We start from the raw sequence: 71548 nt of genomic DNA on the forward strand, positions 1-71548 counted from the left end.
GAAAGGAATATTGCTAATGGTGGTGAGTTCAGTCAGAGTAAAAAGACAAAGCTTCCTCAGAGCTCCAGGCAGCAGAGCCTAGGGATTGTTTCATGACAGACAGCTTGCATCTGATACACAAAATGGAGGTTATTGCTCTCCAACTTCTCAGAGGCAAATGCGACACATGTTTTGAATAAGCAGATTCCATACAACTAACACTGCTAGGTGACATATGCAAGAGGTTCTAAGGGTGCGATATATCATCACAAGCACGAAGTAATATTTGAGGTTCTTCCTTTACATGGCTTTTTGTTGTTTTTATTTACCTCAGAAATTTTACCTCAGAGTGGGGATGGCCCTACAATTAGGCGGAAGTTAACCAGGGAGGGCAGCAGCAACAGCCACCTTTCCTGAATCCCCAATAATTCCCCTCAGTGTCCACATGGTATCTCATAATCTGGCCTGCTGCCTCAGGGGCAGTGAGGAATATTATCCTGCCACCAACACTGAGGTTAAGATTCAACTGCCAGTCTGGAACATGAAATGGGTAAGTGGGGTGGGGGGGTGCCATCTTGTCCTTTGTATCAGAAAGCAAACTACCTTCAACCATTGCAGGTGCATTTCAGCTAATACGTGCAGTGCGTGAACTGAATTATTCACGGCACAATCTACTGCCCTGTTCTGGAAAACTCATCCCATTCCTCAGTTAGTTTGACTGCTAGTCAACCTGAGGAGACTGTCATGGGTGGTGTACTGAAGGGCCTGTTCAACAGCAATGTCCTGACTGAAACATTCTCCTCAGAGAGGCTGGCCTGGTTCCATTTTCCAAACGCTTTTAATTTATTCTTGCCTGTGCCTTAAAATAATAATAATAATAATAATAATAATAATAATAATAATAATAATTTATTTATATCCCGCCCATCTGGCTGGGCCTTCCCAGCCACTCTGGGCGGCTTCCATAAAAACCAAAAATACAGTAAAATCACACGTTAAAAACTTCCCTGAACAGGGCTGCCTTAAAACTCTTTGTGTTGGTTTCAGGGTCCAGCTGCTTCAATCTATTCACATGTTTGCCGTTTTATTTTATTGTACAGTTGACTGTGTTTATCGTAAGGCCCCCTGATAATGCAATGTTTAAATAAAAACATAAATTGAAGCACCTCTTTAATCTAGCCTTTGGCACAAGAGATGTGTGCTTTCAGGACTCACCGTATTCCTGGGATGGTAATCTGTTTTAACTGTTTTTAATTCTGAAATTTAAATTGTTGTAGTCCACCCTGGGGCTTGCTGGCAAACAGTGGGTAATACATTAATTAATTAATAGTGACCTGAGGAGTATTTTTTAACTTTCAGTGAGGGGATCAAAATACAGAAAGCTATGCCTAGCCTTCTTTCAAAACTTTCCCAGGAACAGTGCTGAGGGAAACCTCCCCCCCCCCCATGTACTCATCCAAGTCATTGTTACATATTTAGACTCAAGAGAGATTAAGACAAAAGTAAGCCAGATGTCTTTATTAGGCATAATCTGTTCCCTCTCACATACCTTTAATTAAAAGATCTGAAGAAATAGATTTACTGAACAAAATCATTCTAATGAGATTTTGCCAAGGATTACCCAAATTATAGGATTAAATTCATCATTTCACCATTCTCCCAAACACCAGTTTCCCCTTAGTATAATTCAATAGCTTCAGTCTGGAACTTTCAGTTTACCAAGTGAATCTTCTCTCACTCCACACTGAGAAGGAAAAAGAGAGAGAAAGTAGCAGTTAGAACATAAAATGAACTGAACCAGTGGTGCAGTTAGGCAAAACAATGGTCTTATGGAACATCTCTTTTTTAGGTCCTTCGAAATGTCACCTTTTCTGTTTGGGATCCCTCCAGTCCACCATACTGAGTGGAGCTATAGACTTCCACCCTCAAGTCCCACCTGGTGGCATTGCTAGACCAAACAAGCCTCTACTTTAGTAAATTCAGTGAAGCTCCTAATATAATAATTGCTGAGTTTGCTCCCATTCAAGGCTGCAGGGGAAGCCCTGTGATCCCTTGGTGTTCTTTCTTTCTTTCTTTCTTTCTCTTTCTTTCTTTGTTTCTTTCTTTCTGGCCAGGATTCTGAGCACTGCCATTTTTAATTTCCAGAACAGACATGATTATAGTGTTTCTCTGCGGCATCATGAGAACATAGGAAGTTGCCTTATTCCGAGTCAGACCATTGGTCCATCTAGCTCAATAGTATGTACCATGAGTGACAGTAGGGGTTCAGATAGGAGTTTTCCCCAGTCCTGCCTGAAGGCACCAGGAATTGAATATGAAACCTTCTGCATTTAAAGTAGATGCTCTACCACTGAGCTACTTCCCTTCTCCAAATTAAAAGGGCGGCTAGGCCCAACTGCTCCTGTCAGAGACGTCTGATAGAGGTACTTGGCCCAGGCCCACCACAAGCCTTGTCGCCTGAAACCTTGTTTTGCGCATTGATGAATAAATGGAACATGTTGCACAGTAAAATAATTTGCAAGATGCATATTGGGCGACATACACAAAAGGAGTTGTATATCATTTTCTTCTTGTTAATTGCCTTGTGGGGCTTGTTAGGGGTGAATGTTGGTGGGTGGGTGTGTATCTAAGTTTGCTGACAGAAAAGCACAGAACATTTATGAAAGAAGCCCATATGGCTTGCCTCACCTGGTGCGCTCTTCATTTCATACAGGTTTTCCCATTCATGTCAATAGAAGGGGCAATACTACCTACCCATACCCATGAGAACAGAGAAGAGTTGCTTCCACTGAAATGAATGGGTAAACCATTCCAGTTGGGAACTCCACATATATATTTGAATCCCATCACTTGCAAGGGACTGTAGAATTCCAGGGCATTTCTGAAGATCCAATTGGCTGGATCTCATCCAGTTTTAATAAAATAGTCTGTCAGACCACATTCCAATTTTTCATCACTCTAATTTTGTTAGTTTTGTGGTTTTGTGGTTTAGATAGAATCCAACACATTCTTTACTCCACTAGAAGGCCTGCTACTGCCTTCCCCACCAGTGGAGCCAAGTAGAAAGCTGCCAAGTTCTTGGTGATGGCAGCAAAAAATCTGGATTGCTGTGTTACAGACAAACTTTTGAATTGGATCATCTTGGTGGTGAAATGTGGGGAGGGGAGGAGAGAGATAGAGAGATTTGGAACCTCTTATGGGGCACCATATCACCAACATGCTTTTGCAATTGTCAGCGTAGCTCTTTTTGATGGCCTCCATTCAGTCATCCACAAGGAGGAGCATTTAAAAGCTAACTTACCAGGGGGTGAAATCTCTGGCTGTCCAAGATGTCAACAACCCAGGAACATCAATTACTTTCACTTCATTTGGGCCAATTAGGTCATCCGTCTGATCATTGTTGAAGTTTCCACACGCCCCACATACTTGTCCTTTCAAATCTGGACTAGCAGTCACCTGCACCCCTCCAGCTAGGTTCAGGTTTACTTCAACTTGAGGCGAACTCAGGGTGATGACTTCACCAGACAGATTAAGTATTATTGACTCTGTGATTTTGGATGGGATCTGAACTGGCAGCCCATTCACCTGAAACACACAAAACAGTTAAACAGGACAGAGAAAAGAGAAGCATTCAGTGAAACAGGGTTCTCTTCCAAGTGCTTGCCTTCAAACTAGAGCTACAAGGTTTAACTGGTTTAATCTGGAAGATTGGGGATGGGGTACATGTGGCCAACCAGAGGTTGTGGGATTACAACTCCCATCATCTTTTATCATTGGTCATGGTTTTGGGATGATGGGAGCTGGAGTCCATTAACATCTGAAGGGTCATAGGTTCCTCATTCCTGCAGAGTATACTGATTTGTTGATGACTGAGAGCAGCCTTGGGGGCTAGACGCTGCACCACCACATGGAGTGGTTAGGCGAATGCTGCTGGTCCCCATGAATACCATGATTTTTGTGGTGGCAGCCATGTTTTGTTTTTGTTTCTTACCCACATTGTGATGGAAATTCCAGTTCAGATCAAGGGAATGCCCAGATGGAAACCCAGACAAGGAGGGCCCTGGGACAGCATCTTTCATTTTCCAAGGGCACCTAGAACAGCTCTGTTAAGGGCCCCATGTTTGATTACATTTATATCCTACCTTTTCTCCAAGAACCGTATGGTGTTGTACATGATTCTCCGCCCCAGGCCCCTCATTTTAGCCTCATAAACCTTGTGAGGTAGGTTAGCTATCCCACCCCATATTTTTGGAAGCCTTGTAAGAAGCTGCTGCAGAAGAGTGAATGTGACTAACATCATGAGATGAACTGGTGCCTGAATGGTGATACCAAAGGGGCAGTGATTCTTTGGGGAAGCTGAGGCCTAGGCATTTGATCAGACTAATTTTATCCTTGGATAATTGTAGCTGACATAGTAGTAGTGGCTAAAATAGGCTTGCCATATTTCAAAAGGTAAAATTTCTTTTTTAGGAAACCACCATAGTTGTTGAACTTTGGTTTTGTTATTGTTTTTTTAAGGAAGCTTCCTCTTTCTGGCTAGGCCCTGGGTGGCATATTTCAGTTCTGCAAAGCTGGGCTGTTATGGACTCCTTCACAAAGGGAGAGATTTTAGATTTAGATTTGCAGAGTTGGAAGGGACCCTTAGGATCATCTCGTCCAACCCCCTGCAATGCAGGAATCTTTCACCCAACACATGGGACTCAAACCCACAACCCTGAGATTAAGAGTCTCATGCTGAGCTAGCCTCAGAGAGAGAGAGAGAGAGAGAGAGAATGCTTAATGCACACACAAAAACAAAACCCTCCCTGCTCAGAATTCCTTTCCTGACAGATGTGGAGCATTTCAACTCAAGAGATCCGGGGGGGGGGGGCAGAAAACAAAACAGAACCCGGGTTGCCATACGTCCAGGAAATTCCTGACATCTCTTAAAATTCAAAAAATTCCCCCTGGACACCATTTTAGGTGTCCAGTTTGCTGGCATGACCATAATTTTCCAGACGTATGGCAAGCCTAGGCTAAAACATCCAGGACCAAGGTGAAACTGTTCAAACATCCTTGTCATTTTTGCTACTGCTAGGAGGAGTAATGTTGCAACATTGATACTATGAAAATGTTGGTGAGGTTTTATTTGCCATTACAGTACATTTACCTTACGTTGCTTCTTTATTATGGCTGTTAATATGAAATTATTATCGCAGTTGTTGATTTTATGATGTTGTGTTCTCATAAGCCAGTTTGAGCATAATTTTGTGTGTGTGTGTGTGTGTGTGTGTGTGTGTGTGAGAGAGAGAGAGAGAGAGAGAGAGAGAGAGAGGGAAAGTGGCATACAACTAAAGTGGTTGTGGTGATGATGTTTATAATACAGTGACTGACCCAAAGTCATGGCAAAGTGGGGGATAATAAAATAAATATTGTATAAATAAATATTTTAATACGTAAGTAAAACTTGTCCCTTTCTTGGTCAGCTTTTTACTTACCCAGGCCTCCTTCTGTCTATTCACAGTAATAAATAGACCCTCGTAGAAGAAATAGAGCAAGTTGGCAGTGACTACTCCATTGGGTGGACATGACGAAACTTCCACAATCACACGGAACCAATAATCAGAGTTGAAGTCACAAAGGGAAGTCAGTTGAAAGGTGCCAGGAGCAGGGACTTTCCCAGAAAGGCCATCAAAGGTGGATAGCTGAGCTCCAGGCATCAGGGAGCAGCGGGACTCTGTTGGGAAGATAAGTTTGAAAATATACAAGCTGAAGTGTATGGAATTTCAAAAGCCTAAGCCTTCTGGGGCAGGATGAAACCATGCCATTGCCCTCTTCTATGTGGAAGATTTGGAACTAGTAGTTTAAGAGATCTGCTTCCTCCTTAGTCTTCTCTTTACTAGATTCAACATAACCAGTTCTTTTAGACTTTCTAGATAAGACCTTTTATAATCTTTGTTGCTCCCCTTGAAGCCTTTTCTATTTTGTAAATAACCATTTATTGTGGCACTGTGAACTGTGACTCCCTACTTAGAAACATTGGAAACTGCAATAGTCAGAGCCATTGGTCCATCTAGCAATATGTTGTCTATGCTCACTGGCAGTGGCATTCCAAGATTTCAGGCAAGGGATATGATCAAATTTGCAGATGACACCAAACTGGGAGGGGTGGCTAACACCCCAGAGGACAGGATCACACTTCAAAACGACCTTGACAGATTAGAGAACTGGGCCAAAACAAACAAGATGAATTTTAACAGGGAGAAATGTAAAGTATTGCACTTGGGCAAAAAAATGAGAGGCACAAATACAAGATGGGTGACACCTGGCTTGAGAGCAGTACATGTAAAAAGGATCTAGGAGTCTTGGTTGACCACAAACTTGACATGAGCCAACAGTGTGATGCAGCAGCTAAAAAAGCCAATGCAATTCTGGGCTGCATCAATATGAGTATAGCATCTAGAACAAGGGAAGTAATAGTGCCACTGTATTCTGCTCTGGTCAGACCTCACCTGGAGTACTGTGTCCAGTTCTGGGCACCACAGTTCAAGAAGGACACTGAAAAACTGGAACGTGTCCAGAGGAGGGCAACCAAAATGATCAAAGGCCTGGAAACGATGCCTTATGAGGAACGGCTAAGGGAGCTGGGCATGTTTAGCCTGGAGAAGAGGAGGTTAAGGGGTGATATGATAGCCATGTTCAAATATATAAAAGGATGTCACATAGAGGAGGGAGAAAGCTTGTTTTCTGCTGCTCCAGAGAAGCGGACACGGAGCAATGGTTCCAAACTACAGGAAAGAAGATTCCACCTAAACATTAGGAAGAACTTCCTGACAGTAAGAGCTGTTCGACAGTGGAATTTGCTGCCAAGGAGTGTGGTGGAGTCTCCTTCTTTGGAGGTCTTTAAGCAGAGGCTTGACAACCATATGTCAGGAGTGCTCTGATGGTGTTTCCTGCTTGGCAGGGGGTTGGACTCGATGGCCCTTGTGGTCTCTTCCAACTCTATGATTCTATGATTCTATGATTCTATGATTCTATGATTCTATGACATTTCGTGGTTGACCTGGAGTTGCTGGGGATTGAACGACCTTGAAAAGTGCTTTTTTAAAATTTCAAAGGAAGTTCCCATTGGTACCAATGGAGGGCTGAATCTATAATGCCCTGTCAATAAGGAACCCAAGAAAATATAGAGAATCCAACAGTGTTTACCCCTCTGTTCACAAGAACAAGCAATCATCAAAAGTTACCTATCCTGTTGCATCGCATGATGCCATCGATCACCTCGCAAGTTTCTTCTCCTTGGCAAGTGATGGCCTCACACCTGAACCCTCCAACTGCAGTGCAGATGCATTTCTCCTTGCAGTCATTGAGCACCACAGGTTCATTAGGCTAGGGATCAAGAGATAACACTGGTATACAGGGGTACACTGGTACACAGCCTAGGACCACTTGGAAAAGAAAGATTTTCATGGTAAAGGAAACCATCACTGAAAACTTAAGACGAGCTGGACTTGGCCACTGGGCATCGAGACCAGAATACTGTTCCCATGGTGGCCAACAAGAAGCCCTATAGGAAGTCTGCAAGCCGAATCTGAGTACAACAACATTCTCGCTCCAGCAGCAGAGATAGAAGCTAGCCATGGTGACTAATAGCCATGGATAGCTTTCTGTTCTGGAAATATGTCTAATCCTCTTTCACAACCATTCAAGTTAGTGGCCACCACTGCCTCTTGTGGGAGTGAATTCCATAGTTTAACCAGAGATGGCTGACAAAAAGGGTTGTGTATAGGCAATCCAATACTGTCCCCATCACCACCACTGCCTCCCTCTCCACATACCGGGAAATATCTGCCACGCTCAAAGCAGCCACACTCATCCAAGGAGATGCATTTGAGACCATCAAAGAAGAAGCCAGGATCACACTGGCAGCCCTCGACACAGTATTCCGGGCATCGAATGTGGTCAGTCAGTCCAGCACAGTTGGTTTCACAGATGTTGGAACAAGTGGTATAATAACTGTTGGCAGGGCAAGTCACGGCTGCAAGAAAAAGGACACAGAGGGTTAATCGGTGGGTCCCTCATATAGCAGAAGCAGCAGAATTAAACCTGCCTGCTTTGAATGGGCATATGTGATGCTGGCCAGAGCAATGCCAGTCAACAAAAAGACCAGGTCACAGCACCAATGAGATTTACCCCTTGGAGAAGTGGAAGGAAGCAATGGAGGTTGATCCGTTAGAGATGATGAGATGCTAGCCCAACAACCTCTGCCGGCCCCCAAGTGGTCCTTGCTTGCTTACAACACCTTTTTACTTACAACAAGTCGGCAATGGCTCTGCCCGTCATTGCCTCAGGCACCACTTACTGCTAGTTTCCCCGCCTTGTGCCTTGCCTGTCTCAGTGGGTACCAAGCACCACTGGAAAGAAGGGAAAGCAGAATCAAGGGTCTCTTGGTACTCACGGCAGAAGGTTGCACTTCTCCAAGGCTCAATAGTGACCCTGGCCTCCTGGCAGGCTTTCATGTAGCTCTGGAGGCTCTGGCACAGAATCTGTTGGTCACCACCTCCTACACACAGGTCATTGATGCAGTTGTCCAGATATGGCTCGGGGTTCACTATGGCATGGCATGCACTGAATGGACCATTGGATGCAGTGAGGAGCCCACAGGAGCTGGGCTGTTTGAAAGCTTCTTTCTCCTCCTCCGCACAAACTGAGCAGCCCTCTGCACCACACCCATCCGTGCAGGATACACCGAGGACTGGAATTTTCCAGGCGGCACCAAATTCATTCACATCAGTGACCACGGTGCCATCAGGGAGCTGAAGATCGTCACTCTGGTCTCCATTGTAGTTCCCACACAAGCCGCCTATGTAGTCCTGGTAGATGCTGGGAATAGTGACCCTCACGTGGGAATACAGGTCGTAGGTCAGTGCAAAGCCAAAGGTGGAGTCTATTGTGATACTGATCCCATGCTGAAAGATTCTGAGATGCCCAGACAAAAGATTCACAGGGAGGCGTTGCCATACTCCATCCACCTGGATAAATAAAGGGGATTGGCCTACTGAGTAAGGTGTGCTATGCAGAATAAGTGCCAATCTAGCCAAGATGCCATTCACACAATTAGCAGCTGGCTACTTGAAAACATATTGCAAGCTCATATGGAATGGACCTCGGCGAGAAAGGTAGGGTGTTTAATGTTTTTGTGCTTTGTCATAGTCCCATAGTCATCTGCAGCTACTATTTCTGTTGGGCTAGAGAAGGAAAGCTTCCATTCACTCAAATGGGATCTCTTTTCCAATGCAAGAAGCAAACACAGGGAGGGGATGATTCAGATTTGAAAGTTTAGCATTGGGTGGGGGGTGATGGTGATGATGTGTTAGGCCTCCCTACTGCACATACTCACCCAGTAGGGTACAAACTTGGATCAGGCTACCAAATCTGCAATTGACGTCTTAGAACCATTCAAACAGTAGTTATGTGTGTGAAAACTACTTATTCTACTCTGGCCCAAAAAGAAGGATGATGAGCAAATTATCTCCAAAACAATCTTCTAACCCTTAGGGAAATATATCAGGATGATTAGCGGGTGGCCTGATCCTGGCTACAGAGTGAGTAGGAGATGAACGCCCACCCCACCAAGCTTGTCGATTTGGCAGCATGAAGAGACTCACCAGCACTACTCCCCAGTTGTTCCTCAGCAAAACAAGCTGCCTGTCAAGGACCTCCACATAGACCATCCTGGGAAGTGTGATCTCCCCATTGCCCCAAGGCTCATTCTCGATAATAACAACTAAGGGTTTCAAGCTCTGGGTTGGCTTCTGCAGCTTGGTCAAGAAGTAAGTGCAGGTGCCGTGGAAGTTAATGATTCGGCCATCAAAGGACAGATAGAGATCACCAACCACCGAGCAGGTGGCTTTTCCAACTGCGTGGCACTTGCGGTACCCTTCCACCATTTTGCATTCTTCATTGGGGGTGCAGGGAGCGGTAACACACACCACGTTTCCACCAGCCTGGCACCTGCAACGTTCCTCGCAAGTTGGATAGAAATCTTCCAAGGCTGGATAATAGCGTCCCTTGTAGAAGCAGCCACACTCAGACATAGGGACGCAAGTGTCAGAACTCTTGACGAAGCCCTCATTGCACACACAGCCCTCCTCGCACTTCTCCGGGCATTGAGGCGGGACATGCAGGCTGCTGCAGGTCTGGTCACAGGCCTTGGCACAATGTTCATAGTGACTGTTGAGCGGACAGGGTAGGGCTGCAAGTGCAAAACAGAGAGGTTAGCCAATGTTATGCTTTAGTGGTCTCGTTCAAATCTTGCATTTACAAAGCAGTAGAGGCTGGTCCATTCGGGACAATGTGGACCTGCCCCACCAAACCCGGCCTGGCTTTACCCAGCCCCACCTGAGTGTCTTCTTACTTCCAGCCATTGCAGTGGGTGGCAATAGCTGCCTGCCTACTTCCCCTAAGTCTTTGTGTTGCCCCATAAAACCCTGCAAGGAGGAGGATGGGGAGAAAACTAGAATTTGTTGTCTCCGTTTCTCATTGTTTCTGGCTCCAACTGCCTTGCTCACTACGAATCCTGCCATCACTGCTAAGAGAGGATCGATGTGAAGCCACATCACAGGTGCATGGTTGCTAGAGTCACAAACAGGGGATGGTTTGATATCATATTCTCTCACCTTTTCTGGCAGGAGGGGGAACAATAGAATGTGGAATCTTCCTGTCACACTTTTCCAGCAGAGAGCACACTGTATTTTGAATTGGACTATGAACTTTTGCAACTTTAAAGGATGGTTGCTTGGATCTGTCTAAGCCCTGTAGCCTGGGCAAGACATTTATTTGACTAAACGTGTGAGCGTGTGCGTTTATATAGACAATTTGAGCGTGATTTCTTTGTTAAAAGGGAAACATAGAAGGGAGATGATGAAAGACTGTCTGGTGGGCTTGGAGAGTTACCTCTTTCTTCTCTCCTTTCTTCTCCCCTGTTTCTAAACTGTTCTTTTATCTGCACTGTTCCCTCCTCTTATTATCTGCCCCTAGATTCTGCTGGAAATGAACTTGCCCTTCCCAGGAGGAACTGCTTCAAACAATGGAGCACTCACGGCAGAAGGTTGCAGACCTCCAGGGGTATATGGTGACCCCAACAGCTCGGCAGTCTGCGGCATAGCTGGCGATGGCCGCACACATGAAGGCATAGCGTCCCTTGTAGAAACAATAGTCGTAAATGCAATCTTGGAAGGCGCCCTCTTCGTCAACCTGGCCATGGCACTCCCGGAAGGGCCCATCCTTGGCCACAATAAGCCCACATTCCTGGCCTGCTGCACGCTGCTGGGCAGCTAATTCTTCCATCCCTGGGCATTTGGGGTCCACTATCTCCTTGCATTTTGGGTCAATGTTCTCATTTCCACTGCCGCCAAATACTGGCCTATCGGGAATGAGAATGCTCCCAGGCACAAGGGCATCATCTTCAGGGTTCCCGTTGAAGTTTCCACACAGGCCACGCAGGATGTCGGCATAGGTGTTGGGCACCGTGACTGACACCTTGCTGTCCCAGTTAAAGGTCACCACGAGGCCAAAGTCAGTCTCAATCACAGCATCCTGGCCCCTCCTATATAACTTGATTCTTCCTCCAGCTGCGCTATAGGGAAGGAAGGTTAGCAAGCCTTCGACCTAGGAAGACAGGAGAAGATGCTGCTGTTGAAAAAATGAAAAGGATATTTGGAGCTCTTGTTTCCCACCCCCATCATCTCAACAGGAGGTGTGGCAAACTCCAGTCCAGGGGTCTAGTGTGGCCGTGCAAGTCTCTATCTGACACCTTTGACCTTTCTGTGTTCACACACCCAGCCCCAGCCCCCAATTTGCACCCCCCTTGAGTGCTCCTGCCTGGTTGGAAAGCCAAACTCCCACTGGTATATGCCCTAGTGTAGTCCTTCCACAACTTAATAGGAAGGAGGATGTGGTCAGAATTAGTTTTCGTTGGCTCTCAGCCAGTGGACAGTGGCCACAACGCAACAGTCCTCTTCAAATTGCACCAGAGGGGACTAATCATAACCATAATGATATCCCACTGTTAGCCAGACTTACCAAGACTTTGCCAGAATATTGCCTGCTGACTATAATCTCAACATCATACACGTTGACTTGAACACTCCGGGTCCAGGTCACAGCAGTATTACCCCGGTATTCATTCTGAACATAGACGCTGAACCCTTCCAATTCCAAGGGTCCATTGAAAACCTCAGCAAGCACATAGGCACAGGGCCCTTGGAAATCAAATCTCTTTTTGTCAAAGCTCAAGTAGTGGGGATCCCCAGATGCAGAGCAGGTGCTGTTCCCAGTCGGATAGCATCCCCGCACGCCTTTGACCACTTGGCACCGTTCCGTTGGTTTGCAAGCACTAGCTGCACACTCCACCACCCTCCTGGCCGGGTTGCACACACAACGCTTCTGGCACATGTCATCCGCCCAGAAAGCCTCATTAGGGGCATAGGGGCGCCCTTCGTACAGACAACCGCAGCTGCTCTTGGGGATGCATGATCCTTGGCTCAGCACAAAACCCTCAAGGCACTGGCAGCCTTCGACACACACAGCTGGGCAGAGCTTTGGCCCTTGAATTTGGTCATCCATGCAGGTGGCTGGGCAGGCTGTTCCGCAGATTTGGTACTGGCTGTTCGGAGGGCACTCCAGATCTGTAGGGAAGAGAAGGGGTTGGGTGGGTCACAGTGGTGATGTTATGTTGACCCTACTGGCAACATGGACTAACACAGCAGATGTATTCTGAATACAAATCTTGAGAATGAGAGCCTGGTCTTCTGCCCTGCCACCCAGTCCCTACACTGAATGCACTACTGTGCATTTATATTGGATCACATCCCCACTATGCATTCATAGCACTTTTAGACCACTTTAAGAATTATGATTTCCCCTAGAAAATCCTGGCAACGGTGGCTTGTTATTTAGGAGACCGCTCACCTTTAAGACCCCCATCTGAAACAAGGCCCCCTTCAGTTAGTTCATCCCCTTCTTTTCCTTGCTTTGCATACTCACAGCATCCAGAGTCCCTTCTCCAGTCACCAATTTGGGCTCCCTCGCTCTGGCAGGCATCGGCATAGGCTCCCAGGGCATCACACAAGGACTGTTTGTTGCCTTCGGTGGAGCAGACATCAAACACACAGTTTGTAAAGTAGATTGTGGGGGGCACCGTGGCATGGCAAAAAGCAAAGGGGCCATTGGAAACCTTGGTTAGCAGACCACAGTAGGCCTCTGACTCATACTTCTGGGCCTGATCGGATTCACAAGGCTTACATGGCCCATTGCAATCATGCCAGCAAAGGCTGCCAATAGTCGTCACCACCCAGCTTTCACCAAAGGCTGGGATGTTAGGGGCTGTGGTGCCTGCAGGGGTTTCGAGGTCATCACTGGGATTCTCATTATAATTCCCACATAGGCCACCGACAGCCTCCTGATAAGCACTGCTGATGGTGACACGGAGATGGTGACTCCAGTCGTAAGATACCTTCAGCTGGAAGTCCGTGGAAAGTATGACAGAGGTGCCAACCTGCAAAATTTGCAAGCTCCCACCCTTCAGATAAATGGGCAAGTGTGCCCGGATACCATTGACCTGTATTACAGAGGAAGAAGGACACAAGAGGGTAAAATCACCTTTTGCTCATGTGTAGCAGCAGAAGCTAAACTAAACTAAGCTAAGCCTGCTTCTCCATCTATTGGGCTACAAGTTTTGGCTCTTTTTGGATACGATTGGACACCATCTGGATGCCATGAACCTTAAAAACTGCATGGATTTGAACCAAATTGGACATGTTTGTTCCTCAGATTGTTCCTCAGGTTTTCCTCTTTCTTTGGATATGAGTGGCTGCCATTTTGAATCATGGAAGGAACCTTTAGAAGCTGCACTGATCCTTTGGTTTCTTCTGCTTCCCTAGCAATGCCGGGTAAAAATTTGCTGGTGGCTTATATGTAAAGATGTCTCATAGGTCAAGATGGCAGGGTCTAAAAATGTCACCAGTCTTTTGTTTTACAACTTGAACATGTGCAGTAACCATCAGCTCACATGGCCGTCATGAACTCGTAAGTGGCATTGAACTTGCCTTCTGAATCAACTCTGAATCGATCAATACTCACCTGTACAAAACCAATTTCTGATCTGGTCATGGTGATGGTATACCCATAAACCTCAGTTGTCACCACGGTCACATAGGACACTGCTTTGTTCCCCCGGTTTTCATTCTTGGCAAAGATATGGAAAGATGGGAGTCCAAAGGTTTCAGCACGTGTCTTGACAATAGTATAGGTGCAAGTGCCTTGGAAGTCATACTTGCGTCCGTCAAAAGTGTTGTAGTGCGGGTCACCCATTGCCCAGCAGGTAGCATTAGAGGATGGCACACAGTGCGGTTGACCATTTATCATCTTGCACACCATGCCTCTTCGGCACTTTACAATGGTACAGCTGGGTGGTGGTACAACTAAGGACAGGAGGGAGAAAGTTAGTTGCCTGTAAACTTATTGGAGCTGAGGGAAAGCTTCCTACATCTTCATTATTAATATTATTGAAAGAATATCAGGTTTCTAACTTCTGATACACTATTACATCTAATATCCCTAAATGCAGGGATTCAGAATTGGAAACCCTACTTTAAAAATGAAAGAAGAGAATAATAATTTAAAAATTCTGCAAGCAAACAGATGAGGGGGTCACATCTCTCACAACTTGCTATAAGACTACAATGAATCACTGTTCCCTGCAGAGCAGCGTTGAGGAGGCCAACACAGTTCTGCAACCGTGGGGAGGGAATGTTCAATTCTGTCTCTATGTGCTGCTACAGTCTTGACAAATACTGCCTCTCTGAAAGTGCTTTTTACGTTTCAAAGGAAGTGCCCATTGCCACCAGTGGAGGGCTGAATTCATAATGCCCAGCACTCCTTGCCTATTTCGCAGGAATCCAAGAGAATACAGGGAATCCAAAAATCCCTCTGTTCATGGAGAAAAGTAATCATCACAAGTCACCTTTCTTGTGGCATTGCATGACGCCATCGATCACCTCGCAAGTTTCTTCTCCTTGGCAAGTGATGGCCTCACACCTGAACCCTCCAGCTGCAGTGCAGATGCATTTCTCCTTGCAGTCATTGAGCACCACAGGTTCATTAGGCTAGGGATCAAGAGATAACAATAGCATAAGGGGGGAAAGGGTCAGAGAACACAGCCTAGAACCACTTGGAAAAAAAGATTTCCATAGTAAAGGAAACCACCATTGAAAATGTAAAACTAGCCGGGCTTGATCTGGCCACTGGGCATCGAGACCAGAATTCTGTTCTCACAGTGGCCAACAAGAAGCCATAGAGGAAGTCTGCAAGCCAGAGCTGAGTACAACAACATTCTTGCTCCAGCAGCAGAGATAGAAGCTAGCCATTGTGATTAATAGCCATGGATAGATTTCTGTTCCGTAAATATGTCTAATCCTCTTTCACAACCATTCAAGTTAGTGGCCACCACTGCCTCTTGTGGGAGTGAATTCCATAGTTTAACCAGAGATGGCTGACAAAAAGGGTTGTGTATAGGCAATCCAATACTGTCCCCATCACCACCACTGCCTCCCTCTCCACATACCGGGAAATATCTGCCACGCTCAAAGCAGCCACACTCATCCAAGGAGATGCATTTGAGACCATCAAAGAAGAAGCCAGGATCACACTGGCAGCCCTCGACACAGTATTCCGGGCATCGAATGTGGTCAGTCAGTCCAGCACAGTTGGTTTCACAGATGTTGGAACAAGTGGTATAATAACTGTTGGCAGGGCAAGTCACGGCTGCAAGAAAAAGGACACAGAGGGTTAATCGGTGGGTCCCTCATATAGCAGAAGCAGCAGAATTAAACCTGCCTGCTTTGGATGGGCATATGTGATGCTGGCCAGAGCAATGCTAGTCAACAAAAAGACCAGGTCACAGCACCAATGAGATTTACCCCTTGGAGAAGTGGAAGGAAGCAATGGAGGTTGATCCGTTAGAGATGATGAGATGCTAGCCCAACAACCTCTGCCGGCCCCCAAGTGGTCCTTGCTTGCTTACAACACCTTTTTACTTACAACAAGTCGGCAATGGCTCTGCCCGTCATTGCCCCAGGCACCACTTACTGCTAGTTTCCCCGCCTTGTGCCTTGCCTGTCTCAGTGGGTACCAAGCACCACTGGAAAGAAGGGAAAGCAGAATCAAGGGTCTCTTGGTACTCACGGCAGAAGGTTGCACTTCTCCAAGGCTCAATAGTGACCCTGGCCTCCTGGCAGGCTTTCATGTAGCTCTGGAGGCTCTGGCACAGAATCTGTTGGTCACCACCTCCTACACACAGGTCATTGATGCAGTTGTCCAGATATGGCTCGGGGTTCACTATGGCATGGCATGCACTGAATGGACCATTGGATGCAGTGAGGAGCCCACAGGAGCTGGGCTGTTTGAAAGCTTCTTTCTCCTCCTCCGCACAAACTGAGCAGCCCTCTGCACCACACCCATCCGTGCAGGGTACGCCAACGACTGGAATTTTCCAGGAGGCACCAAATTCATTCACATCAGTGACCACGGTGCCATCAGGGAGCTGAAGATCGTCACTCTGGTCTCCATTGTAGTTCCCACACAAGCCGCCTACGTAGTCCTGGTAGATGCTGGGAATAGTGACCCTCACGTGGGAATACAGGTCGTAGGTCAGTGCAAAGCCAAAGGTGGAGTCTATTGTGATACTGATCCCGTGCTGAAAGATTCTGAGACCCCCAGACAAAATATTCACAGGTAGGCGCTGCAATACTCCATCCACCTGGATAAATAAAGGGGATTGTCCTACTGAGTATGGTGTGCTATGCAATCCTTAGCCAAGATGCCATTCACACAATTAGCAGCTGGCTACTTGAAAATATATTGCAAGCTCATATGGAATGGACCTCGGCGAGAGAGGTAGGGTGTTTAACATTTTTGCGCTTTGTCATAGTCCCGAAACAGGATGGGTCATCTGCAGCTGCTATTTCTGTTGGGCTAGAGAAGAAAAGCTTCCATTCACTCAAATGGAATCTCTTTTCCAATGCAAGGAGCAAACACAGGGTGGGGATGATTCAGATTGAAAGTTTAGCAGTGCGTGGAGGTGATTATGATGATGTGTAAGACTTCCCTACTGCACATATTCACCCATTAGGGTGCAAACTTGGATCAGGCTACCAAATCTGCAATTGACTTCTTAGAACCATTCACACAGTAGTTATGTGTGTGAAAACTACTGCTTCTACTCTGGACCAAAAAGAAGGATGATGAGCAAATTATCTCCAAAACAATCTTCTAACCCTTAGGGAAATATCTCAGGATGATTAGCAGGTGACCTGATCCTGGTTACAGAGTGAGTAGGAGATGAACGCCCACCCCACCAAGCTTGTCGATTTGGCAGCATGAAGAGACTCACCAGCACTACTCCCCAGTTGTTCCCCAGCAAAACAAGCTGCCTGTCAAGGACCTCCACATAGACCATCGTGGGAAGTGTGATCTCCCCATTGCCCCAAGGCTCATTCTTGACAATAACAACTAAGGGTTTCAAGCTCTGGGTTGGCTTCTGCAGCTTGGTCAAGAAGTAAGTGCAGGTGCCCTGGAAGTTAATGATTCGGCCATCGAAGGACAGATAGAGGTCACCAACCACCGAGCACGTGGCATTTCCAACTGCGTGGCACTTGCGGTACCCTTCCACCGTTTTGCATTCTTCATTGGGGGTGCAGGGAGCGGTAACACACACCACGTTTCCACCAGCCTGGCACCTGCAACGTTCCTCGCAAGTTGGATAGAAATCTTCCAAGGCTGGATAATAGCGTCCCTTGTAGAAGCAGCCACACTCAGACATAGGGACGCAAGTGTCAGAACTCTTGACGAAGCCCTCATTGCACACACAGCCCTCCTCGCACTTCTCCGGGCATTGAGGCGGGACATGCAGGCTGCTGCAGGTCTGGTCACAGGCCTTGGCGCAATGTTCATAGTGACTGTTGAGCGGACAGGGTAGGGCTGCAAGTGCAAAACAGAGAGGTTAGCCAATGTTATGCTTTAGTGGTCTCGTTCAAATCTTGCATTTACAAAGCAGTAGAGGCTGGTCCATTCGGGACAATGTGGACCTGCCCCACCAAACCCGGCCTGGCTTTACCCAGCCCCACCTGAGTGTCTTCTTACTTCCAGCCATTGCAGTGGGTGGCAATAGCTGCCTGCCTACTTCCCCTAAGTCTTTGTGTTGCCCCATAAAACCCTGCAAGGAGGAGGATGGGGAGAAAACTAGAATTTGTTGTCTCCGTTTCTCATTGTTTCTGGCTCCAACTGCCTTGCTCACTACGAATCCTGCCATCACTGCTAAGAGAGGATCGATGTGAAGCCACATCACAGGTGCATGGTTGCTAGAGTCACAAACAGGGGATGGTTTGATATCATATTCTCTCACCTTTTCTGGCAGGAGGGGGAACAATAGAATGTGGAATCTTCCTGTCACACTTTTCCAGCAGAGAGCACACTGTATTTTGAATTGGACTATGAACTTTTGCAACTTTAAAGGATGGTTGCTTGGATCTGTCTAAGCCCTGTAGCCTGGGCAAGACATTTATTTGACTAAACGTGTGAGCGTGTGCGTTTATATAGACAATTTGAGCGTGATTTCTTTGTTAAAAGGGAAACATAGAAGGGAGATGATGAAAGACTGTCTGGTGGGCTTGGAGAGTTACCTCTTTCTTCTCTCCTTTCTTCTCCCCTGTTTCTAAACTGTTCTTTTATCTGCACTGTTCCCTCCTCTTATTATCTGCCCCTAGATTCTGCTGGAAATGAACTTGCCCTTCCCAGGAGGAACTGCTTCAAACAATGGAGCACTCACGGCAGAAGGTTGCAGACCTCCAGGGGTATATGGTGACCCCAACAGCTCGGCAGTCTGCGGCATAGCTGGCGATGGCCGCACACATGAAGGCATAGCGTCCCTTGTAGAAACAATAGTCGTAAATGCAATCTTGGAAGGCGCCCTCTTCGTCAACCTGGCCATGGCACTCCCGGAAGGGCCCATCCTTGGCCACAATAAGCCCACATTCCTGGCCTGCTGCACGCTGCTGGGCAGCTAATTCTTCCATCCCTGGGCATTTGGGGTCCACTATCTCCTTGCATTTTGGGTCAATGTTCTCATTTCCACTGCCGCCAAATACTGGCCTATCGGGAATGAGAATGCTCCCAGGCACAAGGGCATCATCTTCAGGGTTCCCGTTGAAGTTTCCACACAGGCCACGCAGGATGTCGGCATAGGTGTTGGGCACCGTGACTGACACCTTGCTGTCCCAGTTAAAGGTCACCACGAGGCCAAAGTCAGTCTCAATCACAGCATCCTGGCCCCTCCTATATAACTTGATTCTTCCTCCAGCTGCGCTATAGGGAAGGAAGGTTAGCAAGCCTTCGACCTAGGAAGACAGGAGAAGATGCTGCTGTTGAAAAAATGAAAAGGATATTTGGAGCTCTTGTTTCCCACCCCCATCATCTCAACAGGAGGTGTGGCAAACTCCAGTCCAGGGGTCTAGTGTGGCCGTGCAAGTCTCTATCTGACACCTTTGACCTTTCTGTGTTCACACACCCAGCCCCAGCCCCCAATTTGCACCCCCCTTGAGTGCTCCTGCCTGGTTGGAAAGCCAAACTCCCACTGGTATATGCCCTAGTGTAGTCCTTCCACAACTTAATAGGAAGGAGGATGTGGTCAGAATTAGTTTTCGTTGGCTCTCAGCCAGTGGACAGTGGCCACAACGCAACAGTCCTCTTCAAATTGCACCAGAGGGGACTAATCATAACCATAATGATATCCCACTGTTAGCCAGACTTACCAAGACTTTGCCAGAATATTGCCTGCTGACTATAATCTCAACATCATACACGTTGACTTGAACACTCCGGGTCCAGGTCACAGCAGTATTTCCCCGGTATTCATTCTGAACATAGATGCTGAACCCTTCCAATTCCAAGGGTCCATTGAAAACCTCAGCAAGCACATAGGCACAGGGCCCTTGGAAATCAAATCTCTTTTTGTCAAAGCTCAAGTAGTGGGGATCCCCAGATGCAGAGCAGGTGCTGTTCCCAGTCGGATAGCATCCCCGCACGCCTTTGACCACTTGGCACCGTTCCGTTGGTTTGCAAGCACTCGCTGCACACTCCACCACCCTCCTGGCCGGGTTGCACACACAACGCTTCTGGCACATGTCATCCGCCCAGAAAGCCTCATTGGGGGCATAGGGGCGCCCTTCGTACAGACAACCGCAGCTGCTCTTGGGGATGCATGATCCTTGGCTCAGCACAAAACCCTCAAGGCACTGGCAGCCTTCGACACACACAGCTGGGCAGAGCTTTGGCCCTTGAATTTGGTCATCCATGCAGGTGGCTGGGCAGGCTGTTCCGCAGATTTGGTACTGGCTGTTCGGAGGGCACTCCAGATCTGTAGGGAAGAGAAGGGGTTGGGTGGGTCACAGTGGTGATGTTATGTTGACCCTACTGGCAACATGGACTAACACAGCAGATGTATTCTGAATACAAATCTTGAGAATGAGAGCCTGGTCTTCTGCCCTGCCACCCAGTCCCTACACTGAATGCACTACTGTGCATTTATATTGGATCACATCCCCACTATGCATTCATAGCACTTTTAGACCACTTTAAGAATTATGATTTCCCCTAGAAAATCCTGGCAACGGTGGCTTGTTATTTAGGAGACCGCTCACCTTTAAGACCCCCATCTGAAACAAGGCCCCCTTCAGTTAGTTCATCCCCTTCTTTTCCTTGCTTTGCATACTCACAGCATCCAGAGTCCCTTCTCCAGTCACCAATTTGGGCTCCCTCGCTCTGGCAGGCATCGGCATAGGCTCCCAGGGCATCACACAAGGACTGTTTGTTGCCTTCGGTGGAGCAGACATCAAACACACAGTTTGTAAAGTAGATTGTGGGGGGCACCGTGGCATGGCAAAAAGCAAAGGGGCCATTGGAAACCTTGGTTAGCAGACCACAGTAGGCCTCTGACTCATACTTCTGGGCCTGATCGGATTCACAAGGCTTACATGGCCCATTGCAATCATGCCAGCAAAGGCTGCCAATAGTCGTCACCACCCAGCTTTCACCAAAGGCTGGGATGTTAGGGGCTGTGGTGCCTGCAGGGGTTTCGAGGTCATCACTGGGATTCTCATTATAATTCCCACATAGGCCACCGACAGCCTCCTGATAAGCACTGCTGATGGTGACACGGAGATGGTGACTCCAGTCGTAAGATACCTTCAGCTGGAAGTCCGTGGAAAGTATGACAGAGGTGCCAACCTGCAAAATTTGCAAGCTCCCACCCTTCAGATAAATGGGCAAGTGTGCCCGGATACCATTGACCTGTATTACAGAGGAAGAAAGACACAAGAGGGTAAAATCACCTTTTGCTCATGTGTAGCAGCAGAAGCTAAACTAAACTAAGCTAAGCCTGCTTCTCCATCTATTGGGCTACAAGTTTTGGCTCTTTTTGGATACGATTGGACACCATCTGGATGCCATGAACCTTAAAAACTGCATGGATTTGAACCAAATTGGACATGTTTGTTCCTCAGATTGTTCCTCAGGTTTTCCTCTTTCTTTGGATATGAGTGGCTGCCATTTTGAATCATGGAAGGAACCTTTAGAAGCTGCACTGATCCTTTGGTTTCTTCTGCTTCCCTAGCAATGCCGGGTAAAAATTTGCTGGTGGCTTATATGTAAAGATGTCTCATAGGTCAAGATGGCAGGGTCTAAAAATGTCACCAGTCTTTTGTTTTACAACTTGAACATGTACAGTAACCATCAGCTCACATGGCCGTCATGAACTCGTAAGTGGCATTGAACTTGCCTTCTGAATCAACTCTGAATCGATCAATACTCACCTGTACAAAACCAATTTCTGATCTGGTCATGGTGATGGTATACCCATAAACCTCAGTTGTCACCACAGTCACATAGGACACTGCTTTGTTCCCCCGGTTTTCATTCTTGGCAAAGATATGGAAAGATGGGAGTCCAAAGGTTTCAGCACGTGTCTTGACAATAGTATAGGTGCAAGTGCCTTGGAAGTCATACTTGCGTCCGTCAAAAGTGTTGTAGTGCGGGTCACCCATTGCCCAGCAGGTAGCATTAGAGGATGGCACACAGTGCGGTTGACCATTTATCATCTTGCACACCATGCCTCTTCGGCACAGCACATTGCTACAGGTGAGTTCTGGTTCAGCTAAGGACAGGAGGGAGGAAGTTATTTGCCAGCACTCTGAACCAATTAGAATTCATACAAAGTTTGCTACCACTTTGAAGATTTAGAAAAGCTTCATATTTTTAGTTTCAAACACTTTTTCAGATCTTGAAACTATTAAATTAAACATGCTGATTAATATTATCGCAACAATGGAAACTTTTTAACTTGGCTGCCGTATTGCACATTGCTTCATCTACTATCCCTAAACTCAGTTGCTTTCAAAATTATGAGCATTATTTTTAAAATAAATGAGGAGAATAAAAATTATTGCAAGCAAATGGGGTCAAATCTCTTAAATCTTACTATAGGTCTACAATCAATGACTGATACCTGCACCACATTGCCCCCTAGTGCTGCTCCTGCTTAGTGAGACTAGGCGTTATTTATACTAGGAATGGGGAACCTTTGGCCCTCTCTATGGTTTTGGACTCCAAGTCCCATCAACCATAACAAGCAAGGCCAATGGTCAGGCATGATGGGAACTGGAGCCCATGACACCTGGTGGGACACAGATTTCTCATCCCTGATTTAAACAGAAGACATTTCTTTTCCCTCTTACTCGTAATGGGGGCATTGACTGAGATTAGAAGCCCAAGTGAATTGCCCTCCCCCATGAACCTGGCACTGGCAGCAGGGGTCCCACAGCTGTATGTGTAGCCATTTTATTGCTGAGGGGGGTGCTACCCACTTCTGAATGTCCTCCCACTCTCTGCAGCTTGAATCCCTACATAGGGTTCAAGTTTTTTGAGTTGTCTTCTGGAAATTGGTAACAGAAGGGTCCTGAGGCTACTGAGAGGCTGTAGCATCTGCATGCCAGGAAGAAAGTCAAGGCAGGGGGAAGAACAACCTGGCCCCATCAATCAGCCAAAGAAGCAACGGGTGCTTGCTTCCCCCCTCCCTACCTTAAAGCATACAGTGGCACCTTGGTTGTCAAACTTAATCCATTCTGGGAGTCTGTTTGACTCCCAGAACCATTCGAAAACCAAGGCACGGCTTCCGACTGGCTGCAGGAGATTCCTGCACTCAATCGGAAGCCACAGAAGCAGCATCAGACGTTCGGCTTCCAAAAAATGTTTGCAGACTAGAACGCCTGCTTCCAGGTTTGCGGCATTCAGGAGTTGATGTGTTCGAGAGTCAAGCCATTTGACAACCAAGGTACCACTGTGCTCAGCTCTACCTGTCTGTGGTCCTGGAACTGCAGAATGGAACAGAAAGACACCCTAACCCCAACCATTGGCCAAAGGAACAAGAGCCATCAACTGCTATTGAAGAAAGAACACTAGAGTGTTGGCTGACCTAGTGGGGCACAAGGGTCATTGCCCCGCCAACCTGAGTCTTCCCTCAGCCAGCTTCCACTTGCATCCATTCTTAATTGCATCTAGTCCAGAGGATGGCTCTGAGTGTCACCTTCCTCCTTACTCTCAGTGTAGCATTTGTATAACTCAGAAGCGAGAAGGATGGGGACTAACCTCGAGTTAGCTTGCCCCACCTGTCATTGATTCAACTCCACCTACTATTGACCTCTCTGCCTTCTATCTCCACCAGTCCCAATGGACTCTGGCTGCCACTGCTAGCAAAGGAAGATGTGCCTGGTCTGAACTGGATATAAGCACTCTCTTGTAACTCCCTACCTTGCTCTTACCTTGAGGAACCAATCTGCCCTTTCTAACTTTTCCCTCTGCTTCCCTTTCTTTGTCAGAGCCCTCATGTATTTTATTATTATTCCTTGTCTTAAAAGCAGGATAAAAAGACAGCAAACACATGGATAAGCTTTGGAACCTTCTACTTACGGTCTCTGCCGGCACCACAAGACCCATAGCCATTCATATTTGCAATGCCCACACTGATGACGCAAAAATGGGACAGGGGGTTTGCCACTATGTAGGGCACAAGTATATCTGGCAGGTCATAGCTCCCCCAAGAGTACTCTGAGCCAGGAACTGGACTCCACTTCACTCCACTCAGGAGATTCTCATTCACCGTGAGACCACCAGTCTCCAAACTCTTCACCACCAAAAGAATAGAGTTCTTAAAGCCGACTTGCCCATTCACATTGTACGAGAGGCTGTAACTTTCAATGTCTGGAATCCCTATCAAGAAGGTGTCGTAGCTAAAAGACTGGGTGCTCCCACCATTACTATAGAGGAGCACCTGTATCGGAACATCGGCTGAGAGGTAGATTGGGGTTTGGGGTGAGATCTGAATCTTCTGGATCTGCCCACCTCCCAGGCTTATCGTCTGCTTTGATGTACCGCTCTGGTAGTTCAGGATGGTGGCTTGGGATGCTGAGACATAAAGGGTGTCAGTTTTGGTCTGCCAAGGTATAGGAGGGGCCACAAACGTCTTCCCCCAGTTGGACACGGGCAGGAGCTGCTCAAAGACATGGTTGCATTTAGTGTACCTCCACGAACAGGCATGGCCGGACAGGACAGCCACTGGTAGCTGAGAGACAATCCTAGTGCCGGAGAGATCACCTTTTCCTTGCAACTGGACTCCAGTGAAAGCATTTAGTGTCACACTCAGTTTACTTCCTGCGGTGTATGTTTGCCCATTGAAGGTCGTTGTGCTCGTCAGGTGGATATCGACCACATTAGGTCCCTGGGTGGTTAAGACAGCAAACTCTTGTAAATATCCTGTAGGGCCTATGGCAGGACCCACAACATAATGCTCAGTCCCTAAACTGCTCACAGGGTAGAGCAGAGCAGTTTCTGTGCTGTAAGGCTTGGAGCTCAAGGACACCACCGACACATCTTTGTCTGACTGGATCTGGACAACGCTAGAGAAAACTTTGCTGCCGATGATTTCCACAAAATTTGGGAGCTCAACTTGCACCATCTTCCCCTTATCGACAGTGAGCCTTCTTTCAAAGTTCTCTTCCTGCGAGCAGCCTTCACAAGGGACAGAGACTGTCACGGTGGTCGAGTCAGAGTAAGCGATGATCTGCACTTCCAGCTTGCCTTGCTGGTCAAAATTCTGCATAAAGGAGGTGGCAAAATGTGTCCCAAAGCTCCTACCAAGGCAGGTAACTATAAGGGCAGGCAGAAAAGAGAGTGAAGAAGAGGGTGGTAAAGGATATTGTAAGGTTAGACATGCTGAGTTAGAATGATTTCAGTCTCCTCCAGCCTTCTGTTTGCAATATCAACCTCTCAATGTATTCCCTTGCCCCCTAAAATGAATGCTCTCGTCCAGGTCTTCATCTAGCCAGGACAAGGGCTGTGTACTCCCACTGCGGTAGAAATGGATGGCTCTGGTCCACATCAATTTCTCATGTGTTCATTTCTAAGGATTTGTAAGAGCCACATTTCATTCTAGGCAACTTTCTGAGGGCCCCAGGGCAGGCTGGGCTGGGCCAGAGGCAAATGTGGGCAGAGCAGCAAATGTATTCTTACCCTTCCACAGTAGGCCAGTTTCTACGCCTGCTCACACACCCTTCTCTATCCTACATCTAGACGTGAGCCAGAGGGGCATGGGGCTTCAGTAAGCTGCTCAGCTGAGGCACAGAAGGCTCCCCATGCCACAGCTGAGGAGCCTCAACAAGTCTCTGGCTGGCAAGGAGACTCTCCCCAGAACACCAAAGAGATCCTCGTTTGGCTCTGGGGTTGGTCTTTTGAGTGAATTCCAGCACCTTTTTTTTCTACCTAGGTTTAAGGTGCTGGTTTTGACCTTTAAAGCCCTATGCGACCTAGGACCCATGTACCTATGGGACCGCCTCTCCTGGTATGCCCCGCGAAGGACCTTAAGGTCCACAAATAACAACACTTTGGAGGTCCTGAGTCTCAAGGAGGTTAGACTGGTTTCAACTAGGGCCAGGGTCAGCACTGGCCCCGGCACTCTGTCACAAGAGACTAGGGCCTTGCAGGACTTGACATCTTTCCGCAGGGCCTGCAAGACAGAGCTGTTCCGCCTGACCTTTGGTTTGGACTCGTTCTGACTCTTATGTTTCCCTCCCCTTATGGTCTTGATTTATCAGCTACTTTAAAATGAGGCTGCATTTTAAATTGCATTTTAACCTGTATTTTAAATTGGGGTTTTACTGTGATTTTATTGGTGTTAGCCGCCCTGAGCCTGGCTCTGGCCAGGGAGGGCGGGGTATAAATAAAAATTATTATTATTATTATTATTATTATTATTATTATTAGCAAAAAAAGAGAGAAAGCACTGGGGATTCCTACGTTTCCTATATAACTGGAGTGTTTTAACATAAGGGCATCAGGGGACCTTATGTTACAACTTATACAACAGAAAATAATATTTAGAAGTTATCGGACTCCCCACTACATTTGTATAGAAAAGGATTGCCTAAGACATCATTTTGTTGGAGCTGTAATAAGTGTAATGCTTCTTTATAACATATGTTTTTATAATGTCCTATACTTAGTAAGTTTTGGGGGGAAGTCATGGATTATATAAATATGACTGTGTGGAAAAAGCTAAAATTTTCAAAGGATAATATTCTTTTGAACTGTATGCCTACTGTAGGGAATTTGACAACCAGACAGCATAAATGGATTCTCTATGGCCAAAAGACTGATAATGCTGCATTGGAAAGATAAATATAAAGCTCCATTTATTCAATGGATTGAAGACCTGACTTCACTTCCCATTTATGAATGGGTTGCTTATAGACATAGACTCTGCAATGACAAGTATACTGAAATTTGGAAGTCATTTATACAAAAGGCAGTAGGTTAAAAATGGTCATTTTTAACTGTTAACAATTGTAATAAAAGGTAAAGGTAAAGGTACCCCTGCCCGTACGGGCCAGTCTTGACAGACTCTGGGGTTGTGCGCCCATCTCACTTAAGAGGCCAGGGGCCAGCGCTGTCCGGAGACACTTCCGGGTCACGTGGCCAGCGTGACATCGCTGCTCTGGCGAGCCAGAGCCGCACACGGAAACGCCGTTTACCTTCCCGCTGGTAAGCGGTCCCTATTTATCTACTTGCACCCGGAGGTGCTTTCGAACTGCTAGGTTGGCAGACGTTGGGACCGAGCAGCGGGAGCACACCCCGCCGCAGGGATTCGAACCGCCGACCTTTCGATCGGCAAGTCCTAGGCGCTGAGGCTTTAACCCACAGCGCCACCTGCGTCCCACTATTACAACAATTGTAATAGCGGTACACTATTTTCTTTTTTCGCTTTTTCTTTTCTTCAGGTTTTTCTTTTTTAAAAAAGCATCTGTTTCGTAAAGAAAAAGAAAGAAAGAAAGAAAGAAAGAAAGAAAGAAAGAAAGAAAGAAAAGAAAAGAAAGAGGGTTCTCCCAACCCCCTAACATTTCCCCTGCAAACCAAGTTCTCCTCCTCTACCAGATACTCACATCAGTGGTGGAGCGTGTTTCCATAGCATTGGGGGCAGGGGCATAGCTACCGGTTACAGCATCCGGAGTGGTAGGGCCAGGTCGATCTGCCCATGGGGGCGCCGCCACGATCCCACCTCCGCGACCTGCGCATGGCACCACTGCTGCTATCCACGTGTGGCGCTGGTGCTGCGATTCGTGCACAGCACTGCCGCCACAAACCCGCCACCACGATCACAGCAGTGGGGGGGCGAGCGCCACTCCACCGATCCGCCCAGAGGATTTTGTCACCCTCCCCCAGGGATTCCCCCCCACCCTCACCTTCCTCCACCAGTGACTGGGGGGCACGCATTTCAGGGGGCAGAGTGTATGGGCAAACAGAGCTGCCATTCACTAGCCCAGCCAGAGCCAGAGCAACCCCAACCCCGAGCCACTTTGTGAGGCTGGAATGATCCCAGCCTTACAAAGTGCACCTGGCCCTGCAGCGCTTTGCGAGGCTGGGATCTCAGGGAGGGTGGCGTGAGAAGGATGCCATGCACCCTTTAATCCCAGCCTCACCTTTGAGGGCCTGGGATCGAAGGGTGCATGGCTGTCGTGTCCTCCTCCAACCGCCCTCCCAAGCCAGCTCCATGGCAGAGGGCTGGCTCAGGGAGGGTGGCATAAGCAGCACACTCCCAAGAAAAATGTTCATTGGACGCTCACCCCAGCAAGCCTTCCCTGCTATGCCCCTGACTCACATTTATCTGCTAGGAAACTGAGCAGCCTCCCTGTTTTCCCTATACCTCCCCTGCCCCAATTTCTTTTCTCAGTTGATACATCAACATTCCAGAGCTCTTGGAAGCTCCCAGGTGCCTGTCAGGCCATTGGGAGAGAGAGAGAAATATTATTTGCCTTCTAATTACAAAAGCATATTGTTCTCCCACCTGTTTTCTTCAGCTGGAAGCCATTTCCTCCATTCTCATTAATACTCACCCCAGAATGCTGAGTTCCAGACCCAAAGGCAGATGAGGAAGAAACTTGTCCTCCCCATGGCTGGACAAGGAAAGAGAGAGAAGAAATCGTGTTTGGATATTATTTATTTTTGTATTATTTCACCAGATATAGATATATATACCACTTGATTGTAGAAAAAGACCTCAAAGGCGTTTACAGAAAAGATAAAAAATAAAGCGACAGAATTATTACTTTTTAAAAAATGCAACCATCATTTAAGACATACAGAAAGTTAAGGCTACAATAAAATAGCCTAAAACAAATTAAAACTCATACTAACTGGACAGGCTTTCCTAAATAATAGTATCTTCAGCAGGCACCCAAAAGAATACGGTGAAGGAGCCTGCCTGATATCAATAGGCAAGGAGTTCCAACGTTTCCGTGCTGCCACAGTAAACAATGAAGTTCTTACAGATGTGGTGTGAGTATTACGCGGCACCTGTAAAAGTGAGAATTCTGCCGATTGAAGTGGTCGAGTGGGTACATATGGGGTAAGTTAATGGGGTATGGAGACTGGAGCTTATGGGGCACTGTCCTCAGCCAGACCCTGCCTGCCTGCCTCCGTATTTGCAACCAAGCCTGGCTGTCAGTGTCCTCCTTCTTAGTCTTGGTTTCCCTCCTAGAACTCTGCAGGGAAGGAGATGGGGACAAATCTAGCAGCAATCAGTTCCATCTGTCAATATTTTTGCCTTTGCCTGTTAGCCTCCCTGCCTTTGCTGATCCAATCACAATGGGCATCAGCCACCACAAAACCTGGCTAGTTTATTATTGTTCGAGAAACTTTTTCAGCAGGGGGCTGGTCCACTGTCCCACAGACCTTGTGGGGGGCCGGACTATATTTTGGAAAGAAAAAAAAGTGAATGAATTCCTATGCCTCACAAATAACCCAGAGATGCATTTTAAATAAAAGGACACATTCTACTCATGTAAAAACATGCTGATTCCCAGACTGTCCGCAGGCCAGATTTAGAAGGTGATTGGGCCGGATCTGGCCCCTGGGCCTTAGTTTGCCTACCCATGTTCCATGGGTGTGTCACACTGCTGTCACCTCCCAAAAGTTACTGTGAACTTATCTCTGAAGAGTCTCTCCATCTTGGCATGCAGGAACAAAACACTCCTGAGGCTCCCTGAAGACTAACTTAAGAATCTAAGAAGAGTCAATGGCCTATCTAGTCCAGCATCCTGTTCTCACAGTGGCCGAACAGGTGCCTGAGAGAAACGGGCAAGCTGGATATGAGCACACCATCACTCTGCCCACCTGTGTTTCTCCAAAACTGGAATTCAAAATTACAGTCTCTTTGACATCACCATTGTGGGTAGTAGCCACAATGTAGTAGATTTGGCTAATCCCCTTTTAAAGCCATCTAAGATGGCGGCCCTCCCTGCCTCCCATGCGAACAATGAAGGGTGTCCATTATAGTGGTGGCTAGATTGTGGCTCCCCAATCCCCACCTCCCTAAACAAGAGCCGACTTCCCCGACTAAAGACTAAGGGTGTCCTTCGTGAAGGTTAAGTCCATCCATGACCAGCATAAGCCATATGCCTCTGGAGACCAGTTCCTGGGGAGCACAAGTGGAAAGAGTGCAGTTGCACACAGGTCCTGTCTGCAGGTTTCCCATAGGCATCTGCTGGGACCTGTGAGACCAGGTTGCTGGGCTAGATGGGTGTTTAGTTTCGTTTGAAATAGGATGGGCCTGTGCTGAAGGACAAAGGAAGTTAAGGAGAACAGTAAGGAACCCTGTAGCTCCTTAAAAGACCAATAAAGCTATGTTGTTGCATTTGCTTCTATAGGCTCAGGGGTGCCAACCTGAATAAAATATGGGGGTGGCGGTAAGCCCTGCCTCACATAATCAATCACAAGACATGGCACATGCACACCATTTGAATGGCAAGCCCCTGGCCCACCTCAAATATTTTATGGGGGCGTAAAGGGACCTCAGCCCCTACGAGCTGGATCCTATGTACAGTGGTACCTGGGGTTAAGTACTTAATTCATTCCGGAGGTCCGTTCTTAACCTGAAACTGTTCTTAACCTGAAGACCACTTTAGCTAATGGGGCTTCCTGCTGCTGCCATGCTGCCAGAGCACAATTTCTGTTCTCATCCTGAAGCAAAGTTCTTAACCTGGGTTAGTGGAGTCTGTAACCTGAAGCATATGTAACCTGAAGCGTATGTAACCCGAGGTACCACTGTATAAGCTAAAACCCTTTATTCTGAGATGAAATTTACAAGGTGGCAGCTAAAACCAATGAACATGATCCAGCCAAAGTTTAAACATTCTCAGATTCTATGAGATCCAGCTGGAGTTCAATCTATGCTGAATTCCCCAGCTGAACTCAATTATGGCTGGAGTACAACTCCCATCGTTCATGAGGACAAGCCATATTGGAGCCCAACAACATCTGAAGAGCGAGAGATTCTCTGGCCCTAGTTTGGTCCAGAATCTAAACCCACTAAATGTTGTGATGTTCCCATTTTCTTCTAATTCCAGTATCAAACATGGAAATGTCTACTGCCAGCCTTGCTGTGTTGTCCGCAGTGGTCATCCTCAAATCATCCAGAAATGCAGGGCATGACCATCATTTAGCATATACTCACCTGCAGAAGGGTGCTGTGCATCCCGCAATTGAGTTATTTTCATCCCCATATATAGGCTCCCTTTATCCTCATCCCAGAAGTGTGTTATTTGCATTTCCTCATGGCTGGAGAGAAAGACAGGTTCAACTGGATCCTTTAACATTCATCCATAAAATTTAACATTCCAGGTGGGGTACAGAATTCTAGTTACAGGGTCCCAATGGAATCTAATATTTCCACATACAATGGTTTTTTAAAAAAATATTTTTATTAGGAATTTGAATAAAACATATTATCTTAAAACATATCATCCAGAATTCCCCCCGCCCCATTTCTCCCTCCCATAAGACAACCCTCCCTCCCCAACTTCCCTCAGCTCCAATCTCTGGTTTCATTACAGATGCTATTCTCTGCATGTTACAAAATTGTATAAAGCCTTAATTTATCTGACTGATTATTGTCAAAAAATAAGTTTGTGAGTGTTTATTGAAAGCCTGCCAAGGAGTCCAGTTCACTTTGTTGCTTCTTTAAGTACTTTGTAAAAGGTTCCCATTCTTCTTTAAAGTCACAGTTATCCTTGTCCCGTAGTTTATGTGTCAGTTTTGCCAATTCTGCATAGTCCATCAGTTTCTCTTGCCATAGTTCTTTATACAGATAGGTAGCCGTGTTGGTCTGCCATAGTCAAAACAAAATTAAAAAATTCCTTCCAGTAGCACCTTAAGTTCTTTAGTTGGAGTATCCTCATTCTTCCATCCTTGTGCTATTAGGACACTTGCCACCGTTGTTGCATACATAAAGATATTTTTCAGCTTCCTTGGCAAGTCTTTTCCTACAATCCCTAACAGAAATGCTTCAGGTTTCTTAACAAATGTTAGATGGAACATTTTCTTCAATTCATTGTACAATGGTACCTCAGGTTAAGTACTTAATTCGTTCTGGAGGTCCGTTCTTAACCTGAAACTGTTCTTAACCTGAAGCACCACTTTACCTAATGGGGCCTCCTGCTGCTGCTGCGCCGCTGGAGCACAATTTATGTTCTCATCCTGTAGCAAAGTTCTTAACCCGAGGTACTATTTCTGGGTTAGTGGAGTCTGTAACCTGAAGCATATGTAACCTGAAGCGTATGTAACCCGAGGTACCACTGTATATCATTTCCCAAAACTTTTAAATTTCATTACAGTCCCACCACATATGGTAAAATGTCCCCCCCCCCTCTTTTCCTTACACTTCCAACACATATTTGAGATGGTTAATATTTCCACGTACAATGTTGACCACACAACATAAACAGCAGCTAGAACACACACACATGCACACAGAATGAAATTTAACTGAATTTTTAAAATCACCCTGGTCCTATATGTCTGACAGAATATTCTGCGTAAATTCAGAGAAGGTTTTTCAGCAATGGACTATGGCACACAGCGGAAGCTGAATTCTATGGGATTGCCAGGCCTCCATGAAGCACAGGTGAATGCTGTCCACTGAACAACATCAAGTTCTGCCACTTTCAGGGGGCCTGCGCAATGTGCACTGAAAGCAAGTGGCAATCGCATCAGGGAGGGGGGCTTAAAGGGGTGGGAATGAGGAGGGGAACATAGAAGGAGCATACAACCCTCAGACCACTTGGTAAGTACTTTTAAATGAGAAAGTCAGTGATTCCAGGAGCCTGTATAAGGATTGCCCATGAAATATCCACCTTGGTCATACCTTTAATGGGTCATACTTTGTCATCTACTGTACAAAGATACCCAAGATCCTTTGGCAGCTGAAACCACTGAACCTCTCCTATGCCCTCCTTTGGGGTTTTCCTAAGAAAAACTCATCAATTTCAGTGTTTTCCTAAGAAAGAAGCTCAACAGTGTTGGAGCCTCCATAACTTTCAGGGTGTCCTGGTTTTTACTTTTTGAAATATGGCAACCCTACTTTTGCAGTGAAATAAGTCCGCTGAATTTAATAAAATTCTGCAGCTGGCTCAGGATTACTCAGCCTCTGATGAAAGAGACACCTATTTTAGTCCCTTGTACCCTTGTTTTTATGTACAGGGCTGAGAGGACACACACATTCATTACATTTTGCTTCTGAAACCAATTAAAGGCAGATTACAAGAGAAGATGTAATCTGGCCCCACTGACATCCTATGAATGCAAGCTACGTGCAGTTCCTGGAGACAGCTCTGACCATGCTATTAGATCTTGGGTTCTTCTGCCCTGACTGGAGCCTGTAAGAAACACAGAGAGCCACTCACAGCTTTCCAACCCATACATACCCACACAGAAGAAATGTGGGTGTGGCCATCTAACATGACAGCTTCAAGAGCAAAATCTCATTATCTTTCCTTTTCTCCCCCTACGAGGCAATGGTTTTTATGTACAAGTTTAAAACTATTTGAAGAAGCCTTTAAAGAATTTTATCACTTGAGATCATTGTCAGAGCTCAAGGATGGGCAGCTAAGCAAACAAGGAGGTATGAGAGCTACGTCAGAATATCACCCTCGTTAAACATACTTTGACAGAAAAGCAATAAACTGTGATTGGGCCAAGCAATATTCTATAAGTTTACATGTCAGTGGGTCAAGGAGTCTAGCAATCTGATCAGCAAAGAATCAGGGAGGAGTCCTTATCTTCCACTGTCCTGCCAGGAACATTTGAGACAAGACCTGCACCGAAGCCTGCAATAAAATGATTGGCTGAAGATGCCTTCTTTCCATCATAGCTATATTTTTGTTGCTGTTGCAAAAGGGCGAGTTATTCAGCGACGTCTGGAGAGCCTAAAGTTCCCCACTCCTGCCCAAGAATCTAGAGATGTATTAGCACATTCTATCCCATGTTGTGGAGCGGCCTCTGCAAATACTTTTCTTATCCTCTAGAGGGTGCAATGCTAAAGGCTAAATACTCCATAGGCAGTCAAAGTACAGTGGTGCCTTGGTTCTCAAACTTAATCCGCTCCGGAAGTCCGTTCCAAAACCAAAGCATTCCAAAACCAAGGAGAACTTTCCCATAGAAAGTATGGTAAAGTGGATTTGTCCATTCCAGACCTTTAAAAACAACCCCTAAAACAGCAATTTAACATGGATTTTACTATGTAATGAGACCATTGATCCATAAAATGAAAGCCATAAACAATGTACTGCAGTCACACAATCAATCAGTAGCTGAACTGGGTTCCACACAGTCACAAAAACAAAAAAGGGCTGTGAAACAAAAACACAAAATAAATAGCAAAAACAGACAGACCTCAGCGTAACACTCAAAACGGAAATGTGGCACTCAAAACAGAAGTGTGGCACTCAAAACAAAAGCATGGCACTCAAAATGGAGCACTTTCAGCTTCTGAAAAAGGTTCGCAAACTGGAATTTTTACTTCCAGGTTTGCAGTGTTTGGGTTCCAGGTTGTCTGAGTACCAAGGCGTTTGAGAACCAAGGTACCACTGCATCCAGCATGTTAAATAATTATTTTAATTGTACCTCGTATGCTGCCCCATAGCAGTTCAAGCTTCAGGGTCCCAAAAATGTAGGTCAGGATTCCTCAACCTTGGTCCTCCAGATGTTTTTGGCCCTCAACTCCCATGATCCCTAGCTAGCAGGACCAGTGTTCAGGGATGATTAGAATTGTAGTCTCAAAACATCTGGAGGGCCAAGGTTGAGGAAACCTGATGCAGGTCCACCCCTGCCCTCACCCCTGCCTCGCTCCAACTTGTCACAATCCTCATATATAAATTTAATAAATAAATTAATATAAAGTGGCAGAAATCCTGGTGTTGGGAGGGTGGCTCTGTGGCACCATCATACCAGTAACTCCTGAGAACTGAGCTTTATTGGTTGAAAACTGCATAACATAACATACTCCTTAATAGGAAGTACTGCAGCAGTCAAGATAAATGTTTTTCCAAAAATGCTGTTTTTATTTCAAACAATACCAGTAATAAGTGATGCGGCTTCCCTCGAGAAGTCGCAAAAAGATAAATCTAAATTTATCTGGAAAGGGAAGAGGCCAATAATAAAATATAAAATAAATCTTCCAGATTTAAAATTGTATTATGAGGCAAGCTGCATTACTTGGATCCGGGATTGGATTAAATTAGAAAATACTGATTTATTAGACTTGGAAGGGCACGACAATAGATTTGGTTGGCATGCATATTTATGGTATAATAAAGGGAAGATACATAAAGGATTTCATAATCATATAATTAGGAAAGCATTGATAAAGGTATGGGAAAAATATAAAGATCTATTAGAGCAAAAAACACCCTGGTGGGTGGCCCCTACAGACGTGATGTCAATCAAAAGAATAAATATGGAGGCAAAATGGATGACATATAGAGATTTATTGATAGAAAGAGAAGGGAAATTAAGATTAAAAGATTATGATGAAAGCAAAGATTCGGTTTATGATTGGCTGCAACATCGGTACTTAAATGAGATCTTTAAGGAAGATAATAAGAAAGGATTTAACTACACCATATCTAGATTCCAAAAGAAATAACAGAAGAGAATACTACAGTTTATTGCTAGAATGGGAGAGAAAAGATGAGAAGGTGAAATCAGTAATGATTAAATGGGCACAAGATATAGGACACAATATACAAATGGAAGATTGGGGAAAGTTATGGAAGAGCAATTAAAAATTTACTGATTGCATATTGCTGAAAGACAATTATATGAAAATGATGTACAGATGGTATATTACACTGGTGAAAATGGCAAAAATGTATTGAATGAGCTATAATAAGTGCTGGAAATGTAAAGGAAGGTACCTTCTTTCATATGTAGTGGAATTGCAAAATAATCAAAAATTATTGGGATATGATTTATAATGAAATGAAAAAAAATGTTTAAGATAACTTTTGTTAAAAGTTCAGAAGCATTTTTATTAGCCATTGTAGGGCAAGAGTTACCAAAAGAGAAAAAGAATCTATTTATGTATGCGACAACAGCGGCCAGAATTCTATTAACTCAAAGATGGAAAAGCGAGGAAATGCCAAAGAAAGAACATTGGCAAGAAAAGTTGATGGAATATGCAGAAATGGCAAAGTTAACTGAGAGACTTAAAGATAAAGACAATAATGACTTTAAAAAGGATTGGGAACCCTTTAAGATGTACATACAGAAACAATGCATTGAAATGAACTCACTTGCAGGATTTGGCAAATATAAATAGAAAACACAGATATGAGGTAAAATGGTCAAGAATAGATTAAGAATATAATTTTAGTTTTAGTATATAAGGTATACAAAATTATGAACAGAATAAATAAATATATTATAAACCAGAAAGGGAAGTTGGGGGAAGTCGGGGGGGGGGTAATTGAAAATGTAAAATGCAATTTGAATTTCTGAATATGTTAAAAATCGTTGAAAAATCTTAATAAAAATTTATAAAAGAAAACTGCACAACATAACAAAGACAATCAGTTGATGTTAAACACAGAGACAAAGATAAAAGTATACAATCTCTCATTCCTTAATTGATACTTGCTTTATACATTGTTTTGTAATTCAGTTTAACTTGACCTCCGATCCTCCCATTGCATTCCCTGATTAAATTCTTTAAATATGCACTTGCCTAAGGTTGTCTGACTTACTTTGAGTTTTATCAAATTTTCCTATTTTACCCACAGAAGTTCAATCAAAAGCTGCCAATGGATTAGTAATTTGACCCACACTGTGGCATCTCATGACTGCTCCAACTTGTTGAAACTTGTTTAGCTCAGTTCTTCATTGGCATGATGCCACCTTCCACTGGCCTCACGCTCACCGTGAAAGTAAAAGAACAACAACCTTGCTACATCAGAGCGTAGCTCTATCCAGTCCAGCAGTAATCAGTTTCCAAGAACAGCCAGTCATACCTCTGGAAAGCAGCAGAGGTCCAGTAGCTGGAAAGCCCAGCAGAACATTTGACAGCAACACATTTCAAGAAGCAGCCATTGTTATAAAAGTAAAGGTACCCCTGACCGTTAGGTCCAGTTGCGGACGACTCTGGGATTACGCTCTTATCTCATTCTATAGGCCGAGGGAGCTGGCGTTTGTCCACAGACAGCTTCTGGGTCATGTGGCCAGCATGACTAAGCCACTTCTGGCGAAGCAGAGCAGCGCACAGAAACGCCGTTTACCTTCCCACCGGAGTGGTACCTATTTATCTACTTGCACTTTGACATGCTTTTGAACTGCTAGGTGGGCAGGAGCTGGGACCGAACAACAGGAGCTCACCTCGTCGCGGGGATTCGAACTGCCGACCTTCCGATCGGCAAGCCCTAGGCTCTGTGGTTTAGACCACAGCGCCACCCACGTCAGCCATTGTTATAGTGTGCAAGTAATTTTGCATGGCTCCAGCTGAGATGCCCCTAAGTCTTTTATCGCTGCCTGTTGTTAAGCAGAAACCACTTTTCTTGTTTGAAATGGTTGGCTTCCAAACAAGGACTGGTTTGGCCAGCTAATCAATCTCCCCGACGGTTTAGCAAGGGAGAAGGAAAGCAGGGAAGCTGAGAAGTGTCACACAAACATCCTCGGTGTAAGCTCTGCATGCATGTTTGCTCCACATAGGGCAAAGAGTTCTGCAGTGGGCTTGGCTGTACTCAGTTTGGAGTCACCATCTTGCTAGTGTATTTATCTTGTCCCATCCCTAGAGACTGGATTCGAGGCAGAAGCAGCAGAGTGAGGGGCTGCCTTTGTGGGGCTGAATCATGACAGGGGCCAACTGCCGCCACCACCACCTTTCTCCTCTTCCTGAACGTTGCGGTGGCAGCCTGTCCACCAGTCCTCTCCAAGAATGCAAACGAGACCACCAGCTTCCATTTGCATTGCCGTCTGCTTCTGGGAGGTGGTCAAATTGAGCACGCTGTCACTGCATGCCAGCGGTGGTGGGGATGGTGGCGAGGAAGGAGGTAGCCGTGCTATGGGAAGGAACTACATTTTTAAAAAATAATCCAGGGCAATTCTTGTTACAAATTCAGAAGCCACCCTGAATTTGACCCTGAAGTACAGTCATTTTTTTTTTTATAATTTTTATTCATTTTTCAGATAGATAACAAAAACAATACAAAACAGTATAGTTTCAATCTCATCATTTCATACCCTTCTTTCTTTTGACTTCCCCATACCTCCCCATCCCTGCATCCTTGTTTAATAGTTCTTTAGCAACCCTTAGGTCCATTATCTTAATTCCCTTTCATAAAGATTCCTTTAGTTTTTTTTTTTTTTATTACTGCTGCAATTTCTTTACCTCTTACCCCCTGACATCTTAACATTCGTCAATTTTACAATTGTTCTTGAGATATATTTTAAATTTCTTCCAGTCCTCTTCCACTGTCTCTTTCCCCTGGTCACGGATTCTGCCCGTCATCTCAGCCAGTCCCATAAAGTCAATCACCTTTGTTTGCCATTCTTCCAGAGTAGGTAGTTCTTGCGTCTTCCAATACTTTGCCAGTAGAATTCTTGCTGCTGTAGTGGCATACATAAAGAAAATCCTATCCTTCCTTAACACCACTTGGCCAACCATGCCCAAGAGGAAAGCCTCTGGTTTCTTAGGAAAAGTCCACTTAAGGACCTTCTTAATTTCATTATAGATCATTTCCCAGAAAGCTTTAACCTTTGGGCAGGTCCACCAAAGGTGGTAGAAAGTGCCTTCAGTCTCATTACATTTCCAACACTTATTATTAGGCAAGTGGTAAATTTTTGCAAGCTTGACTGGGGTCATGTACCACCGATAGATCATTTTCATAATATTTTCTTTTAAAGCATTACATGCCGTAAATTTAATACCGGTGGTCCATAACTGTTCCCAGTCAGCAAACATAATATCATGACCAATATATTGTGCCCATTTAATCATTGCTGATTTCACCGTTTCATCCTGTGTATTCCATTTCAACAGCAAGTTATACATTTTTGATAAGTTCTTAGTATTGGGTTCCAACAGTTCTGTTTCTAATTTTGACTTCTCTTTCTGAAATCCTATTTTTCTGTCCTGTTTAAATGTCTCATTTATCTGATGGTAATGCAACCAGTCTCGAACCTTAGGCTTTAGTTTCTCATAACTCTGAAGTTTCACCCTTTCACCATCATATTCTAAAATTTCATGATATTTTGGCCATTTAGGGTCCATATTAAGCTTTTTTACTTCCCTAGCTTCCATTGGTGACACCCACCTAGGGGTTTTACTTTCCAGCAGATCTTTATATCTAATCCAAACATTATACAATGCTTTCCTCACAATATGGTTTTTAAAACTTTTGTACACCTTTACCTTGTCATACCATAAGTATGCATGCCAACCAAAGCTATTGTCGTACCCTTCCAGGTCCAAAATGTCAGTGTTCTCAAGAAGTAGCCAGTGTTTCAACCAGCAGAAAGCTGCCGATTCATAATAAAGTCTTAAGTCCGGCAGGGCAAACCCCCCTCTATCCTTTGCATCAGTTAAAATCTTAAATTTAATTCTGGGCTTTTTGCCCTGCCAGACAAATTTTGATATGTCTTTCTGCCACTTCTTGAAACAATCCATCTTGTCCAAAATCTGCAACGTCTGGAATAAAAACAGCATTCTAGGCAATACATTCATCTTAATAGTAGCAATTCGGCCTAACAAGGAAAGTTTCAATCTTGACCATATTTCCAGATCCTTCTTTACCTCTGCCCAACTTTTTTCATAATTATCCTTAAATAAATTCACATTCTTGGATGTTAAGTTTAACCCCAGGTATTTTACCCTTTTTGTTATTTCAAGGCCTGTTTCATTCTGAAAACTCTCTCTTTCTTCCATTGTTAAGTTTTTTTCCAACACTTTCGTTTTTTGTTTGTTCAATTTAAAACCTGCTACTCGACCAAATATTTCAATTAGTTCTAATACTCTTTTAGTACTAGTGTCTGGCTGTTGCAAGGTCAATACTAGGTCATCTGCAAATGCTCTTAACTTGTAATGTCTAACTCCGACCTGAACTCCTTTAACCAACTGGTCCTTTCTAATCATGTTTAACAAAACCTCCAGGACTGATATAAAAAGCAAAGGGGATATTGGGCATCCCTGCCGTGTACCTTTTTCTATGGGTATTTCTTCTGTAACCACATTGTTTACAATTAGCTTGGCCTTTTGTTGGGAATATATTGCACCTATACCGTTTTCAAAACCTTGGCCTACCCCCATCCCTTGGAGATTCTTTTTCATAAAAGTCCAGCAGATATTGTCAAAGGCTTTCTCCGCGTCCACAAAAATCAGAACTGCTTTCCTGTTAATGTCAACATCTAGCAACTCCAAAATGTCTATAATGTTCCTCACATTGTCTGACATATATCTCCCTGGGAGAAAGCCTGTTTGGTCCTTATGAATCTCCTCTATCAACACTCTTTTCAGTCTTTTTGCCAAAATGTCTGCAAAAATTTTGTAATCCACATTGAGTAAAGATATAGGGCGGTAGTTTCTAACCTGGTTCTTTTCAGTTTCTGTCTTCGGTATAAGTGAGATGAAAGCCTCTTTCCACGATTCAGGTGCCTTTTTCCCCTTCAGGATTTCATTGCAAACTTCCTTCAATGGTTGTATCAACCATTCTTTCAGCATTTTGTAGTATTTAGCCGTAAGGCCGTCTGGTCCTGGTGATTTTCCCAATTTCATATTTTGGATGGCACCCTCTATTTCTTGTTCTGTTATTTCCTCATTTAAGATCCTTTTACTTTGTTCTGGAATTTTTGGTAAGCCGTATTTTCTGATGAATTCTTCTATTTCTTGTTCATTAATTGGCCCTTGTGCATACAATTTCTTAAAAAAACTTTGAAAACAATTGTTTATCTCATTAGGTTTGTGGATAATTTTTCCATCCATTTCTAGACTTGTTACAGTGTTCATTTTCTGCCTTTTTTTCAATTGCCATGACAGAAGTTTCCCGCATTTGTCCGCTGATTCGAAAGTTCTTTGTCTCATTTGCTTTATCTTCCATTCTATTTGTTGGTTCATGAGCTCCATGTACTGCATCTGATAAAACTTTATTTCTCTCAAGATCTCATGGGACTTTGGTTTGGACCTCAATTTCTTCTCTCCTTCTTTTATTTTTTCTAGGATCTTTTCCTTCCTCTCATTTTGTTGTTTCCTCTTTATAGAGTTCTGTTGAATTAAGAAACCTCTCATCACGGCTTTGCTTGCATCCCAAATTATTCTCTTTTCCACATCTGTTTTCCTGTTAATCTCAAAATAATCTTTTAATGTTTCAAGGGCCTTCTTGTGGATCTCTTCATCCTTAAATAGGGTGTCATTCATTCTCCATCTAAAGGATCCAGTTGTTGTTAGTTTCATCTCCATCTTCATCGCATTATGGTCGGAGCAAGTTTTTGGGCATATTTCTACTTTTTTTGTTCTTGACGCCAGGCTGCTAGAAATCCAAATTTGGTCTATTCTTGTCCATGTCATTTTTGCCTCAGAGAAGAAAGTTCCCTCTCTCTCTAGAGGGACCCTGAAGTACAGTCATACCTTGGGTTACAGACGCTTCAGGTTGTGCATTTTCGGGTTACGGACTCACCGAAACCCGGAAGAACCGGAATGGGTTACTTCCGGGTTTTGGCGCTTGCGCATGCACAGAAGCACTAAATTGCACTTTGCGCATGCGCAGAACCGCCAAATCGCAACCCACGCAGACGTGGCACTGAGGGTTGCGGACGCTGAGGGTTGAGAACGTGCCTCCCGCACAGATCATATTCACGACCCAAGTGTCCACTGTAATAACATTATTATCATTATTCCTGTTATGGAAATGATGGGGGCACATATTTAAAGAAAGGTGAATTGGGGCTCCAACTCCCTTCATGAACCAAGAAGCAGGAAGTCACGTAGGCAGCAGGAACAGGGCATCCCGCTATAATTCCCGAGCTCGAGAGCACATACTCAGCGCCCAACCAGGGAGTGACCAAGGGGACAGCAATAGACATCCGCAGAGGCAGTTTAGCAGATCAGGTGTTCTTAACCATCTCAAGACAAGTCTTGAGGGCAAGAGTTTTATTGTTCTTTCAGTGATGAGTACTTAAGAGGTGTTGGGAAAGGTGTCTGATAAAGTGACCTAATGTTGAACTTGTATACCCCTCCCCATTTGTGACATGCTAGTGATGTAGTGATGATGTATCAATGATGCTGCTCAAAGTCTATTCTGGGGGAAAGAGGGAAGTTTTAAAAGAGGATGTCACCCAATGCTCAGGGTTCTTACTCCTGTGGGGACCTGTTGCACAACAGTAAAGATCATGGTCTACTGACCGCTGTTTTGCTCGAAATTACTTGGCTGGAACTTCCTTCTTTTACTGATTGCATAGACCTGTGGGGGACTTGCACCCTGACGAGCTGGGCTGTTGAGTAGTCCCTCACCCCAGAATTTTTTTCCCTTTACATTCCTTAAAATAAGGTACAGTGGTACCTCAGGTTAAGTACTTAATTCGTTCTGGAGGTCCGTTCTTAACCTGAAACTGTTCTTAACATGAAGCACCACTTTAGGTAATGGGGCCTCCCACTGCCGCTGCACCGCCGGAGCACGATTTCTGTTTTCATCCTGAAGCAAAGTTGGTACTATTTCTGGGTTAGCGGAGTCTGTAACCTGAAGCATATGTAACCCGAGGTACCACTGTACCTTATCTATCTCTCACATTAACGGCAAGGATGAAGGATGTGAAGCTTCCTTTCTACGTAACATGATGGGGGAACTTCCCTTCCTTGTGGAGCTTTGTCGCTGTGCAGAAATGACGAAATATTTACATCCAGTCTGTCCACTACGCCATGACAAGCAACTTGTAAAAGGTTTAAGGTAGGGATGGCAGGCTCAGAGTGGGGAGATCAATGTGGCCGTCCAGACATCTCTATCTAACCCTCAGGGTTCTCAGTGTGGCCCTCCAGAGCTTTCAATCAGGCCCTCAGGACTCTCCCCAGGCCACCCCCCTCTACAATCGCAATATTCTCTTCAGGCCAAGCCCCTCACGGACCCTGCTTTGTAACCCTCCATTCCTGGCTGGAATATGGCCTTTGTTGCCTGAATGGATAACAGATAGGGATGTGCAACACACTTAACATTTTTGCAGCACCCACTTTTGCTTCTGGGCCTAACCACCATGGCATGTGGCCCCTGGAAGGTTGCTTAGAAGATAATTTGGCCCTTGAGCTGGAAAAAAAGGTCCTCCATCCCTGGTATCAGGCTTAGACGTCTGACACCATGTCAAGTTATTTCTGAGAAAAGGCCAGGGCAAAATGCAGCCGTCACTGAACAGCTTTATTGCTAAAAACTGTCTAGAACAGCAGCTTTGCTGACTGGCACAGTTCAGACACAGTGCCACCTACAGTTGGAAGACCAATAAAACAGTTAAGGTCCCCATTATGACATTGCAGAATTTAAATCTGACTACAATTTTGGCTTCTGATATATACATTCTGAGGGATATTAATGAATGAAAACGTTAACTCTTGCTGAGGAATTTAAGAGGAAGATTGTGACATATTAAGTTGCTAAATTTTGCAGCTTGTATTATTATTATTAAAAAAACACACTTAAATCTCAAAAATTATTAAATGCATCAATCCCTGATATTGATGGGGGGGAACTGAGGGTGTTTCCAGATAGATAGATAGATAGATAGATTCTTTATTGTCATTACACAAGTGCAACATTGCACAGTGCAACGAAACATTCATCCTGATTTGACTATTTAATGAGTATTATTTATCATTTGTTTGCAGGGAATTTAGGTGGCAGTTGCTTCCAAGCGAGTGTTATCTTGAGGCATCTAATCATAAGCCTGCATTTTTATTTAGGCTTGATCAGGGCCTGTATCTTAAAATGAGCTTAAAGATTTTCAAATGTTCATGCCAGGCAGAAGAGCAGCTGCCTAAGAACCTTGGCAATGTTTTTACTCCTAGACAAGGGGGCCCCCTGATTTATAGCAGAAAACAATTCTCAAAGTCGTAAAAAGGGAATTACAGGCTGACAGTCAAGGTTACACTGACCCTACATATTACAGAAGATAAAAAAAGAGATAAACATAATTAAGAGTGGGTAAATAGTAAAATAAAACCATGTGCCTCCCATTAAACTTGAGCCATATTTTCCTAAGGTTGAAAGGTCAAGAGCAGTGAAAAAGGCAACTGGCTTGGCTGGAGAAGAGAGTATTTTGGGAAGTCTTTTTCTAAAAGTTTCTAAAAGTTTCTTTCTTAAACTGAGATCCTTTTAAGATTTCTTTTCCTTTTAAAAGGTTATCTATGTTATGTATTAAATATATATTGGCTTAAATGTAATTATGCAAAGGAATTAGAAGCTAAGAAATGTTAAATCCTTATGCTAGATTCTTATTTCATATAGTTGGAAGAGATCACAGGGGCCATCAGCCACCAGCCCCCCTTGCCAAGCAGGAAACATCATTAGAGCATTTGTCAAGCTTTTGTTTAGAGACCTCCAAAGGAAAGAGATCTTTCAATGATGATCCTTGACATCTGTTTAAGATAAAAATTTGAGATTAAACCATTTGTTTTGGAGGGCAATAGGGCAAGGAGGGCAAGAGGTGAGCTGGTAATTAAGGTTCCTTGTTGAGACACATGTAAGATATATTACTACTTATTTGTCATTTATAGATAGAAGAATATATAGCTTTTTGTTTCCCATAAAAGGACAGAAGGAAATGGGTGTATCTTTTGTGATTGGTTCTAGCAAACAGCCAATAGGAATTTCAACCAGGCTGATTGGACAGAGGCAACCACAGGAGGAGCAAGGGGGCTGGATTAAGGAAATATAAGTGCTGGCCAGAATGGCAGGAGGCCAGGCCAGAGCTTGGTAACCATATACCACTGTGCCTCATATTTATTTGTCTGACAAATAAATTATTATTTTAATTTCTCTATTGCTGCGTTGAATATTTCATTCCAGCTAAGCGTTAACCACAAGCAGGGTGCTACAATCTCACAATTTCCACTTATCTTGCATCTCGTCCTTCCCCCACTCTCATTATCACATAAAAATTCAATCATTTGGGGAAGTGGGTTTGTTGCACAACACCTCCCAACCAACAATTATTGTGCAGCCTGAATTTGCCAGAGAATGTATCCCACCTGAAAATGATGGCTGTCTGGAAGTGCCTTGATTGAGGAGAATAAATACATTTGAATTGTGGCAAGTGCCTTTGAGTTAGGAAACACGTCTTGTGAATCTTCCTTCAAAATTAGTTTCAGTTTTAAACAAAAACTATACAAGATAATGCATCACAATTACAAAACTAACCAGTCAACAAAAACTGGATTAAAATGTTCTGCAAGAAACCTCTGGTGGAAGCTCATCCCTGGTAGCAAAAGGCAGTCCCAATGCTACTTTAAAAATAAATAAATAAATATTTGCTTTTGTAAATGTGTTGGATGTCAAATATATCCAGAACAGGAAAAAAAATCAAACAACCAAGTAAACGCATTGTGACATTTGACTTGAGAGTACCATTAGGACAGGCGTGTCATAATCCAAATGAAATTAGCTTATAATATGAAAGATAAAGAGCATATGAAAAAATTACCATTTTGAAAGGACTAGGGCAGTGATGGCCAAACTTGGCCCTCCAGCTGTTTTGGGACTACAACTCCCATCATCCCTAGCTGACAGGACCAGTGGTCAGGGATTATGGGAACTGTAGTCCCAAAACAGCTGGAGGGCCAAGTTTGGCCATCACTGGACTAGGGTGTATAGTTACACAAAGTGTCACTTGTCCAATGCTCCTCTTTTTGTTGGTACAATTCTTTAAACTCTTCTTTGGAAATTAACGTGAAGGACACCACTCAATGGCTACATGTGAGCCAGGATTACACCAGAAATGGCATGTCCTTTCTATGTGGTTTAAATAAGGGGTGAGAACCTGTGTCCTTCCAGATGTTGGTGGACTCCAACTCCCTTCATCCCTGACCATTGGCCATGCTGGCTGGGCCTGATGGGAGTTGGAGTGTGAAAACATCTGGAGGGCCACAGGTCCACACCCTGCTTGAAACAGACACAAAGGATTTAACAGGTAGCAAGTACAGCAATTGTCTTAACAAAATTCTAAATGCATTAATAAAGACGGTCAATATTTATACATTAGCAAAACAATTAGGCAGCATTTTTGACTCATTTACATGGGATTAAACTCTCACTGACCTCAGGCAGGAGTTGGTGGGACCCCAAAGTGACAGCATGATATTGGGGACAATCTTGTATGTGCCACATGACCTTCTCTGTCTCCTAGCTAGCCTGCTTCTCTCTGGTGTGGGACTCACAGCCATTGAAAAGTCAATATTAAAAACAGTTAAATTACAGTCACAATATTAGGGTGGGTCCTCACATATCTCAGGTGTCAAAGGGCAAGGGAAAGAGTTGCATCTTCAGCATGCGATGGTGCCAGATACAATTCTGTGGGGAAGGAATTTGTAACCTAGGAGGTGTCAAAGAGAATGACCTCTCTCAGGCCACCACTCCCAAACCTCTGAGGGCGGCATCATCATCATAATTTTATTTGTATGCCGCCTTTCCATAGTTAAAACAATGCTCAAGGCAGCTTACAACATGACAAGATTTACATACTTACCAATGTAACAAAAGTCATAAGCAATAAATAAAACACATCAAAAAGTGCACAACCAAATGGAAAACAATTTCCACATAAATCATAAAATCTAAAACTAAGAAGACAGCATTCATATCAATTACAATTTAAAATGGCATAGATAAAAAAATAAAAGCAATTTAAAAAACAAAAACAGAGCCCTCTCTGCCCAGATGGAAGGAGGCAGGCAAGGCCCTTCAGGCCCTCAGCAGCAGGTGAGTCCCTCAGCCAAACTATAAAGAAGACTCCTGTGCTGATCTTAACACCAGAAAGGAAAGAAACAGTATTTCATACATTTGGGGCCTGGGTTGCTTTAGAACTTCAAACACTAATACGAACACTTTGAATTGACCCTGGAAACAAACTGGCAACCAATGTAGCTGCTTTAAAACAGGAGTTACACGAGTTCTACAAAGAAGCCCAGCCAGGAACTGGCTGATGTGTTTTGGACCAGTTGAATTTTCCGAGGCATCTTCAAGTCCATTTAAGTTGATGGAATTGGTGAGGTGGGTGAGCAGTGAAGACATCTTGTCCTTTGGTCTCTTTTCTCTCCATTCTGATTGTGGACTAGATTGTAGATCATGGCCCACAATCTGACTCCCGCCCCTCTGACATCTCCCTTCCCCTTTTCTGAGGTTTCCTGCTTGAAGCAATTTCAAGTTCTCCTTCCTTGCTCTTCAGCCAGAGAGAACCACTGCTGTCTCTGGGGGTTTGGCTTCCACACCCTTGGGAACCCGGAATCGGATCATCCTCAGCCAGGGAGACATCAGCGTCAGATTGATCCCCAATTTAGGAGGTTTCACAATGGGCCGTCCAGGATTCCCTGTCCTCCATGTTCTTCTGGGCTTGGCTTGGGTGCAGCTGGGTGAGTTGGATCAAATACTTCCCATCTCTTCAGCCTCCTCTGAACTTCCTGATTCCTCCTCTGCCTACTGTGACTCTTCCTTGGCTACGATCAGCCCTTAATCAACCAAACAACTCTCAACAAATGCGACATCTCTTCATTGTCTTGGGCTACATAGTTTTTCTTGTCAGAGCTTGGGACAAATTGCCCTAAAGTACATCTCCAACCTTTGCCCAATGGTTATTGTGTCCGTCCCAGACTAACACAACAAGCTAGATTTGAATCTTCCCCTCTTCCACACACACCCCGCACAAACTCACAGGTAGTTCTATCGGACCATCACTTGTTGCCTTCTCTCGGTTTCTAGCAGCTTCCCGTGCCCATAATCTCACTAGGATATTTTCTTCCCCAAAATTTAGGGGCAACAGACACATACGTGAACAATATGACTGTGTGACTGTTTCAGCCGTTCTTTCTCTTTTTCTACCTCCCCGTGTTGCTCAATCAGCTTTGTACTCATTCTCATTTTATTTTGGGGAAGGATCCTAGCTCAACATTTTAGCATTTGCTTTGTATTCAGAATACCCCAGTTTCAATCCTCAGCATCTGAAGGCTGGGCTGGGAAGTAAGCTTGCCTGAAGCTGCGAGTCACCGTTAACAAAACTGAGCTAGATGATTCTGTATAAGGCAGTTTCCTATGTTCCCGTGTTCAGTTTAAAAACTGCCATTTTAAAACATCAGCTTAATTGCATGCCTTGTTACTATGCTCAAACAGAGGGCCCACAAGAACTCCCCAGGGTGCCAGTGGCTCAGCTTATCTTCTCCCTTAGCAGAGAGAAAAGTGGTTGTGGGAAGAGGGTGAACAGGGCAGGAGCCCAACCTGAGCAGTAACCTTAAATACATTGCATCACCAGGTCTGAGACGACATACACACTATCCCTTTAAATCACATTCAAAGCACATATTCCCCCCTCAAAGAATTCTGGGAACCGTAGTTTGTTAAGGGTTTCTGGGATTTGTAATTCTGTGAGGCGAACTGCAGTGCCCAGAATTCTTTGAGGGGAAAGGTGTGATTCCAATGCGTGTATATATTTCGTGTATGCAGCCTGAGTCTCGGTGCTGCAGATTGGAGAATATTTGGGGGCTGGCAGTGCAGGAAGCCGAGCAGCCAGCCTCTAACCCAGGGGCAGCCATCATGGCAATCTCCAGGTATTTTTGGACTCCCAACACCCATCAGCCCCAGGCAGTATGGACAATGGGTGGGAATGAAGGGAGTTGTAGTCAGATAACAGCTGGAGGGCAGTGGTGGTTATGTTCTTCTGTGAGAGTTCCTGTTTTCCCCTTCATTCGCCCAGGGTGGGAAAATTAGTCCATATGTGGCCACTGCCTCTTGCTTTCAACAGGGCTGAGGCTTTCAAACATTCGGTTCTTGCAGGAAGGTTTTGCTTAAGCATAGTTCTCCTTCAGCTGGTGTTGTAGATGCAGCTTTAACATTTCAGCAGCGCCCGGTTTGAGCCGGCGCCCTCCCCAACCTCTCACCTTCCATTGTTGGCCCTGCAACACCCTCTCGGCTCCCAGTGCAGGCAAACTGGTTGCGCTCCCCTAAATCCGCCTCTTAGGAATATGTTAGACCTGCTTGGAGACTCAAAAAAAGGGGGTCCCTAAGGATTGATTAGGAAACTGCGTCATAAGGGAATAAATTACATGTTCTCTATCCCCTTGGTAACATCTACAGTAGCAAAATACACGAGACGCTGTTTCAAACTCTAAATGGGGGCAAAGACACCATCTATCCTTGTCCTGTCTAGGATATTGGTGGGTAAAACCGGGCAATAAAACTGCTCTTCTGTACTCAGGTACTATTAGAAAATAAAGATATGACATCTGTTTGTTAGAAGCAGACCAAGTCAGGTCCCCCAAGCATGGTGTACATGAGTCATTAGCTGGTGTGTGTAACTCTTGAACATCCATTTCCGGTAATACAGAGCAAGGAGAACTGACGTGTGTGTGTGTGTGTAACCGCGCTTGCGCACTTAAAATTTTTAAATGCTTACATCAGTATGACAGTTTCTAAAGCAGCCAGACCTCCCCACACCTTCCGTTCCAATACAAAAAACTCACCATAGGACACATATCTTGTTTGTTTCTCCCCATTAACCCACTAGCCCAAAACCCCCGGAAGAAGAAAAAATGCCACAGCAACATTTATTAGTTGGTCCTGAATAATCAGTGATTAGGCAAGACCACCCACTGATCAGAGGTAGCCTTGGGAGTTACAGGTACACTCAATTACCTGGGCTAATTGTGTGATCGGTGTCTTACTATAGTTTGAGTGGAGAAGCACCTGTACTCTATCGTAACCCCACACTGGGGTGGGAGTGGGCGGATTAGGATTGCAGCTCTTTGTCTACTATCTCTCTTTCTATCCCTTTCCACCTTCTGAGAGAGGAAGGAACTCTAGAAATGATCTTTCCTTGACTTTGATAGAAGCATTCCATCAGTGCCAGCTGGGTGTTGTAGCCATCAATGCCAGAGGATGGCACAAATCCTATGTAAGATATTAGGTGCCTTCAACAGGGCTGCACTCTCTCACACACACCAGATTAAATCTGAGGCCTGATCTGGAGCTTTGGAACGGCCCTGATCTGACCCAGGGTGAATCAGGGACTGAGTGGATCTCAGAAGAAAATCTATTGAGGGCCTTGCACAGCCATGTGGTCAGGAAGGAGGGAGACAAAGCTATGCCTCTTCTTCTTCACCCCCCTTCCACCCACATGCAGCAGGGAGCTATGGAAGGAGGAGATAAACACAGGCTTCCTGCGCCTCTCTTTCTCCTTGCTCTCACTGCTGCCAGAATGTCCTCACATTTACAAAGCCCCAGATTGCTCAGGGTTGACCCTATCCAACTCAGGGCAATCTGGGGTTGCATCAACCCAATCCAGCCAAATCTAAGGTCAACCCAAATACAATTAGCGTACCACTCTACCCCATACCAGAGGTGTACAGTTTTTTACATGTAATGTTCAGTGAATGCAGAGCCTGTACACTTGTGCACAGAAGATTGGAGTGGTACAAGTCAACAAGTGTAAATGATTTCACCCAAACGCTTGTATATGTGTCGGACCAGCTTGTAGTTGTATTCAGTGTAATGTGTGAAGAAGCCTCTTGCCTTGCTGGATCAATCTAAGGCGGGTGAGCTATGGGTCCAGTGAGTAAGCCCCACTGAATGCAGTGAAGCAGACTTTAAAGTAAACATAGGTTGGATTGTGCTGCATCATTCCATGATACCCAGTATTCTGTCTCCAGCAGTGACCAGCCAGATGTCTCTGGAATGATCTGAAGCAGATCTGTGTTTCTCTGCAGCACCTGATAGTTGACAGCCTTAGATAGAATCACAGAATTCTAGAGCTGGAAGGCACCCCGAGGGTCATCTAGTCCAAACCTCTGCAATGCAGGAATCTCATATATGACAGGTGGCCATCCAACCTCTGCTTAAAAACCTCCAAGGGAGGGGAGTCCACCACTTCTCTTGCGAGTGTGTTCCACTGTCAAACAACTCTTCCTGTCAGATAGTTCTTCCTGAAGATAATGATTTTGTTTTTAAGTGTCACCGCTGTCATGAGCCCAGGCTGATCTTGTGGCGTTATCTCTCTTCTGAAGGGCCCATCTCCTGAAAGTGACAAGCCATTCAGAGCCAAAGCAAACATGCCTTGTGAGATCTGTGAGCAGATCCCCCAAACTGGTTTCCCCTCCAACCACTTTAAAACCACTTTCTGGCAGTGTGCACGATCAGTGCATTTGTGGTGAAGGAGAGCTTGTTTAACACACCTCTCCCCACCACTTCTCATGTCTAAATTTCATTATCACCCAAGCTGCTATTAGATCTACTGGGGAACCAAAGAAAAAAGAAAAAGACAAGTTCTTATACTATGCCTGTCTTTCTTCTGCTGCTGTAACAATATTTTCAGTTTCCTTGGAGAAGGTATGTCCCTCAGCTAATAGGACACCTGCTTTGCTTTCACAAGGTCCCAAGTTCAATCACTGGCATCACTAGGTGGGGCTAGGAAATACCTCCATCTGAAACCTTGGTGTTCCATTGCCCATCTGTGTAACAGAAAATTCTAAGCTGGATAAGCCAACGATCTGACTCACTATAAAGCAGCTTTCTCTGTGTGGCAGAGGGGCAACTTAGATCAGGAGAATGGCATGGAGAAAAGGCTTAAAATCCACTCTCCCAGCTCCAGTGCCTCAGTCCAATAAGTGTCCCCTGAAGAAGGCTTCCTTTTGTCTGTCCTCAATGCACCATCAGTCAGTTCAACTACAGAGCTACATGTTCTCTGTATGCTCTCGCCATTCTCATCTGTTGCTCAGTCAGATTTAATAATCTTACTGGGGGAGCAGGGGAGCTTTAGACCAAGTGGTGAACCTGTAGCCCTCCAGATGTTGGACTACGTCTCCCATCAGCCTCCACCAGCATGACTAAAGGCCGGGGGTGATGAGAGCTGGAGTCCAATAACTTCTGGAGGTCTACGGGTTCCCCATCCCATCGCCTAGAATTGCAGCCTTACTCCCTAGACACCCCAAGCATTGCATAAATAAATACATAAAACATTGGTGCCTCACTCTGCAAGGGTTCCCTAGGCAATATGTAAGAAAAGTGATGAGAGGGACCTAAACTTTCTTTGAGATGCATAAAAACATGCATAATCCATGTGGATTAGTGCTGCATCCATGCTGGGCATCCCCTCACCAATGCCCCATGCTGCTCACTACGCCACTCTCCTCCCTGCTCCCCCTCTGTTTACGAGTTACCAGACAGTGGGAGAAGAGACTCTGATGATGTTACAGATAGGTAGCCGTGTTGGTCTGCCATAGTCAAAACAAAATAAAAAAATTCCTTCCAGTAGCACCTTAAAGACCAACTAAGTTAGTTCTTGGTATGAGCTTTCGTGTGCATGCATATCTGAAGAAGTGTGCATGCACACAAAAGCTCATACCAAGAACTAACTCTGATGATGTTGTTATTGCTGCTGCTGCTGTTAAATGGTCAGCATGCCAGTCAGCATGCCACAATGTGCCCTCCATGGTTGTTTTTGCCTGGATGGAATGTGTCTTTCAACTTTGACAATGCCCCTGGCAAATCTAGATGAAGGATAGAGAGACATGTGTTCATCCATGTAGAAATTAGCATACTGTACTAAAGTATAATTAATGTTGGTTGCTCCACCCATTTTTGCCCTCTGGCCCTGCCCACTCAGGGCATGCGGCTCCTGGAAGGTTGCCGAGAAGGAAATGTGGCCCTCAGGTTGAGAAAGTTTCCCCTCCCCTATGATATGTGAACTCTCATGCACAGATGATCCCACCTATAGGACACACAACGATACTTGTGATTCAGGGACGCTGACTGCTGTGGGGCTCAAAATCAGGAACCTGATCTAATCTATAGGTCAGTGATCTTAGGGCAGGATGTCTAAGGTCCCACTCTACAGAATGAGTTGGAAGGGGGAAAGCAGCAGGGCTGTTTTATCACATTTCCAAGTAAGTAAGGTAATGTGCTTGACTGTTAAGTTAAAAGTCTACAACTGCCTAGTTGCCACACTGGTCCTATGAATTAAGTAAGGGGTGGGGAATCTGGGGACCTTGAGATGTTTCTGGACTGCAGCTCCCATCACCCCTGATAGTCGACCGTGTTGACTGGAGGTGATGGGAATGGGAGTCCAGCAATATCCAGGTTCCCCACCCCTGGATTAGGAATTGACTTGCTTTACTGTTGGGGCTGCTGTTCAGAGGAGAGATGTACAGGCAGTTTCAACATGGGCATGTACCAAGTGAATCCATCAGGTTTTAAGTCTGCAGCCTATCCAAAGAATCTTGAAAGGCTAAAGAGGAGATCCGCCTGAGACCTTGGAAAGTGCTACCAGCGAGAATAGATAAGGCGGGACTAGTAAGGATGAAACATAACTTCAGATAGTTATCCTGTTTATAGACAGACTTGAAGAGATGGAAGGGACATGTTCATCCACAGATACATTAAGGCACATGGTTATTCCAGCAGATGTGGCTGGACCCAATCACACACATATTGACACACACACACACACACACACAGACACGTACATGCCCCCCCAATGCTGATCTACAGGCACATTAATATGCATTCACACATGCACATGCACACTCATACTTGCACAAACTCATGGGGAGAAAGACGCACAGGACTCTTAGTAAGGTAACTGAGATTGTGGCTTTTCCTGTTATTTGTACATTTATGATCCATAGGGATCCAAAGAAAGAAAGAAGAAAACTGGAACAGCTTAGAAGACTGATCTCTTTATACTCGGCTGAATCGGGAGCCAATTCAAAGTTCCCTGTCTCATCTCTAGATAGTTTGGTGATTACTTTTGGAGACCTTTTTCTTTTTTTAACTCAAGGAAGTTGCTGAAGCTGCAGTTAGATGTGGAAGGCTTCTGAACCCTTTCCCCTTATGCAATTATCCCCAACCCCCGTTTTTCCTGCCCCTGCGAAAAGTTCTCCAAAGAAGACGAAAACACCTTGGAGGGGCAATTTTTGGCAGAAAAATTATGTGAGGTGAGAGAATTAAGGAACCCCTGCTGGTTCTCTACTTTAAATGGCAACATCAGCAGCTGCATTGGGTAAAAAAAATAAGAGCACATCCCAAAAAAGAATTGTGGAACTATGCATAACATGCAGTTTTCACCCTCAGTTTCCACCAGATGGATTCAACAGCACCAGCTGACTGCAGGAGGCTTAGAGATGGGTGTTGACTTCCCTACCATGAGGTGGATTTTTTATTCTGGACCCTTTTTCATCGCCAGCCAGTCCAGCATCTGATTATCTGATTGTTCTTTGATATGCTTTCGAGCCCTTACCAATCAACAGGAAAAGATTAATTTCAGAGAAGCCTCACCATTGCGGTCTAGTTCACATCTCTGCTTCCGTTTGATTCCAGCTTCCTAGATTAGTCACCTGGAGGTGGAGTGTTGCATTGCCTGTCAGTAATTCTGTGGGTGCAGCTCTGAGTACAGAAACTGATCATGAGCAAAGCAGTCATTATTCTGACGTTGCATGGCCCAGGACCCCCCTCAGTTGCGGGGGCAAGGCGGCACATGTGAGGTGTATCCAATGCTTCCCCTCCCTTGGTCAAAAATGTAGTGCCAGTACTCACATCACAGGCAAAAGAACAACATTTTCTGCTGCCCAGGGCAGGTGAACACCATCACAAAAAATACTGAATGTATATATATTGGTTTTTATTAGCCCCTGTAATCTAAACCATTTTTCAATAATAGTATAATTTTGCCTAATTCCAGCTTTCCCCCCCCCCTCTCTCTTTCTTTCTTATTTTTATTTATTTATTTGCAACTCATGCTTGTAATTTTTGAAGAAGAAAGCTTCCAAACAGTTTAACTGATGCATCTCTAATAAAAATTTTGTGGGGTCACCTAACAATTCTCAGCAGCCTTAACAAACTAGATTTCCCAGGATTCTTTGGGGGAAGCCATGACTGTTTATGAAGTGGCATGATACTGGCTTTAAATATACAGTGCAGATGGGACTGCAGATGGGATGATGGTGGGGATGCCCTGGGGAAACATGTCAAACCTCTCTTTTCTCAAACCTCTCTCTTTTCTTCCTTTTCTTTTCGTAGGAGCTGTCCAAGCCCAGAGAGGTAAGAACCTTTTCGCACCCTCTTTTGTATTATTTACTGTTGCTAATGTTTTAAATAAATGATGCAAGCAGAATATGGGAGCCTGTGACAAAGAAACTTTTATTTAGGCTCTTCAGTTCCTAACAGTGATATATCAAGGGGGCACCTGTTCTTTGAGGTTTCAATTCCTTGACTGTGGTTCCTCCAGATTCTTGCACCACTCACAGCCCCTTGTGGAACACTTCAGTTTCTACTTTCAGTCTCTCACTATCGAGACACCCAGCCTTGTCAGGTGGTTGTGTTCCACAGGTGCTGACAGTTGCCCAATGGTGGGGACAGGGAAGCTGCAACCCTCCAGAGTTTTAATGTTTTTTCTCATAATATTAAATCCTGCCTTTCACAATGTCCCCAGTCGAGAAGTTTGTGGGGGTTTTTTAAACCCTAGTGGCTGCTGTTCTGTGTATCTCATGATTCCACTGCTGTTTCTCCCCAGACTGTGGCAGCTGCTACCAGCTCAACCCAGGCACCATTGCCGGTGTGGTGCTGGGAGATCTGCTGCTGACTTTGCTCATTGCATTGGCTGTATACTATGTGGCTGCCTGCATCCATCAACGCCAATCAGCTGGTAAGGAGAGAAAAGCCATTCTTATTGCAGATATTAATATTGTGCAGTTTGAAGCAAATGGATGCATAAAAAATGACTCATTTTCAAATAAAAATTATCCAGACCCATAAGTATTATTCAAAGCTTTACTAACCAGAACTTATTCAAAACAGGTTAAAAAAAAATCAATAATGCATCCAGATAGTTTCCTAAGACATATACTTGTCCAAGCATAGGCTCAGCATCTTCTTAGAAATATAATAACTCTAAACAAACCTAGAATCAAAGGTATCTCTCTCCTTACAGTCTCTGTTAGCCTGGAGCTGTATTATCTTCCAGAGAGACTCATTTTCACATCTTTTTCCCACTGTGCCTGGGAACAGAAGACCAAAGGCAACTCCCTTCAAAATGGCAATTTGCAACCAAATACCTTACTCACATGATCTAAGGTTAAACACTCATGTGAAAGAGCAGAGAATATCAACAGTTAGCCCATCTAGAAGTACAAAACTTTGTTTTAGCATACTCAGATAGAATTTCCTGTTGTTAAAACCCTTAGCAATACATATACAGGCATTTTACATTTCCATGTCAATTAAAGAATAGCACTTAACAATTATTGTTCCCTGAGCTTGGTTGATCGTTCCCCTTCTGAAAAAACGGCAGAGGTTAACACTACATGCATAGATGTAAACAAGGCAAGAAGCCTATAAACCTGCTATATGGGTGTCCACTGAATGCTCACGGGGAGTGGGGGATTGTTCCTGCTGACCCTGCCCGTCTACTCTGCAGTTTAGCATAACTTGGGTGTAGAACCTATATATGGAAAATCTGTACAGCTTATGCCAAAAGCAGAGTCCCAGCCACCTAGCCATACAAGTTCAGTGTATCTTGATTGGATATGGGTACAAGACTGTAAACTAGAGCTGAGCAGAAATACTGGGGGGCGAGGGTTGAGAAAATCTCTGAGATTCTTCTTTTTCTCACCCTACCCCCTAAGAAAAAGGAGGCCACTTTGCAGAATTTTCTCCAAACATTCAAAGGTTTTTTTGGTGGTAGTCACCATTCTCATGTCCCCACAATGCCACAATGGAGTGACATTAGGTCTTGGGCATTGGGAAGGATGTGTTGGGGAGGATGCAAAGCTGGCTGCCAGCATAATTACTACTGCTGATGTCATGGAAGGAAGGAAGGAAGGAAGGAAGGAAGGAAGGAAGGAAGGAAGGAAGGAAGGAATTGTGCAAATGTCGCTGCTAATCATGAACCCACTCCCAAGAAACTGTTGAATGATTTCTCCTCCTTACCTGAAAAAAAGATTGTGGAGTGAAATGGTCTCCCCAACTTCTCCTTTGCGCTAATTTGCGTGCATCTCTGCTAGAAACACAGAAATAAACAGATGCAAAGAAACTATTTTCTCTCTACAAGAGGAAAGAGTATCTTTCCCCCACCGATGTGGGAAAGCAGCTTGGGCAGACGATTATCTTTTTCTAAGCAGGCAAATGGCAGGCTAAGAAAGGACTAATCAATCCCTCCCAACTGTGCCACTGTTTGCAGCTCCTGAGCTTATTTCCCATAACTCCCTTTAATAGGAAATGGACGTGGTGAGTGGCAGAACTTGGTGTTGTAGCACCCTGCTTGTGGTTAACGCTTAGCTGGAATGAAATATTCAACGCAGCAATAGAGAAATTAAAATAATAATTTATTTGTCAGACAAATAAATATGAGGCACAGTGGTATATGGTTACCAAGCTCTGGCCTGGCCTCTTGCCATTCTGGCCAGCACTTATATTTCCTTAATCCAGCCCCCTTGCTCCTCCTGTGGCTGCCTCTGTCCAATCAGCCTGGTTGAAATTCCTATTGGCTGTTTGCTAGAACCAATCACAAAAGATACACCCATTTCCTTCTGTCCTTTTATGGGAAACAAAAAGCTATATATTCTTCTATCTATAAATGACAAATAAGTAGTAATATATCTTACATGTGTCTCAACAAGGAACCTTAATTACCAGCTCACCTCTTGCCCTCCTTGCCCTATTGCCCTCCAAAACAAATGGTTTAATCTCAAATTTTTATCTTAAACAGATGTCAAGGATCATCATTGAAAGATCTCCTTCCTTTGGAGGTCTCTAAACAAAAGCTTGACAAATGCTCTAATGATGTTTCCTGCTTAGCAAGGGGGGCTGGGCTGGTGGCTGATGGCCCCTGTGATCTCTTCCAACCACATGAAATAAGAATCTAGCATAAGGATTTAACATTTCTTAGCTTCTAATTCCTTTGCATAATTACATTTAAGCCAATATATATTTAATACATAACATAGATAACCTTTTAAAAGGAAAAGAAATCTTAAAAGGATCTCAGTTTAAGAAAGAAACAACTTTAGAAAAAGACTTCCCAAAATACTCTCTGCCTTTCTGCCAGCCAGTTGCCTTTTTCACTGCTCTTGACCTTTGAACCTTAGGAAAATATGGCTCAAGTTTAATGGGAGGCACATGGTTTTATTTTACTATTTACCCACTCTTAATTATGTTTATCTCTTTTTTTATCTTCTGTAATATGTAGGGTCAGTGTAACCTTGGCTGTCAGCCTGTAATTCTCTTTTTACGACTTTGAGAATTGTTTTCTGCTATAAATCAGGGGGCCCCCTTGTCTAGGAGAATAAACATCTTGCCAAGGTTCTTAGGCAGCTGCTCTTCTGCCTGGCATGAACATTTGAAAATCTTTAAGCTTTTTAAGATACAGGCCCTGATCAAAATATATAAGCTTTGATAAAAATGCAGGCTTATGATTAGATGCCTCATTGTCTCGTATTTCAGTGGTGTTCCATGTAATGCCAAAATCCAATGGCCTTCCCTACCTCTTGTCTTCCATTGGAGTAATAGTGGCAGAGCAGCTCCGGCACCCCAGAAACTCTGTGCTTGAAGTGACTGCTAGAGTCGTGCTCCCCAAGAGCACCTCTGTGGCTGGAGTCAAAACAGGACCACAGTGAGTTTGTGAGAACCAGAGGTTTGCAGACACAAGCAAGTAAACAAGCAGACAATAAATTGCAATGGAGGAGGAAACAGACTAATGCAGACTGAGCACGCTCAGTAGCCACAGGATGTTGCATGTTAATTGGAAAGGGGGAAAATGGAAAAGGGAGGATGGAATGGAGTGTCCTGGAGAAGGGCTTAGCTGGCTGTGACATGTAAGAGTGTACAGCAATCTTTTGCTGCAGGTCCCACTCGGTTTCTTTTTTTAAGGCCAAGGAGAAAAGACTTGCAGAACTCTGCCTAGCTTCTAATTTGGCCTTCATAGCTTGTAGCCGGAGGTTTTAACTGAACCCTTTTAACCACAAACTTTAACCAGCATTACACCCTTCCTCCCTTGAGCAGGGAGGACAAAGTAACCTCAGCTCCTACCTGCTCAGCCTTTTTTGCCTCTCTATTTACCTTTGAGGAACAAGACTCTGGCAGGGGAGGGTTAGAAACTTCAGAGCCATTCTAGTTATTCTTGGCCAGCCATTTGTAGGACCCTGATGCAAGTTTTAGCCAGGATATTGTCATGCTAGCTCAGAGGCACCGGCTTGTGAGGGTGATGCAGGGGCACTATTGCATGTGTGACATCACACATGTGCAACATCCCAATGTTGCGCACCTAACGTCAGGACGTCGGGAGGAGCAGGACACTGTGGTCACACGGCTCCTTCTCTGCCTCCTCCTAGCGCTGCCACCAGCGAGAGGCTGCCTCACCCCTTCTTCCCTTCATGGAAGGCGGAGGAGAAGAAGGAAGCAGCCGCTGGGGTTATGCTTCATCTCTCACCACAGTCTCAACGAAAATCCCCCCACTGGGTGAACTAGGGGTTTTCATTATGTGCCTAGCATTCATGAGAGGGAAGAGGTTATTTACCTCAGGAGCATGGCGGGGAGGACCTTCCTCCTTGCATATCTGATGAAAGTTGAGGTGATCCCCCATAGCAACTTTTTTTAAAAAATGGCCCTTCCAGTGAATCTTTCAATACTGTATCTCCTTTCGCCTTAAGGGGTGTGCTGGGCAAATATCTGAGAGGAATGGCTCACACTAAGGGCTCGTTCACACTTCTGCTTGTCCCACGGCTAGAAAGCCCAGCTCCTTTCCCAGAGAAAACCTACTCTTTAGCTTTAAATCAGAACAAACAGCATTATGCAGAATACCCAATTGGAGTTTGCTCTGATTGAGCGCTAAAGAGCGGTTTTCCCATGAGAAAACCAACTCCCATCGTTTATGCTTGAAAAATAGCATCTTTGTCAGCCTGTCAGCCTCCAGCTATTTCACCCAAAACATACAGAGGGTGACGGGCTAGCAGCACCTGATCTACACAGATGGAATAAGAAACAGAACTGTTTCTCTCCCACATGAAAACACTTATTTTTCTTCTTCTTAGGAGACCTAAAGAACCCTCCACATGAATCCCCATATGAGGTGAGTGTGACCATGTGATTCCTTACTTCGACCCTGAGGCCTACTAAGCAGGCCTGTTGTGATGAGCCAAGCGGTTGCCATGACGATGAGCTCTGAATCATTGCCACAGTGGGAAGGCAAACCAAGGCATTATACCCTGATAGGTTGAATGCTGGTGTGTGTGTTAATCTGTTTTTAGTTTATTGCTGTTTTTAATTTTTTTCCCATTTTCAATAGCTTTTTAAAAAAACATTTTTATTGATAATTTTACTATTTTTTGTAAACCATTTTGAGGTTTTTGTTTTGTTTTGTTTTTTATCGTCCAGCAGTATATAGACTTTATGAAATTTATTTAATTAATAAATGATAGTGCCAGGGCAGAAAATCAAAATGGAGCATGCATATGCACATAGTGGTCAGGGTTGCCTCCAATTCGTTGCCCAAAAAATGAGGAAATGCATGTTCAGAAGGGAAGTCACAGTCAGGTATAAAATTTCCATGTACTAATTTATATGTATGTATGTATCCCATAGGATGTGCAGACGGTGGCCAAGTCTCCTGCCCACTGTAAAGTCAAGTCCCCTTACTCTCCATTCTTAGTAGCAAAGTATCAAAAAGAAGATTCATTCAGACAGAGGGCTGAAGCCCCTTCCACCCCCTATAATAGACGCCCCTGTCCCGGCTGTTGCACTTCTGACAAAGGAGAAGAAATGACTATTCAGCCAGCCAAATAATGAAGATATGCCTTGACACTCTGCTTCTTTTTTACCTTACAGGAGCTCCAAGTCCGTGGAGTGGATATTTACAGTGACCTCAAAAATCCCGGCCCTGGAACCTACAAATAGGCTTCCTTCTCTGTGCTGCTCTTTTGAGCTTCTACGTACAGTGGTACCTCGGGTTACATACTCTTCAGGTTACATACGCTTCAGGTTAAAGACTCCGCTAACCCAGAAATAGTGCTTTAGGTTAAGAACTTTGCTTCAGGATGAGAACAGAAATCGTGCTCTGGCGGCGCGGCAGCAACAGGAGGCCCCATTGGCTAAAGTGGTGCTTCAGGTTAAGAACAGTTTCAGGTTAAGTACAGGCCTCCGGAACGAATTAAGTACTTAACCTGAGGTACCACTGTACAAGATTGCTGTTCAGTTTCTCCTCTTCAGCAGCCCTACTCAGAAGTTGTACTTTAAGGGAAAGCTTTCTAACTGTGAACTTTCATTTGCTTCTTCTCAATATAGAACTTCCTCCACAGAGATCGTCTGCTCTATTTTTGTGGAGCGTGTTCTGTCCCGTCCCCCACCCACCCGCCCACATGCATCAATTGCAACATGGTCGGAACTGCCACGAGTTGAGACACAATGCAGAGCTCTTGGTGGTGGGGGGTTGGGACATGTGAGCCCACCTTCTTCAACCAGGACCCCCTTCTTCAAGCATAGAAACTCTGGTTGGTAGCCAAATGCCACAGCAAACCAGGTAATGTTGTGTCATGCATAAGACTAGAGGAGAAATCCATTTCAGCTGACATTTAAAGGCCAACTTACCTAATTTAAGAAACAATGCATGAATGGAAGCAAAGCCCTCCTTTGAAATTTGCACTTCCCCAAATTTGGCAATGCAGTTCTCCAGCCAAAAATCCATATATATGAGGAAGCCGTCCATTTGTTGTTGTTTAGTCGTTTAGTCGTGTCCGACTCTTCGTGACCCCATGGACCAGAGAACGCCAGGCACTCCTGTCCTCCACTGCCCCCCGCAGCTTGGTCAGACTCATGCTGGTAACCTCGAAAACACTATCCAACCATCTCGTCCTCTGTCGCCCCCTTCTCCTTGTGCCCTCCATCTTTCCCAACATCAGGGTCTTCTCCAGGCATATATTTGTGAAAATGACGCACAAGCATGCATGATATTAGCTTTGCAAAAGTGGGCATCTTAGGCAAAATTGCATACCAAAAAAATCTATTCAGAGAAATGTGCACTATGATGCTGATGTATTTTCATAAGGACTTATAAAAAATAATTTGCAAACCACCTAGCAGCTGATGTTTGAGGTAGCACTGCAGCAGCTGCTGCTTTCCTCTGCATTCTTCAGCCAGCCCCAGAGCGTCATGGAGAAAGAGCTGGAGAGCAGGGGGAAATGGACATTCGGAAGCATTTTGGAGGGCACTCCCCAATTTACATGATTTTGCTTATGAGTGTGGGGGCCCACTAGGTAACCCCAGTGCAAATGGGGGGTGCCTGTATCAAATACGCCAAATATATATTGTAATAAATGCAGTGTAATTATTCCAATAAATAATTAAACAAATCAAACATGCTTTTGTGTTGTTGTTCTACAAATATGTCACAATTCATATCTTCTCAATAACCATAAGACAGGGATAGGGAACCTGTAGCTCTCTTAGGCTGCTGATGGACTCCAGCTCCCATCAGCCTTGGCAGCATGGCCAATGGTCAGGAATGATGAGAGTTGTAGTACCATAAATAAATAGTCTAACAGCATGTTCCCCAGTCCTAAGACCCCCATTGTACATCTGGCTTCACCACAAGATATTTTTATTTTGTTCCTGGCTCTCACTGATGGACCTGGGGAGTTGGAGCACACACAAAAAAGAGTCTATCTCATAAACCTGAATCCCGACCACCCCTGCTGTAAACTGATACTTTTGTCCGATTTACAGTGAAAGAAGCAAGAGACTTCTTAAGTACAGTGGTGGAGCACTCCAGGACTGAAATATATAACCCAGGTTGGGCAGGAGGGTTTGGGGGTTTTTTTGTTTTTTTTTACTAAAGACAGCCACCCCTATTTGATCACTTTATTTCTTTGTCAGTCCTGCTCTAGATTTTCCTGTTAGTAATCCCCATCCACCAGGGCCACTGAGAAATTATTTCCAGGCACTCACAGGACATGACACATTGCTTCTGTTCTTTTGTGCTTGATGTCCCTAAGAAGAGGGGTGGGGAAAATGGGGCCCAGGGGACAAATGTAGCCCTCTGGACCTCTCCAACTGTCTTTCATGATACTGTGATTCTCTAAAGAGAATGGATACAGAATTCTAAGCATCCTCACCAGTGCGTGCTGCCAAACTCCTATGTGGGGATGCTTTGATGGTAAAGCTGCTATGAAACCGATTAAATGTTTTAGTCTAGATCAGGGGTTGTCAACCTGGTCCCTACCACCCACTAGTGGGCATTTCAGGATTCTAGGTGGGCGGTAGGGGGTTCTACAGCACAAGCTGAATCCTCCTTCCATCTAGCACTGGTGGGCGATAAGGAAATTTTACCATCAAGGAAGATGGGTGGTAGGTATAAAAAGGTTGACTACCCCTGGTCTAGATCTGCTAAGTTATGATCATTCAGATTCCAAACACTTCAGACGTGGGGGGGAAAGCGCAGAAAAGCAATCAAAGCCCTGATCTACAACATTGTTGCCGTCAGAGTTGTTGGATGAAAAGGGGTGGCAGGGCAAGGCTGAGAAATCAGAATATAAGATGCAAAATCATCCAGTCTGTTAGATCTAGTGTGGGCTAACTATCCTGTTTTTGAGACAGGCTGCAAAGTAAGAGTTGGGTAACCATTCACTGCATGCTGTGTTTGCTTCTAATCTGATCTTTCTCAGCGGGAGGAGCAAGTGGTGTGAGACCACAGACAACTTCCTGCTGCCTTGTTGCTGTGGAGGGGGTGGAAAAAGTGGTTTTTCATTCCTTCCTACAGAGAGGATCCTGCTCTTCAGTTTGGAGGAATCAGCAGTTGGGCCAAGTCTGAACCTACAGAATTATGTTGGGTGGGAGGGATGGTGGGCAGTGGCACAAAGTGAGTGGCTGCTGCTGCTTGGGCAGGGCACTTTTAACACAGGAAGCTGCCTTGTACTGAGTCAGACTATCAGTCATCTAGATTAGTATTGACAATAGTGATTGACAGCGGCTCTCCAGGGTTCCGTGATAAGGTTTTCATGCCAAGCCATATCTGGAGATGTTGGGGATTGGAACCTGGGACTTGCTGTGGGCAAATTAGTTGCTCTACCACTGAGCTATGGCCCTTTTAAGAACAGCATCCTTGCCACCCACTCCACCTGCTCCTAGCTCCACAAACAAATGATTCTTAGCTTAAGGCTGCCCCAATCTGAAGGACATATTTTGAACTTGTAACATAGCATGCCTTCCCTATCAACGCACCCACACATACCCCAGATAGGTTAACGGCATCTCCTTTTCTCCAACGCCAGCAGTGACCCAAACATTTCATTTCATTTGGACCTGTTTGTTTGTTTTAATCATTTGTCCCCCAAATTTAGCAAGCCCTGCCCACTATATACATAAGAGCAAAAATAAAATGAAACCTAAAGCAATCTATGGTGAAAAGCAAATTAAATAAACACACACACACACACACACACACACACACACACACACTTCAGCACAGAAATAAAAGAAACCAGAATAAAGCTAAAGCCCTTCTGGAACACAAGCATCTTCAGATCTCTCTTAAAAATAGGGAGAAATGGGGCATTTTAGATTTCCTGGGGGGACAGCAAATCCTTGCAAATGTCAGGCCAGGGACAAAGGCCCCTGATGCCCATCTCAGGCAGGTTCATTCTGTTAGCTGGGCTGTAGGGTAAAGTAACCCAGTCCCAGGTCAGATCTGGGGAACTTGTGGCCCTCTAGATGATATTGGTCTCCAACTCACATCAGCCGCAACCAGCATGGGCAATAATCAGGGTTGATGGAAGTGGTCATTCAGCAACATCTGGAGGGCCAAAGCTTCCCCTAGGCCATATATGCCTGTGATGGGATAATGAGCTGCTTGTGCGTAAAAGCTGAATCCCTCAGAGCTTTGCAAAGGTTTCAAAGCTCTGCCTTTACGGGAGCCCTCAAGGCATGACTCCCTCAATCGCTGGCAGAATCTGTCAGTGGGCGTTTCCGGAATTTGCGCCAACATAAGAGTTCCTTAACGGAAACTCTCCTTCGGGATTCTCGGCGTGACAGCTTCCTGCGAAGGGTAGGTGTACCCAGAGGAGGTCCTGAGACCTCCCCGCTGTTCTCACTGGAAGTCTCCTGGAGCCATCCCTCCGACTGAGTTTCTCCATGAGCTCTCTCTCTCCCCCTGCTGGTTCCTTCCTCTGCATCCGAGGGTCTCCTAGCCTCCGTGAGCCCCTCCACCACCTGACTCTCCGATGGCAGTTCCCTGACAATGCCTATGAATAGAAAAGTCTCTTCATATCTTCATGTACTAGGGGAAATCGGGGGCAGAGCTTGTGTGCACACCCTTATCCCTATGTTTAATCTTTCACACATTCAGGCAAAGGCCAGAACTTCCAACCTGGTGTTGGCTGAGCAGGTTCAGTAAGCACAGATTTGATATGGAGATGCCAGGGTTATATATATATATAAGGCTCTGGAGATGGGAACCTTACTTAGTGAGTGACCATGGGTATCCAAGCTTCAGTATCCTCTGCTAGTGAAACCAAGAACAGCTGTGTGCAAAAACTGTGGCCTACAGTTCGCTGCCAGGAAAAAGCCTCTTGACTGGCCAGGCCTGGCTTTCTGATGCCACCTTGCTGCTCTAATGACAATCTCCATTCCAGCTGTGTGGTGTGCTGTACCTAGAGTATTGCCATATTTCCTGTGTTGTTGGAGAACATGTTGCAATCAGCACGACAGTCCCTGTTGTCTGGCTGAAGCCACAGCCCAGCAAGAAGCACATGATGTGACTCACTCAAACCATATGACCTTCCTGTCTCTCTCTCTCTCAGCTCCTTTTAAAGTTTCTCTCCACTGATCAAACTCAGCAGTCCAGTCCACCCACTACTGCAGCTGTAAGGTGCTGCCTTCCAGATGTGGCTGGAACTACAACTCCCATCATCCTTGACCATTGCCCCTTGTGACTGGGGCTGATGGGAGTGGGGAGTCCAACAACCTCTGGAGGTCCACAGTAGGCATGGAGTTAAAATTCAATTTTGTTTGCAGAATTTTAACGAGAAATTACCCAATTTGGATGTTTGAAACAAATACGTGAACTGAAATAGGTATTCTCTGAAATTCGTGCTGTGATCCACTGAATTTTGCAATGTAGTTCTCCAATCGGACAACAGGTACAAAAATGTGAAATGTGCATACAAATGCATATTTTGGTGAAAATTGCATGCCAAGATGCATTGTATTAAAGAAAATTGCTTGCAAATTTGGTATGTCAAAACTCCAAATGAAAATGTGTTTATTGGGAGAAAATCACATTAGAATGATTACAAATATGTAATGCATGAGGATTTAAAAAAACAAACAAACCCACCCTGCAAATTACTGCAGAAATGTGGAGAATAGAGTTAAGATTGGGAAAAGCAAAAACCCAGAGAACCAAATATGATGCCTCTGTCCATCCCTACCTGTGATCCCAGAAGCTTCTTTGACCCTTTGATTCTTTTTAACAAGAGTTGCCAGGGATTGAGCTGAGGCCCTCTTGCATCCAGAGCAGGTGCTTTGCCACTGAGCAATGCTCCCATTACACAATGAGGACCACAACCGTGCATAAGCAAAGTGTGCTCTTCATCATGACCACCCACTCGCTCCCTGCTAAGCTTACCGATTGCGGATGGGTACTGGCAGAGTCAGGCATCCCTTTCTTTCTCTCCCCCTCCCCAACTTTCTCACTAGGGCAAAAGGTCAGGAGTGCTCGTCCTGGAAAGCGAAGGACCTGGCAAGGCTGCAGCCACCCTCCATTTCCCCAAAATGCCAAAAAGCATACAAATGAAGAAGAGCTTACTAGATTAGGCCAGTGGCTTCTTTAGGCCAGTATCTGGCTCTCACAGCAGCCATCCAGATTCCTTATGGGAAGCCCCAAAGCAGCACCTGAACACAAGACTGCTCTCCTCCGGTTGCCAGAACCCAGACCAGCGCATCCAACAGGGACATGGCACATTGGCTTTGCATAACCAAAGATGTCTTTGTGAAGCCGTGTTTGTGTATTTCCATCAACCAGTATTTTCAGGCACTGCTTTGGACTCCTGGTATCATTTTTTTTTTTTTAATTTTATGATGACTATAAAGAGAAATAAATGACAAGAAAAAAACTGCAGGCAGCATCAAGCATGCATTATATTGCAAATCAGCAATGAAGCCACCACTGGAACTTATATTCAAAACAGTATGAATCCATAACCTATGTTCAATATGTCCTTCCTAGTCCTGTTACACTGAATACAAATGTCTCAACTTCCCTCCTGACAGTATCTTGCTTCTGTTGCCCTTTTTTTACTTCGGGGTTGTTTGTGCCATTGTAGCAATTCACAGACTTTCTCATACCATGAGAAGGTGCAGTGGTACCTTGGTTTACAACCATAATCCTTCCGGAGGTCCGGTTGTAAACCAAAACAGGTTGTAACCCAAGGTGCGCTTTCGCCAATGGGACCTCCCCCCCAAAATTGGTTGTAATTCCAAAAAAATGGGTTGTAATCCAAAAAAAGGGACACGCACTTCCGGGTTTGACATGGTCGTAATCCAAAACGGTTGTAATCCAAAGCGGTTGCAAACCAAGCTACCACTGTATACCCATCTGCCTTCATTTTATTTTTATTTTTTTGCATGTGTTATTCTGGCTCCTGTTACTATATAAGCTACAAATTCTCTGTGCTTCCTTCTTATGGACTTTTTCACACAGTTTAGTATATCAAAGACTGGATGCAATTAAATGTTGTATCCTAAGATCTCATCGCTATCCTTTTGCTAAAAAGATGGGCCTCTGAAAACCCTTCATCGCAACGAGACAGAGAAACTTGTCATGCTCGTTTTTATCTTTGGATCACATATGCTGAATTATAAACATCCCACAGCATTGCAGAGAGGTCTGACTGCTAACTTTGCCCCCAAAGGTGACCTTGTGGAAGAGAATGCAGTTCCACAAACTGCAAGCCTGATGCAGGAAGGGAAGATAAGCTGAATGCGAATTATCATAGTAGACGCATGCAGTACCACCATCTTGAGGCTTCAGGTGGAATAGCACATTGTTCATGGATTATTACGGTATTTTTTCCAGCAGGGCAGGCCAATCCATGTGCCAGCCCTACCATTAGGCAGAGGGAAACGACTGCCTCAGGCGGCAAATGCTGAGAGGCAGGAAGTGGTGGCAAGGTGCTGGAGGTGTGTGCCTGTGCAACCCGCTGCCCTCAGTTACAGTGGAAGATGTCCTATTGCCAGTGTTGAAAATTTAACTGCTAGTCAAGTGAGCTTCTGCAGATGGTACAGGAGGGTGTCAACTTGCCCTTCACTTCAGGCAGCAAAATGTATCGGGTCGGCCCTGACCCTACAGGAGGCATGATGCTGAATCAGATGGACCTTTTGGTCTGATCCACCTGGACTCCCCTTGTGCCCTTATATTTCAGAGGAAACACACAGAAGCATTTTTTGTACCAAAATAACAGTCTCAATCCAAGGAATTTTAGAACATGTTTCTGCTAGAAATTGCAGAAGTCAGCTTTATGACTCAACCAGTTAGTAGTTGAATGAATGAATGAATGAATGAATGAATGAATGAATTTATTATTTTGGTCACAGACCAATTCCAGCTCACATACAATATCAAGCAAGTCATAAAACATGATAGGGTTACATTTGAATTTGCAATTAGGTATAACAGGGACAATACAGATACAGCAACAGTTAAAAAATATATAAATTAAAACTTAGTCACTAAAATATAACCTAAAATTATCATTTAAGGCCTTAATCATTATGATAGCATAGCTTGTTCCCAAAGTTTTATGGCAATCACACAGAATTTGGCTACCCTTAATGTGATCTCAGGATCCTTGTCCTCTACCAGGTATTTTAGAATTGAAGTTCAGATTCATTTGGAGATTTTTGCATAGCAGGGGTAATAAATACCAAGCGTATATCCCCGTAGAAATGTCAGCATAACAAGGCATGAGAGACAGTTTCTACCTCCATCAAGCCGCAGGGGCAGAGTCGTTCTGCATATGGTTTACCCTCAAATCTGCCCTGCAATAAGGCAGATGGCAGCAAGTTGAATCTAGCAAGGGTAAATGACCATCTGTATTTTGGTATTTGTAATTTTGACAAATAATTTGCTGGGGTAAATCCTCTCCCGTTATCTTTTATTGCTGGGTGTTTATTCATCTCGCTCACGTGGCATTGCAGTTCCACATCCCAAATTTGTTGGCGGATTATTGCTTTGGCTTTCTCATAACCTACAGCTATCAGGGCCTGTGGGGGAAACCCCAAGCCTCTTAGCTTTTCATGCAGTGTAGCTTTCCATTTGGATTGGTAGGAATCCAGTAGGGTTAAGGGTGCCAACCCAACAGGGAAAAATATAAGTTTTAACCAATAATGGATCTTCAGAATCCATATCCGAGTGCTAACAGGGATTTGCCCGGCCTCCAGGCGGACAGCTTCCAGTTAGTTGCATTTGTACATGCGATAGGGGATCAGGTATCAAGTCAGTTTACATTTCACACAAAACCAGGCATTATATTACAAGGTCTAGAAATCATCTCCTTTAGGCCATGTTTACTGGTTCTATTGTCAGTTAACTAACAATTCTTTAACTGTAAAAGCAGCAAGGATGTTTTTCCCTTTTTAATTAGCAGACCGCTTATTAGGTTGGGTTCCATCAGTGACTGATTCCATCATTTCTCCCCTCCCCTCAACCCATTATGTCAGTGCCAGTAAATACGGTGGTAGAGCATGAGACTCTTAATCTCAGGGTTGTGCGTTCGAGCCCCACATTGGGCTAAAGATTCCTGCATTTCAGGGGTTTGGACTATGAGATCCTTGTGGTCCCTTCGAACTCTACAATTCTATTATTCGATTATACTAATTTGCGCTTTACGAAACAATACACAAACTGAAATACAGCCATTCTTCAAAATTCACACTTCTTTGCAATACAAAGCTCCAGCCACATTATGGGTTGTTTTCGACTAACTTCTGCTTAAAGAGGGCCAACTGAAATAAATGACCATGACTAACTTAGGCCTATTAATTTTAACAGGTCTCCTCTGAGTAATGTTTAGTTGAAGACAGCTCAGTATGTACAAAAACACATATAAAGCTTGGATAAAAAGGCTTTTGCTAGTGATAAAAAATACACAAAAAAATCACTGTATCAGTGGGAATTCACAATAAAATGCACATCAACAGATGGAGCTAAATTCTGCCCATTAAGAGACACAACACTAAAGCCCTCCATCACCCAAAATGTCATGTTTCAGCCCACCCAACACAAAGAGGATATCCCCGCCACCGGCAAATGTATTGTAGAGGTGCTGATTTTGGTCATGTCTGCTGGATACTTGTGGTGAGTTTCAAATGGGAAGGAGTGTCATTTATTCATTCCAATCACGTTCACGTAACTGTGCATTTCTCCTGGAGAAAGATGGAAAGATTCACAATTAGGCTGGATATGGGGGCTAGGTTTGCACAGAGGGTTGACACCAGCAATGGTTTGCATAGCGGGCACAGCCAAGGAGCTACCCTCCCTGAAAATGATGTATAAAGGTAAAGGTACCCCTGCCCGTACGGGCCAGTCTTGACAGACTCTGGGGTTGTGCGCCCATCTCACTTAAGAGGCCAGGGGCCAGCGCTGTCCGGAGACACTTCTGGGTCACGTGGCCAGCGTGACATCGCTGCTCTGGCACACGGAAACACCGTTTACCTTCCCGCTGGCAAGCGGTCCCTATTTATCTACTTGCACCCGGAGGTGCTTTCGAACTGCTAGGTTGGCAGGCGCTGGGACCGAGCAGCGGGAGCGCACCCCGCCGCAGGGATTCGAACCGCCGACCTTTCGATCGGCAAGTCCTAGGCGCTGAGGCTTTAACCCACAGCGCCACCTGCGTCCCGAAAAAATTGACCTCCCACATCATATAGATATACCATCTATATGATGTATAGATGGTATCTAACTCCAGTTAAATTAGCAAAAATGTACAAAACAAAAGAAAGTGTTGGAAATGTAAACAACAGAAGGGACATTTTTTCATATGTGGTGGGATTGCAAAATTGTAAATAAATATTGGGAAATGATTTATAATGAAATGAAAAGGATGTTTAAAATAAACTTTGTAAAAAAAACACACCAACAACCCAGAAGGTTTTCTTTTGGGAATTATAGGGACAGAACTACCTAAAATGTATAGAAACTTATTCATGTATGCTACTATAGCGACAAGAATGTTACTTGCCCCAAAATGGAAAGAAGCAGAACTCCCAGCAAAGGAAGAATGGATACAAAAACTTATGGAATATGCAGAAATGGCAAAACTTACCTGAAGAATACGAAATAAAGATAACCCTTTTTTTAACAAAAGAATGGAAATGGTTTATTTACAGGTAAATTATAA

At 44.7% G+C, this 71548-nt stretch overlaps 3 protein-coding genes across 4 annotated transcripts in view; 1 reads left to right on the forward strand and 2 right to left on the reverse strand.

Moving 5' to 3' along the window:
* Window positions 1–1003: 1003 nt before the first annotated feature.
* Window positions 1004–31155, reverse strand: LOC307221453 (IgGFc-binding protein-like). Its single transcript, XM_079985873.1, has 22 exons — window positions 31130–31155; window positions 28512–28571; window positions 24037–25272; window positions 21885–22225; window positions 20790–21363; window positions 19827–20431; window positions 18845–19412; window positions 17411–17997; window positions 16204–16777; window positions 15584–15783; window positions 14984–15125; window positions 14101–14441; window positions 13006–13579; window positions 12043–12647; window positions 11061–11628; window positions 9627–10213; window positions 8417–8990; window positions 7797–7996; window positions 7206–7347; window positions 5457–5695; window positions 3281–3564; window positions 1004–1723 (listed from the first exon to the last, which is right to left on the reverse strand). Exons 2-22 carry the CDS (start codon window positions 28567–28569, stop codon window positions 1714–1716), a joined length of 9009 nt encoding a protein of 3002 aa, XP_079841999.1. The 5' UTR covers window positions 28570–28571; window positions 31130–31155; the 3' UTR covers window positions 1004–1713.
* A 16157-nt stretch (window positions 31156–47312) lies between these two features.
* On the forward strand, window positions 47313–62511 carry TYROBP (transmembrane immune signaling adaptor TYROBP). The gene is made up of 6 exons (XM_079987692.1): window positions 47313–47539; window positions 55188–55208; window positions 55681–55812; window positions 60194–60231; window positions 60987–61857; window positions 62057–62511. Exons 1-5 carry the CDS (start codon window positions 47479–47481, stop codon window positions 61053–61055), a joined length of 321 nt encoding a protein of 106 aa, XP_079843818.1. The 5' UTR covers window positions 47313–47478; the 3' UTR covers window positions 61056–61857; window positions 62057–62511.
* A 6194-nt stretch (window positions 62512–68705) lies between these two features.
* LOC307221727 (uncharacterized protein) overlaps window positions 68706–71548 on the reverse strand; it is a 16853-nt gene continuing 14010 nt past the window's right edge. Inside the window, exon 4 of one of the 2 annotated variants that reach the window (XM_079986512.1) lies at window positions 68706–70571. In XM_079986512.1, coding sequence (XP_079842638.1) covers window positions 70531–70571 — 41 coding nt within the window. In that variant the 3' untranslated portion in view covers window positions 68706–70530. Of the gene's footprint in view, window positions 70575–71548 lie in introns of both variants that reach the window. The other variant, XM_079986511.1, reaches the window with a different exon arrangement.

The sequence above is a fragment of the Podarcis cretensis genome (assembly GCF_951804945.1).
Source record: "Podarcis cretensis genome assembly, chromosome: 8".
NCBI lineage: Eukaryota > Metazoa > Chordata > Lepidosauria > Squamata > Lacertidae > Podarcis > Podarcis cretensis.

Bases quoted from the DNA above. Each gene is read 5' to 3' on its own strand.
- TYROBP (XM_079987692.1), top strand. From the start codon at position 47,479: ATGGGCCGTCCAGGATTCCCTGTCCTCCATGTTCTTCTGGGCTTGGCT. The intron at 55,813-60,193 runs GTAAGGAGAGAA...TCTTCTTCTTAG, and splicing joins CCATCAACGCCAATCAGCTG to GAGACCTAAAGAACCCTCCA. The intron at 60,232-60,986 runs GTGAGTGTGACC...TTTACCTTACAG, and splicing joins CACATGAATCCCCATATGAG to GAGCTCCAAGTCCGTGGAGT.
- LOC307221453 (XM_079985873.1), bottom strand. From the start codon at position 28,569: ATGGGGAGGACAAGTTTCTTCCTCATCTGCCTTTGGGTCTGGAACTCA. The intron at 16,778-17,410 runs GTGAGTCTCTTC...TTATTTATCCAG, and splicing joins ACAACTGGGGAGTAGTGCTG to GTGGATGGAGTATTGCAGCG. The intron at 7,348-7,796 runs GTATGTGGAGAG...CTTGATCCCTAG, and splicing joins AGCGTGGCAGATATTTCCCG to CCTAATGAACCTGTGGTGCT.